The 71,191-nt window shown below is 47.8% G+C and overlaps 1 protein-coding gene across 1 annotated transcript; it reads left to right on the forward strand.

The window, feature by feature from the left end:
- The first annotated feature begins 38,681 nt into the window (after positions 1-38,681).
- Positions 38,682-48,166, forward strand: STC2 (stanniocalcin 2). The gene is made up of 4 exons (XM_066329378.1): positions 38,682-38,923; positions 41,126-41,268; positions 43,686-43,897; positions 47,429-48,166. The coding sequence occupies exons 1-4, from the start codon at positions 38,773-38,775 to the stop codon at positions 47,814-47,816; spliced, it is 894 nt and encodes a 297-aa protein (XP_066185475.1). The 5' UTR covers positions 38,682-38,772; the 3' UTR covers positions 47,817-48,166.
- Positions 48,167-71,191: the final 23,025 nt, after the last annotated feature.

A 71,191-nucleotide genomic window follows, 5' to 3' on the forward strand; every position in this document is an offset into this window, starting at 1 on the left:
AGAAGCCAAGGGCACAAACAAGTTCCAAGACAGTGAGAAGAGCTGTACCATTGCATAAACTGTGGGGAGAAAAAAAACCCATTAACTGGAGGACATTGGTCAAAAAGCAAAGCATGAAATCAGAGTGAGGTTTATTTGTTTATTTGTTTTTTAAAAAGGCCCACACATTCTAAAAAGGGTTTTGGTTGGGGGCCTCTCTTTTTAATGTCTGCCTTTTCCTCCAGCTACTTTGTGCCACTGATTATTCTGGAAGAAATTCTCACCTCCCTGAGCTACAGCACTTTGCTAAAGTTATGCAACATAGGAAGCAAAAGCTCAGTAATTGTGAATATTAAAGAATGTCCCTTGCATCAGCCAGTCCATCTGTGAAGTTTTGTTCATTATGTAGATCACACCACGGACATATGGTAGAGACATTTCTGTGGAAGCCTAAATGAAAGAAGTTAGAAATGTTTTATTTCTCAATTAAAAATATCATATGGAGAACTTCACGATTTTACAGGGGCTCCTAATATGTTTTGCCTTTATCCTTTTGTATACCCTTCTTTTATTTAATTTTTTCCCCCCCCCTCAATATGTAGACTAATTACAGTGATAAAACAACTCACATAAGATGTGACTCACACAGCCCTTAAGAGAACAATACAGCACTACCCTCAGACAGGGAAACAGCCCAGCTCTCAGCAGGCAATAACTCCAGGCCTGGGGATCATTCCCACGGATGCTTAGATATCGAGCTTAATTGAAGGTTAGGTAAGTCTAATTTTAGCCTCATTTCGTGCCCACACATCCAGGTCCAAACCCTTGTTCTGGGAAACTGCAGATTAAAATGGATTGCTTTGTGTTTTCAATTTGCATGCGGAGCATTGGGGGGAAAACCAACCCCTGGTGTTTTTCGAGCAAATTCTGGCCCTGGGTGTGGCTGCCCAATGGCTTCTGCGTGGAATTTGCCCAGAGATATCAGGCAGGATGCAACTCATTCAACTCTTAGGAGGGGAACACGAACCACAAGTGCATTGCATGGACTGAGACTGATCCCTTAAGTTTTATCTCTCATGTATTTCAGGTTCTGTGGTGCCCAGGGTGCAGCTCTGAGCTCACAGTCAGTGTCACTCAGCTCTGCACACAGCAGGGACACAAAACAAATCCTTCTCCTGCTGAGGACCAAGGACAACTTTCAGCCCCAAAGCACAAACGAAGTTGGACTGAAGGGAGGAACAAGGATGGTACCTCAGAGCCTGGAGCTGGAATGGGACAATTCAACCCCAAAGTGCAAATGGACCAAAACTTAAAAAAGTGAGAGACCTCATGACCAAACAGCCATTCTGTGACCATTCTGTGACCATTTTTTGTCCACCTTGGGTGTAGCCCTGCCCAGGCTCTTGTCCTGCCCAAGGTGTGTCCTTAAAGGCCTTTAAATAAATCTCTGCTTTATTCTCTGGCTCTGTCCACTCTCTGTTCCAGCTCAGCCTTCCCAAGGCATCAAGACACAGCAGCTTGGCCTTGTTGAAAGGAGGATCAAAACAGGCACTTAATAAGGAATAAAACCCAACTCGAAGCTCTCACAGCAGTGCCAAGAAGGTGTCCAGCCTTATCCAAGCCTTGTCCCTGTCCTGTCACAGCCATTCCAGTGCACTGGGCCATCTTCCAGCTCAGGACCAGCTGGGTCACCCAGTCCCAAGGGCTTGTGATCATTCTCGTGGTGACAGAGAGGAGAGAGCCCAGGCACCTCAGACCCTGAGAGTCTCCTTGGGTGTGGATGCAGCAGCTTTTGGCTGCTCCTCCAGCAATGCCACTGCAGCCCACTCACTTGAGTGAGATGCCAATGCACCTGCTGCTTGCTTTTCCTCCTGAGAAATCCATAGAGAAGTGTCTTGGTGCATGATTGTGGAAAGGACGAGCATAAAATTGGACTGGGGAGTAGAAGATGAAGAAAAGCAAGAGATGGGGTTTATGGGGACAGGCTGAGAAAGTTGGAGCTCATCAGCCTGGAGAAGAGAAGGTTGTGTTGAGGCCTCACAGCCCCTTCCAGTGCCTGAACGGGCTGCAAGGAGGTGGGAGAGGGAACTTCATCAGGAACCGGAGTGACAGGACAAGGGGAATGGGTTCACACAGACAGAGAGGGACAACAGGTTAAATATTAGGAAGAAACTTCCCTGTGAGGGTGATGAGGCCCTGGCACATGTTGCCTGAAAATGTCCAAGGGCAGGTTGGAAGGGTCTTGGAGCACCTGCTCTAGTGGAAGGTGTCCCTGCCCATGGCAGGAGGTGGAACTGGGTGAAATTCAAGGTCTCTTCCAACACAAACCACTCTATAGCTCTCTGCAAGTTGAATATAGTGAAAAGCCAGTCAGAATTACAGACAGTGTTCCAAAGCCTCTCCCGTGCCCTTTGCCATGCCATGACAGCTCCCTGCCATTCCCCTGGATTCCCATCCCAGCTGTTGAACCCCCCACTTGCTGTCCTTATCTCCTGTGACACGCAGAGCACATGCCAAAGGCCCCACATCACAAAAAGACTTCAACCTACGCCTGGCCTGAGCCTCCCCTGCTCAGCTGTCACAGCCACAGCTCGCTGTGAGACAAACTACGGAGTTCTTTCCAGAAATGCTGTATTTCACACAGTTTCCACAAGGCCATTCATCACCCTCTCAGGAAGAAGCAACTGTGTTGAGAGGACAAACCCAACTTTTCTGCACATGTGTTTACCCAGCTAATGAGAAATGAGGAATGTCTGGCTGTATGCAAAGTCAAATTCCTCCAGAGATCAAGTATGCTTAGATCTGGCCACGAGAGCAACTAATAATATGCAAGTGTTAGGAACTATTTACAGGCTTAACCCAACTGCAGGGCAGTCAATGGTTTAACTCTCCCAGCCTTCAAAGGGAGAGGGATCTGGCCTTGGCACGTGCTTGAGGCACAGCTCCCTGCCAGGCTGGCTCATCCCCCTGCCACCAGTTTAGGAGCTGTAGCCTGAACAGGAGAAATCCCCAAATCACAGCATTTTACCCTTTACAGCACGTCCTGATTCCCTGCCTCCCTCCCTCTGTAAATGCCCTGGTTCCAAACAGAGCTGCTGGATGCTGTGACCAGATACAGGTGTACACTTCAGGAGGAGCAGAAGGACTGAAAACAGCGAGTCCTTCCTGGACCAACATCTGGAGGTTGTGTCTCAATCCCTTTGTTAAACAGGGAGAAGTCAGGATACAGCATCCTGCGAGCTCCTGCTCTCCAGACCCTGCTGTAAGAGCAGCACCAAACACCCCTGCAGCTCTGTTCCCTGAGAAGATGCACTTAGGATGCCTCTCCACCTCACCAGCACGAGCTCTTTCTATACAAGAACGGATTTAATTTGGCAGTGGGAGCACAGGAATGGCATCCAGAGCTCCTGAGCCTTGCCAGCCATTTGTCCCATTTGTTCAACCATCTTGCACAAGCCACTTAATCCAATTTTACTATTTTTTTTTTCAAGCTGGTTACCTGAAATAGGGCCTGATCCAATCCCCAGAGAGGCAAATGGGAAGTTTCCAGTCCACTTCAATGGTACCCATGGGCTCCTAGGCCTCTATGGCTATATTTAGGCACTTAAATATAGTAGTCTGGGCTCCAGAGATTATTGAGGGCCCACAGCTGCCACTGATCTCAGAGGGAAAAAGAGGAACAAATCTCTGCTTCAAAAAGTTTCTCAGCTGCAGACTGGGAAGGGATAATCAAGGGAAATATCACCGTATTCTTGCTGTGATATGGATTCCTCCTGACACAGATGCTGTGACCCAAATCAGACCAGAGCTGCAGGAATTCTGCTGGGATGACACAGCACAGCTCTGTGCTCCTTCCCACAGACTCAAGCACTAAAGATTGCAATTCCCTGCAAAAACTCTGCTTGAATTCTCCAAGCTGTGGTCGTTGTGAAGGTTTAGGAAACTTCACACAGGCAAACTGAGCAAATGGTTGGAGAAATGGAGGAAATCCTTTTCTCCAAAAACCACCGTGGCCAGTTCTGCCCAGTTCCATTGGTGGTGTGGAAAATATCCTGCTTTTAACAAAGCTCTAGGAGCCCATTCAACTGATATTCCCCAGCAGCCAAATCCTCAGCTCCAGGATGTTAAATAGGCAGAGTTAGCAGGAAAGTGAGGGGCACGTGGCTGGGATTGCTCCACTGCCACGAGAACCAGCACAGCAGAAAAGAAAGCAGAGGTAAGGAAAGACACAGGGCTCAAACTGCTTTAATTTGTCCTAATCTTTAAAGCAGAAGTAGCATGGATCCTTTGTCCATGTTCTCACTAATCCTTTCATTTCTGACACTGGGAAATTCACAGTAAATGGTTTTAGTTATGGAAATCTAAGTTACCTCAGCTTCCATATAAACTGCTTTTGCTACATTTTGGGGACATGGCAGGGGCATAATTCACCCACTGTTTGTGTCCTGAGTGGGCCCTAAACATTAAAAAAAAAAAATCAGAAAAAGGCTTCTGTTGCTTTTTGTCTTCCTGTGAAGTTTCCACTTGGGTTCATCACAGATCTGCAGTTTACATTGTGCCACCCCAAAACTTGTCACAGACCCAGAGGTACAAAGATACTGGAGGGAGTTTACAAAACCAGGATCCAAATTACTCCTGTGCTTATCCTCCTCCACCTGCAAGGCTCAAGTTCAAAGGACGTCCCATTTTGCAACACCAACAAAGAAAACAAATCAGCTGAACTCCATCTCAAATAGGAATAAGCTGCATTTTGCAAGTAATACATGGAATACAAATATGGTGTAGTAGTAATGGTTTTGTCAGGTTTTGAAGCAGTGCAATTCTGCAGATGACTGTGTCTGTTATCTGGTGATGACACTTTTTCAAGAGGACTCTGGACACAATGAATTCTCTTTGCAACTGCATAATATAAAATATTCCAATTCTGGCATTTAAGGTAAAAGGGGAAGACAACAAAAATCTGATTAGAAATAAATAGTAACATATTCCCTCCTGAAACAACATTTGGAAGTTGATGGACATCAGGCCAAAGTGAAAGCCTTATTTTTCATTTACAAATAATAACTAATTATCTTATACATCAAGATCATTTAGCACTTCTTCTGTGCATTTCTCCCCCACCCCTAAAAACCAGGCCAGAGAGAGACATACATAAAAAAAAAATCCTGAGAAAAAAGCCCCAGCATCTCTCAAGGGCAGAGAGAAAGTCTGGACTTGTAAAAATGCTTGGGCAGCAGTCCAAGCAAAAGGCCCAGTCTTTAGAACAACTCAACCAAGGAGAGCAGGATCTCATCCCACGCCAGCCTCGAGGGGACAGTGAGGATCTGCAGGACTGTGGCCCCAAAGTGTTTAACACCAGCAGGTGTGAAGAGCAGCAGCCTCCTCCAAGGAATGTGGGAATGCTGCCCAGGAGCCCACTGCCAGCTGAATGGAGGTGGAAGGAGAAAGGTAACCCAGACACAGGTCAGTGAAAGTCAACTTATTTTTAAACCTGCTGTGCAATAACTGGGAGCTGAGGTGCAGCAGGCAGGGCTGGGTGCCACTGGGGATTGTGTCACTTGGCTGTGCTTTGCTTTGTCCCCTCACACCAGCTAAAAGACATTTTACGACTTTTAATTTCTTATTTTTTTTACTATTACCAACTTTGAAACGAATGGATCAGCTGTTTGTCATTTCCAAAGGAAGAAGCCAAAGCAGCATTTAACAGTAAAGTCAGAACTTTGCTGCACTGCTCAGGAGAAATGAGGGGTGAGTTGTGCTGGCAGGAGCCAGCTGAAATGCTGGAAAAAAAATGCTGAAATCAAGACAGGAATCATCAGTACAACCCACCAAACCCAGCTTCACTCAGAGGAGGGATAAAGGCACGTTGTTCCACCTGGCCATGAGTGATGGATGTTCTACACCCCGAGCTGCCCAGCAGAGCAAAGGGCCACACACAGCCAGCCCTGGGAGATGCTCATTTGCTGGGAACCTCTGTGCTCAAAATACCCAGCCACTCGCTTCCTTGGGAGTGTATTTTTCCCTCAGGAGAATTATCTGATTCCTGTGAATCCTCTTCATTTTCCACTCAAGTTCCCCAGATTGTGCAACTTCCCTGCTGCACCTCCTTTTATAAACCAGAGAGGACCAAAATTACCAGCAGCAGGGCAGACACTGGTTTCCTCATCTGCCCCTTTGAAGCTGTGGCTGATGCTCTTGTGAGTGATGGAATTGATGCTCCTGGCTGAGTGCTCTGTGCAGCAGATCAGGACACATCTGTCAAATGTCCCCAGGCAGATGACAGGAGTGTCAGAGCTGCAGGAACAAGAGGACACGAGGCAACTTCTGTGCTCAGCCACCACCTCGAGCCTTCCTTCCCCTCTCCCCCTCCCCTCCAGCCCCTCTGGCTACACCAAGGGCTCAGTGGCCACTCCAGAGGGCACATCCAGCTCAGTTCCAAAGGACTTGGTGCTTTTGGAGCCCAGGCAATGCTCATTTCCTCTGGCTGCTCTCCAGGATTTTCCCCACACTCCAGCCCCAGGAAAGGATGCTCAGGAATCTTCCCTGTATCTCTCAAAAGGTTTGAAGAACAAAACTTCTTTAGCAGTGAGTCTAACACCAGCTGGAGAGTCCTGGGAATGGCATTTTCCCACACTCTGAGCTCCATCCAACCCACTGGCATCACCTGTCCCAACAAAAGCAAAAGGAACAATAAAAATTAAAAAAAATTTCCAAAGAAGAGGGATTTTTTTTTTGTGTGTGAGCAGAGGGTCTCCATGAGGCAAGTGGAAAGTTACTGGGAGTTTTTGTGTCCCAGTGTTACGCCACAGAGCAGGACTGCAATGTCCCAAGAAGATTTAGATCTACACTGGTGCCACTGATGTCAGAACTGGGCTGGCATGTACAAATAAATATGAAGTATTTCGGTGCTGTGTCACAATGGCAGCAGTCTCTTTCCCATATTTATGCCTGCAAAACGTTGCCCTGCAGTATCAGAGAGGACTTCTGTGCAATCCAGGAACTGGTGACAGGACTCCTTTAATTGCACTCAGAAATAGATTTTTAGGAGGAAGACCAAGAAGTCAACGCAGCTTCCTTCTTGTTAAAAACTAAAATAAAATGTCTGATGGGCTGGGAGGGAAGAAAAATGAAAGCATTGATCAGCTCAACAGCTGGAAAAATGATTACTAGTACAAATTAAAGTTTTAAAACCCTGTTAATATTTTAAAGATTGTGCGGCTGGGGGGAAAAAAGAAATCAAATTTTTGTTTGTTTGTGACTCTTAGGAACTTGCAGCTACTGGAGAACCAGGTCTCCATAAAAAACTTATCTACTGTTTAATGCCACTAAAAGGCTGGAAAAGCAACTTTTTAGACATTTAACCTTTTACTCACTGGAAATCTAACAAACCTGTAAAAGAGATGTGACAGCTACAGTGGGGGATTTATTAATTTCAGCGCCAAGGGGGTCATGGGGAAGTTTTTGAAGAGAAATTCACTCTTGTCCTTGACCCCAGAGAGCCTTTTGTTCCTCCCACCCATCAACAGGGCCACAAGGAAAAATAAGGAGAGCTGGGAAATTGGGGTATTTCAGCTCTCAGTGCCCCCAGAAGCGTGTCAGGCAGGTGCTGAAATGTTTCTTCTCATCCTGATTGTCCAGCCTAAGGGACAGAGCAGGCTTGGTTTTCACAGATAATCACTTTTCTTACCCAGCTGAAGCCAAGGAGAGCTGCAGACGCTCCCAAGCTCAGCTCAAGGACTTGAGATCAAACATTTCAAAGGGCAGGTTCACAAAAATCAGGGGGCTGCTCCTGAAAAGGGCTTCTATTCCTCTGCAGTTCACACAGCAGCACATGAAACTTCCAGAGCGTTTGTTTTTAGACTTTTAAGTCACCTTAAGCAAAGCTAAATGTCAGTTTTAATAGATGACAAAACCTCCTCTCGATTCCAGTGCCAGCAGTCAGAAGAACTGTGAAGCAGAACTGCTCCTGCCAGCACAACTCACCCCTCATTTCTCCTGAGCAGTGCAGCAAAGTTCTGACTTCACTGTTAAATGCAGCTTTGGCTTCTTCCTTTGGAAATGACAAACAGCTGATCCATTCGTTTCGAAGCTGGTAACAGTAAAAAAAGAAATTTAAAAGCCATAAACACAGCCTAGTGATGTTGAACTCCCAATTTCTTTGTTTCTTAAAGAAATCACGGTTTCTACAGAAAAATCACACTTTCTCAAAGACCTCAACCTGCAGTTAAGAGCTAGTACCTACTTTTTCCAGCTAAAATTCCAGTCCAGTCGAAGAATCCAAGCAAAAGAGCCACCAGAAAACAACAGAGGCTTTACTCCACATCATCTATGATTTATACTGATGATGATTATGCTAAAGCAGGAAACAAAGTAGAATAATTTTTATAAATGCCAGTGTTGCAACCATTGTGCTGCTTCCTGAAAGTCACTTTTCCTCACTTTTGAAGAGGGCAAATTTACTCTGGGCTCCATATCACACAGAAAAATGAATGAAAAAAAGATGGAAGGCTGATGCCAACCTCACATGGATCATTTCCAGAGTCCAGCCTCCGCTTCACATTCTTCTCTCTTTGATCCTCACACGAATTCAAAAGTATTTGTTTACAGCAAGGTCATTCCAGCTGACTCAATAATTCAGCAAGACAAAATGTCTGAGAGAAAACAAGCGGTTAAAGAAATTATTGAGGGGGTTTGTTATCTGTTTGTGCCATGCCATAAAGCGGAAAATTAAATAAACCTTAAATATTGAAGGAAAAGACACGCATGAGAGATAAAGCCCAGGCAGCCAAAAGCACTGGGGTTCTGGATAACAATTTACAGCAGCAAATAATCTTGAACAGTTTAACTTCTGCATGGTTTCAGAGCAGGAGAAAGTCTAACTCTGCAGCAGGCAGGCTTTAACCCTAAAAAAAACCTGTTCAAAACCATGAGGCTCTTTCATCCTCCCTCACTTGTTTTGTTTGTTTTGTTTTGTTCCTTTAGTTCTTTGCTGTGTGAATGAAGAAAAGTTTGTGGGTTGCTTTTCCCACTCCCCTGCCCGTGGACTTGCAGATTCTCTCATGGGCATAGACCTTCCAGTTTAGCTGGGAAATGAGTAAAACAGGTAAAAATGACAAATGTCCTGCAGCAGCTTCCTTTCCACTGCGTTATCACCCTGCATAAACCAGAACAGACACAAGGAAATTGTGCCCCACTCCCAGTGAGGTTTTTGACTTGGAGGCAGCATTAATCCTATCAAGGGACAGTGACTTTCCAGCCTCTATTTAGGAGCAGTTCTTCTCAGCATCCTTTGCACAACAGCAAAGACAGGAGAGCAAGAACAGGAGTGATTTAGTGCACACTGTGATCTGCATTTAATCAGAATTCAAAGAATCCAGAATTTCACAGCTCTGGGGGCTAAAGGGATGAGCTCCCTTCTGTAACACCTGGTGGGACCTGACTCTGATTTCAGGGAAATGCAGTTTTGTGTTTGCTGGGTTTGTGCCAGGGTGGGACCTGTGTGCACACACTTCTCCATTGTGGCAAGGAAGAAAAAAAAATACAAACCCCTTCTGTTCCAAATCTGCTCAGATTTCCCAAAGCTAGGGAAAGGGAAAATAGAGCGCAGGTTTGAGAGCTGAGAAACAATTCAGGGATTCATCAGAAATGACACAGGTGTCACAAGAAAGGAGTTTTCTTGTTGGAATGACTGTTCAGCCAAAAACTCAGCTTTGTACAAAAATCCCTCCAGTGGCAGCTTTAACCCAGGATTATCAATCCTCTGTGCAGACTAAACTCTTTCCCCACCTCTTACCCTCCAAGACATATCCCTTCCACAATCCCCATCTTTTCTGGTTTAATATTTCCCTAAAGCCAGGTTTACCCCCACGCCCCGCTCCTGAACCCAGCCCCAAAAGTCTCCCCAGTGCAGTGGATGACTGGGAATGCTCTGAACTGAAACTTATTCCTCCCTCAGCCCCTGCTCAGCCCAGCTTTAACCTCTAGGGATCACCATGCAGGTGTCCTCCTTTTTCACATCGCTGAAAGGGTCCCTTCTGCCTTCAGAGCTTTCTAGAACTGATCAAAAAAACTCATCAACTGCATCAAGCTCCTAAAAATTAATTGCCATTTTGTGTAGCACAGTGTTTGAATACAACAGGGAACCAGCACCTACAACGAACAAAACTTTTTATATCAACTCTTAAAATCTGCTGAGGAAATTAACAGGACGTCCTGATCCAGGAGCAATGTTCCCTTAGGTCACACTGAAATCGTGTTTGACCACCTGATCTACCCTCAATTCCCCCATGCCGATAGCCTTCCCTCCATGGGATGGACAGGCTCCAACAATAGAAGTTGCCCCCAGTGAATTTTATTGAGCCCATTGCCCAGCACACTCTGCTGGGCAGGAATTCAGCTCCACAAGTGGCTTCGCGGGTCAGACTCCAGGAAAGCTCAGATGGAGAACAGCAATCGCTGGAACGTGTGAGATGTGGCAGGAGAGCAGCCTGCAAAGAGTGTGGCCACCCTGGCAGCACCTCCAGAAACTCCTGTGAGGTGGGGATTTAAACCCAGCCAGCTCTTGTGTCATCATCCATCCGTCTTCTTGGCTTTCCCTCTCCAGGAGCAAATGATGAATGTGACCTTCTTTGTTTGAGTTCTTGCAATGAAGCACTGTTTGCATAAGGCTCTTTTTTATTTATTTTTTTCCTGCGGCTTGTTGACTTTTATAAGACATTCATAAATTTGTTCTGAGTGCCAGTGAGATGCTTAATGGTGCTAAAGGGAAGGTATTAAGGATAGTCAACTCATGTCAGAACAAGCCACTTGAAAGTAGCTATAAATATTTGTCTGGATTTCATTTTGCTAACAAACAGCTTCTTTTCTTCTTCTCCTCCCATCGCCCCCCCTTAAAAGGGTTGATCTCATAAACAACAGAAGAATTTTCTCATTAATAAAAAAGCACATGTCTGGATTTGGGTTTTTTAATAGAAACTTTCCTACTGGGGACATTTGAGTCCTTGTATTCTGTCTGCATGGACTCGGCTCCCTTTTCAGGAAAACCTTGGCAGCTTGAGACCTCCAGGGTGAGCTCATGTTCTTTTGCACTCCCTCAAACTCATCCCTGCCCTTTCATTGCTCTGGCAATGACTTTAGGCTAGACTTAGGGACTGCAGAGTCCTAGAAGCAAGCCAGTAGCTACACATTCCTCCTCATTTTGCTCATGAGCCCACAGGAGGGTTTTGGATCCCTTCAGGACTGGAGCCACTCGCCACACAATTTGGGAACTCCACCCTCCAGTCCCATTGCTCCAAGGTCACAGTGAGATGCACACACAGAATATCCTGCTCTTATTGTCCTTGGGACCAAAATCCCTCTTATTGGGAACTAGGACTGGGAACTGGGGGCTACCACATGCTGCAGCCCCCTCCAGATCCCTGCCAGCCCCAGGGCAGCAGAGACAGCTTTTCACACAAGAATAGTCCAAAGCTGCTTCTTGGAATCGGCAGGGCTCGGTGCTGAGGGCTTGTCCCAGCCCTTTTCCTTCCCAGAATAGGCTCTGCTGGTGTGTTCAGCACTGGAAGACCAAAGTTGTGTTGGGATGCAACCACCACTGGAGGTCTGAGAAGCTCCAAGCAGCTCCTGCTGGTTCAGATGAGCAGATAGCTCAGCACCCAGCCAGCAGGAAAAGGGGGTGCCCAGAGGAGGCAGATGGGAAGGGGAGGAAGCTTCCCTCTTCGAAAAGCAATTAGGAGACCAACAAGAGTGGGAAAACAAGGTTTTTGGGAGGGTCCTTTTATTTGGTTAGTTTAACTCTGTGGGAAGAATGAGTTGTCAATGCCATTTTTATTTGTTTTCTTGGTGTTCTCACAGACCAGAGCTCATTACAGCAGTCCAGAAAGTACCAGCAAGGAAATCTTTGACACTGTCACCTCAGACATGTCCCATAAGAGCCAGGGTGAGTTTTACCTCGGGAAGAACTGTCAGCTTTGGTCTAAGCCAGCAAACCAACTTCAATTTGCAGCTTGAAAAATACTTCTAAAAATACTCAAATTCCCCAGAGAACTACCCCAGACAGCAAGGAAAGCATAGGAGAAAATAAACTTTCTGATACAGAGCTCTAAACTGTCTCCAGTGGGATTTTTTTCCTGGATCCTTTCGGATTTTCTGGATATGTGCACAGCACTCTCCGTTATAAGGCATCATTATGGCACAAACAAACCCTGCCTCCAGCACAGGGATGGAAAAGACCTGGCAGATGGTTCAGATCAGCAGAGATAAGAGCAAACTACCACACAGGTGAGGCACCTGCCCGGGGGAAGGCTGCAGTTCCCTGCCAACATTCAGCTCCCTGCTTCTCTTGTTCTCCTTCCTCCCTTTTTTTTTTTTTTTTCCTTTTTTTTTTTTAATTTTTTTTAACTCATGTATATCACTCGAGCAGCTTTCCCAGTGCCTGCAAATGCTAATTGCCACGGTTTGTAACATTCTGTACCCCACCAGAATTAGATGGCAGCTCAGCAGCCTTGATGATATGGTGGTGAATGATTTATCCACCTTGCACCACATTCCTGCACCGAGCTGGAGCAATAATGCTGGGGAGAGCTTGGAGCGATTAGTTTGCCTCTGGTGTGGGCTACAATCAAAGGTTAATGGCCTTGAGCACCCAAGAAGTTCAATTAATGCCTTGAAATGGCCTAGCTGGAAGGCCTTTATTAAATGGACCATTAACACAAGGAACACTATTTCATGCCTTTGTAAACAGGAGTAAAACACTCCTCACATCCAAAGCACTCTGGCCTGTGGTAAATTAGCAAGCACCTGAAGAACTCTTTGTTCAGAGATGGGCCCCAACCGCATTGTGGACACACGTTTCCACCATCACCACAAGCTGAAGCTCTCTAGAAAGCCCAAAGTCTTGGAAAAAAACCTGTGGTTTCTGACACTGTCAGGAAGCAGCAGTTTTATCCCATCTCCTCTCCCTCTTCAGCCTCTGCTCCCACCAAAATCCCCAAAATGAGCACAGGGAAGGAGAGCATCTTTCAGAGTCCTCCTGGGGAAGGAAAAGGAGCACTGGTACTCACTGCAGGAGCTTTGCTGGTGACTGTGGGGACAGACCCATCCCAGGCACCATCAAAACCTTGTCTGATTGCTCTGCTCATCCTTGTCACCGAGTGTGAGGGGGAAAACGGGGATGGCAGCAGCCAAGAGTTGCTTCAGCAGCTGGTTTATTAAAATATAGAAAGGTTTTTCTATCAACCCATCTAAGCAATCCATCAGTGCTTCCAGCTGATGCCACCAACAGCCACATCCCTCCATCCCCTTAGAGGAGGGCAGGGAGAAGCAGCCAGACGATTCAGGGACCACGAGGTAACTCTGAGAGATGGTTCTAGCAAGGGTGGAGCTGTGAACAAACCTCCAAGGCCAGCGACTTGCACAGGAATCAGTCACTCCCTCGGTGCCCTTGAAGTCACACACTGAACTGCTTTTCATTTGCCCAGTCCCAGCTTCTTCCTCTGCTGGGGACTGACGCAAGATCCTTTCTCCATCCATTTTTAGTTCACTCCTAAACCTTGACCCACAACACCTTCTTGGCCAGGACCACGCCAGCTGTGACACAAGGCAGAGAATGTCCCCTGCAGCCAGCACAGGTTTGCAGTCTGAGGCCGCCCATCCCAGCCATAAAACTCCCTGCCAAGGAGAATTGGATTTAGCTCAGATCAGATTATGTGAGAGCTGGGCTGTGGGGACTTTTCACTCTGGCCTTTCTTCAGCAAAAAGAGCTCCAGAGGCTCAGCGTGACAACAAGAGAGGGAAAAAAGGAGGGAGCCTGAAGCCATGAAGAGAGAACCGGGCTCCTGGGGAGGGGAGAACAAAGGGAGAGAAGATGCAAGGTAAATAAAAAGGCACAAGAGCTTAGTTGTGACTTCAGAGGAGAGAAAGTGAGGGGGCAAGGGGTCAAACTTTACACTAATGAACCTTGTATCAGCAAACCCTGAAAGGCTGAACCGCCCCAGGGGCTGCAGCGCTGACCTGGGCCATCTTCAGCCTTGAGACCAAGGATGAAAAGAGTGACAAAAAAGGGACAGCTCCACCTCGAGACCCCAGGCAATTTGCAACGCTACAGGTGCCACCTGAAAATGGGAGTTTGATCTGGAATCTCCCCACAGCATCGTTTAAATCTGTTAAAAAAAAAAAATGCGCATTATGCAAATATGCCCCTGATCCACCAAAGCAGGGATCTGTGAGCTCACCTTTAAACACGGGGCACTGCTAACCCAGACAGTCTGAAACCATTAAACATTTGCTTTAATGCTCTTCTGGGTCAGTCAAAGTATTGCCATGGGTGTCCTCGGGCTGCACAGTTGATTGAAGCAACACCTGGTTCTTGTGCTTGGACACAAAAGTCATGCAGCAACTCACACAGATAGAGAAATTATGAAAACTAATGCATAAAATACATTGATAATCCATGTCTTGGACCAGATATATATATACAGGATATAGAAAAAGGGTAATTATATCTCTCTTCTCAGTGGCTAATAGGAAAATAGTAAGCCTGGCTTGGGTGTTCTGGCTGGAGGAAACAGCATAATTGCCATTTAATGCCTTTACTTGTTGGCTTGGAAAGAGAGTTCGAGTTCTTGGTGTATTAACACTGAAAAAGCATCGGAGGAAAAGGTGCTTTATTCAAACACTGAATACTCAGCTTTACACTGATAAAGAGAACCAAGCTCCATAGCATTTTCCTTATTTCTCCCCATCAGCACAGGGGATCCCCAAAACCACTGGGGGATCCACTCAGAGCTTCTGCACACAAAATGGAGATTTATTTTTCCTTATATGTGGAGTCCTGAACTGCAGTCACAAACACCCTCGAGTGACTGCAGGACAAATTGAGGGTCACCAGGAGGATCAACCCCACAAACAGCACCGAGGGGACTTCTCTTTATCAAGCTTCTGTCTGGAAACTCTGCACACCTTTGTCCCCCTGGCGCAGAATAAAAATGTCAGTTTTTCAGGATTTGGGGAAGGTTTATTAGGTTTATTAGGTGCCAGCTCTGCCTTAGCCCCTAGCACACACCAAACTAACTAATGATCCCAGCAGAGGGAAGAACAAAGCTGCATTCCCATTCTCTCAGTGTGAGGGACCAGTGATGGAGAACTCCTGAAAAGCCCCTTTTGCTTCCCAGTGGTGTTTGTATTTGTTTGAGCCCAAGGCAGACAAACACGAGAGGAGCCCCCAGGAATCCATAACCACCCTGATGCTTCTGGGTAGCAAATCATCTCCACTGCCATCTGTTTTCAGTCACTTCCAAACGAGTTCTGAAGAGTCAATTGTTTTCTTCTAGGAAAAATAAACATGCGAGCTGCTATTCACCCGATTTCCAGCAATTTTCTGCTGTGGGTAAATGTAGCTTCAGATTTTAAAGCTAAGTCTCGTTCTCATCCAAAGAATTTTGCAATATAATTACCTCATTTTTACTGACTTGGATAACTGTTGGCCTTTGAAAAAAAAAAGGAGAAGAAAAGGGGGTGTAAAGTCTGCACACTAATTCCTCCTCCTGCCCCTTTGTTATAAAATCCTGGAACAATTGACAGAGATTAATCTCACTCGGTATTTCCTTGGTTCTCCATTTGTTGATTTAAAAGCATTTTATGACTGATTGTTTTCAGTTGCCTGGACAGCTGTCAGATCTGTGCTGTGGTTTGATTTGGCTTTCGGAGGGCAAAAATTATTATTTTTCTTATTTTTACAGCTCCAAAACATAGTGGCTGACGGAGGTGGCCCGTCAAAAACCATCCATGTGAAACCAAAACTACCTCCAGATTGAGAGAAGATGGCTCAGACATTCTGCAGGCAGATTACACAAGCAAGATGTGGAAGGCAATAACACAATTTCTTTTATTTTATTACCCTTTTTAAGATGCCCAGCTCGCACATAGCCTCAAACGCAGTGGCAAAATCCATCCCGAAGTGTAACATCAGTAGTTTTGTAGGAATAACTTTGGCCTTTGGAGCAGCACTGGTGGAGCTGAGGTGAAGCTGCATTTTCTACTTGTTTTGGGCTGGAATTCTGCAGTCCAAGTCATTCCCATCCCTGCTTGCCTGGGAAAGGCTGTGCTCAGTGAAAGGTGTGTGAAACAGGGTCTGAGAGTCTGAACCACGAAAAAAATAACATTAAAGAGTGAGGAGAGCTCAAGAGAGGGAGGTGTTAATATGAAACAACTCAACATCCATCACCTTCAACCTCTTGTCTCTAACAGCGACTACAACCTTTGACTTTAAACCTCACCCTCAATTTGAGCCTTTTTTCAGCTCTGCATTTTCCTTTTTACCTCCATCTCACCTCTGTGCCCACCTCTCTGCCTTTGTGGCTCTTCACTTCTCTCATGGTGCATCTACAGACCACGCTATCAGTGCTTGAACATCATCCCTGGCTCATCCTCCTGTCCCTTCTTTGGGTCCCAAACCAAAACCTCACCAGCTTCTACCTCAAACAAGGATGGACAGGGTTTGGAGCAACCTGGGATAGTGGAAGGTGCCCCAGGGAAGTGGAACTGAGTTTTTTTAGATGTCCCTTCCAGTCCAAACCATCCTGGGATCCTCTGATTCAAAATTTCCATGTGAGCTTAAGCCTGTGGGGAGAGCAGCTGCTATTGGCTCCAGGCTGTTAAAATGTAAGCACAAAAGAGTCAGTGCTCCTGCAGCCTGGAGTTCTCCTGGATAGATGATGGGATCATCTGCTGGCACATGTTTGTCCCTGTCCAGTCAGCCAAGATTAGGAGGGGACAGCTCCAAGGGAAGCAGTAGATGGTGGCACCTCAGGGACAGTCACAGCCCAGGGCCCTCTCTTAATTCCTCATTCCTTTTTGAAATCTGTGGCTCCCACCACCCAAAGTTTGCAGCACACAGAACAGCCAGAATAAATGCATAAACACAGTGAAATGAGGGGTAGGACTCATCACTTTGCAGACTCTCACTGCTTGCAAAGGAAGTTTCCTCCACTACCTGAGCCACCCTCCCCTTTCACTGCCCACATCACTTCCCAGGCTGACCTCCCTGGTATTCCTAGTTGGAATTAGGATTATTACCAGCTCTCTTAAAAATAAAAATAACCCACACAGTTCTTTCTTTAGTTACCAGATTATTATTCACCCCTTCAGCCCATTCTGAAGCATCTTACATTATCCAGATGCAATGCCCCTGCTTTTCCTCATTGAGGGCCCATGGCCCTGGTACTCTTTTCAAGCTTCACACTTCTGTTTTCATGGAGTTTTACTTTTCCTCTTCCCTTCTCCACAACACACTGCAAGCAGTGGAAGTGAGCCTCACATAATGCCCTGAGAGCCTGTGTGTAACAATAGACTCGAGCTCGGTTTTACTCAATCACTCATGCCAACATCTTTTCTCCCTTGCTTTCTAAACCAAGGCCATAAATTGTTGGGAGAACAGCAGAACAGTCAGATCTTTGCATCCATGCCTTCACCAGCTCTTCTAACACCCTGCAAACATGGGCCACCAAACCCTCCAGGCCACATTTCATCAGGCACAACACGCCCGTGAAGTTTCCCTCACCCTCGCTCACATACAGATCTTTCAACCCAGCTGAAACATCTGGGAATTCTTTCCCCAGTTCCACAAATCCCACAGTGCTCCTTTCCCTTCCATTCCTGGTCGTCTCCTCGGGGCAGCACCTTCTCCAGACACGTATCCCTCCTTCCCAGCCACCTGGGCACAGGACAGATTGGGACCATCCCTGAACAAATAAATCCCAGTGGTTTTCCCATCTCCTCTGCTTTCCACCACTCTGCTCTCATTTCTGTCATCTGATTCCTCTTTATGCACATCGCCTGTTCTCATACCCATTCACGTCACACATTTAAGAAGGTGGCAAAGAATGTCAAATGTCTTTATAATCCCACTAAGCCACATTTGCCGCTTCAACCACCAGCTCAGTTCACTGTGCTCCTTTTAGACAAACACAAACAACCCCAGAAGATGTAACAACAACAGAGACAGGCGGGCAGCAGAGCAGGACATGCTGAAACTCAGCGTGGTCCCCCATTAGGGGGAAAATTTCGAGTGTTTTAATCATGCCAGAGGCACCACAATGAATCAGTGGATCTGACGGGTCAGCCTCTCGGCTGGTGCAGCGCCAGCAGCTTCCACGGGGGTTCACCAGGCAGGAATTGGCCCCATATGTGAAAAAAAAAATAAAAAAAAAAAACCCTCCGCAATTTGTCCAGTTTTCTCCATATGTGAGATCCCACAGAGCTGTCAGCCAACGTCACATTTCAATAACAGCCGAAAAAAAAAACCAAAAAAACAACCCAAACCAGCAGAACAATCCCATTGCTCATGGGCTGGCAAGTGACCTCCTCTGGCAGCGCTGCTGCTGCTCACAGCCCTTTGTTGGGGAGCAGAACAGAGCAGCTCTCAGGCCAGGCACAACCAGTGATCCATCCTGCCCCAGCAGAGGCCAAGGTTGGTGTTGGAAAGGTGGGAATTAAGGATGGAGGCACCTGAGCTGCTTGCGCAACACCTCGCCCTGGGCCCAGGGAAAAACTCTCCTGTGTCCCATCCAAAGGTGTAATGTGTCACCCCAGAGAGGAAAAAGGCTCTCAGAGGATGTCATAGGGCAACATATGTGCAAGTCAGGTGACTGTCCTTTCTTTTTCTGGCTTTATTTTACCTTGGTTGGTGTAACTGAATGTCCTCTTCTGAAGATCAAGTCTTTGACTTCACAGATCGATTGAGTTTTGTGTCAAAAATATTCTTCTTATCTAAATTAATGTCTTTTCTCGCAGAAGTAGATGCATAAGATTATTTTTTTCACCTTCCCCTGTTTCTCAGGGTTTTAGTCCCTTTCCTTGCCTGTTCAACACCAAATTAATGTTGGTCCATTCTATTTCTTTGTAGATAAATTCACTCCACCCAAACTTTATAAATTTTTCTTCTTTTCTACCTTTATTCCATCATGTCTTGGACATGATTTATATAGTTCAACTACAACATAATTTGGCTCAGTCCTGAACAGAGATTTCATTCTCAGTTCCCACAAGGCACAGCTCAGGTGAAAAAATTAAAAAACCTGAAATAATATCTTGTACTTGAAGTCGAGTTCAGGGAAGTGGATGAGATGATGGTGATGGCCATACAATTAATCATATCCTTTCTAAACTGAGATTTGTTATATATTCTTCAATTCAAAAGTGGAGATGGTGATCAGAAGACTGTTTTATTTTTTAATGTGTTTTTGTCACAAAACAATTGATTTTGCAAATATTAAACCCAAAGAAAAAATTATCTGAACTATTTCTTTCCTTTTTTTTTTCCCATCTCTGAAAGAAGTACTTTTTCGATGCTGTGCCTGGTACAACATGCTAACAATGGGAAAACTCTCGAATAATTTAGAAACGAAGTATGGACATTTTTGGTTTAAGCTATGGGGAAAAAAAAAAAAGTTGGTTCTCTGAATTTATATATATAATTAAGAATATACATAATTAAGCATATATATCATTAAGTACATACATAATTAAGTCTATATAAAATTAAGTATATACATAATTATGTATATATAAAATTAAGTATGTATATATAATTTTATCTATTAATAACACATTTTATATTACTAATAATATATATTATTAGTAACGTATAAACTCCTGATACCGGAGACCGAAGCAGAGAGGGAAAACTGCATCCATCCCTTAGGCTGAATATTTCTTGAGGTACCAACTGGCGGTGCTGGCAGCCCCGCCGCCCTCGTTAGGTGATAAATTAATGCTCCTCTCCCGCCGTGCCCTTTGCCAAGCGGGCAGAGCTCCAGCCCGAGCCTGCCTTGTCCAACCGGCACCCACCCTCTAGTGGGATGAGGGAAAAGTGCTGCTCCAGCTGCTCCCGGCCGGGATCCAGCTGTGCTGCGGCACGGGCCAGCTGCTGGACACCGAGGGGATGCTCCTTTGGGATGGGCAGAGGGAGATTTTTTTATTATTTTTTTTCCCCTCCTTTGCTCCTCTGCACGCCTCTGCTGGATCAGGAGGTGTTGTAGCTCGGAGAGGTGAGTTCAGAATGAGCTTCAGCAGGAAATTCCTGGGATAATCTTTTGTGTCGAGCTCTGCTTCGTGCATGGGAGTCAGGGCCATTTTAACTGCGTTTTTATAGGTGAGCAAACAGTGATAACCCAGGGAATCCGTGGCTGTAAGAATCATTCTGTCCCAAAGACAGCGCGGTGGCAGGAGCAGGGCAGTGCCTGTCCCCTGTGCTGGCACTGCTGGGGCACCTCAAGGGCTGGGAGCAGTTCTGGGACCCTCAATTCAACAAGGACATGGAGGGGCTGGAGTGTGTCCAGTCTGGAGCCCCAGGAGGAGCTCAGGGAGCTGGAAAGGGGCTCAGCTGGAGAAAAGGAGCTCAGGGGGGACCCTGTGGCTCTGCACAAGTCCCTGCCAGGAGGGGACAGCCGGGGATCGGGCTGTGCTCCAGGGAACAGGGACAGGAGCAGAGGGAACGGCCTCAGGCTGGGCCAGGGGAGGCTCAGGGGGGACAGCAGCAGGAATTTCTCCATGGAAAGGGCGCTCAGGAATGGGAACTGCCCGGGGAGGTTTGGATCCCCATCCCTGGAGTGTCCCAGGAAGGGCTGGAGGTGGCTCTGGGCTGGGGACAAGGTGGGGATGGAGCACAGGCTGGACTTGATGATACCAGAGCTCTTTCCCAACCTTAAAGATTCTATGCTTCTACCTTTCTTTTTTTTTTATAAGGAAATGACCAAACATACAATCAAACAAAATTGCTTAGGGAAATAAGAAATCCAGCCCGTTTTCCTCTATAACCAACATAACTGAAAAGTGATGAGAAAGTGGAACATTTTTGTTCAACAACGAGCACTACAGTCACGGCACAACACGTGAAAGTGCAGCGGAGCTGTGAACAGGTATCAAATATTTGTACAAAATACAAGTGAACAGTCTTTAGGGAAAACACTCTTGAAAGGGTTTGCAGCAACTGAGGGCCAGACCCTGCTTCCCACAGCCCCTGAAATGTGCTTGACAAGGGACAAGCAGGACAAGGGACAAGCAGGCCCAGGGATGAGAGCAGGGCAGCATCACCAGCTAGAGAGATACAGCCCCCAGGGCCTGGGCAGGAGGTCAGCAGGTCCAGTGGCCATCGCTGTGGTCAGCCACGCTCCAGGGACCCAGAGAAATCCAAATCAAGCCCAAAGCTTTGCACAACAGCCCCACATCCCCAGGGGCTGAGCTTAAGTGCAGCTCAGGACCTGCCAGCACAGGTGGGTGCCCAGATGGAGCCACTCAGGGAAGTCAGAGCCTGCTGAGCTCTGGCAAACCTCTATTTAAACCCAGAGTAACAATCCCCAGCGGATTCAGATGAATCAAATTAGGTCCTGAAGTTATAAATGAAGATTTACAATGACAGTGCGAAATGAAAAAACCGCTAAGAAATATATTCTGCTCTCAAACATGACACGGTGAAGGGCAGAAATAAAGCAGCCAAGGCCATTAAAAGCAAGATGGGACCTGGAACAATTGAACAGGGCTGAGGAGAGCATGATCCTTTCCTCGACATGATGCAATCAGCAGCCTCCAGCAGGTCTAGAATGGAAACAGCGTGAAGTGAAGGGGGGGGAGGAACGAAAATAAAGCCATCTTTCATGGATCACATGGTCCCATCAGGAAATATGGAAACCTCTGACTTGTCTGGCTCTCTGTCTCTCCCTCCCTCCGGGTCTTGTGCAGAAAGCACAGCCTGTGTGCCCGGGAGGTGATGAAATCCCTAATGCTGTATGGCACATGGGGAATTTGGGGGATTGCAAAACAGGATGTTTCTTGGAGGAAATACAGTCTCAGCAAGCAAAAGGTTCAAGTACGGTACATCTCACAATGATGTAAGAGCTCGATTATGCATCTCCCTTAAAGCCCAGCTTAGGGTTTCAGTTCTAGTAGAACTAATGGGCAACACCTGCTGCGATGAAAACAATTTCCGTCCCTGAACCCGAGCAGAAGTGTTTATCTTTTGAGTCAGAAAATGTTCCTCTAATGTCTGAACAAGACTCCAGGGACGGGAACATATGCCCAGAACTGACGTTTCCGCGCATTAGATCGCTTATAAAAATGGGAATTAGAAAAACCTGGTATCATCAGATGTCTGGTCCAATAAAGTCATTAAATGGAAAGTACAAGAAGGTTCCTCTAACGTTTCCTCTCCCTGCCACTGTAGTCCCGGTTGCTCTTTGGAGTGCAGAAACAGAGGCTACTGAAAAAGCTCGCTGGGGTAAATTTTGAGTTCAAAATTCAGGGCTTTTCCAGACCTGTCCCTGGCAAAATTACCATTGGCTTCAGTGGAAACTTTACCCAAATATGGGCCTCAGGACTTGGGCCTCTTGGTTGTAGTTACTAATTTTATTATTAAAGGTTAAACAGAGCTGTTGACAGTACAAACTATTTTCTTACGTAAGCAGTGAAAGGGAGAGTGTCAGATATACAAGATAAAACTATACTGCCAAGTCGAGGCAATATAGGTTATGGGTGAATGTCCTTTCACAGAACATACTGCTCCAAACCCCAAGGATCACCCTTTTCCTCAAGCAAAACTCCCACTTAAATCCACTGGAGCCCGCTGTGATAAGGAGGCAGAGTCAAGAAAGGACTTGGGGTTCAGCCATGGTTGCTACAAGGGTTTTTAGGGAGTGTAGCTGTTGAAAACACAGAGATTCTACTTTTATGTAATAGTCATTAAATATTATAATGCGAATTAAATGTTTAAGCCACCCTGTTATACACACACAACCCTTAGGAACAAAGCCCTGGATGACAGGAATGTCAGAGAGGATATGTTGGGCTTTCCTCCCTTAGTTTCTGCTGCAATTTTTCTGCTCCAGCTTTATCTAAAGCTTGGACCCGAACCAGAGACTTGTTTTTAATTCTTGACCGAAAATAATAACAGCAAATTATGTGGCACTTAAAAAATAATAACCATCCAGTCAAAGGGAAAATGTTCTCCATTCAGTCAAACAACCCTGCACTGGTTCGGTGATTAAGTGACAATCCAAAATTTAACTCCCTGGAAAATCTACTGTTGTTATAACGCAATTGTACTGTCAGGGCCACAGATAGTTCTGTCTTTAATAACAATGCAACAGACACTGAGAGAAATTCCTGTGGTCGTCTGTCCTCCTCAGATACAGTTATCATCCCATAGATCATCAGCTGCACAATGGGTAAGGGTGTCACAAAGTTTTTGACACAGTTAACACATTAACACATCAGACAAATGCAGGATTTCAGCCAGTTCTCACCAAAGCCAGTGGAAAACTCCAGCGGAGCCGTGCTGGGCACAGGGATGGTGTCACAGGGATTGTCAATCACGTAGCAAACAAGACAATCCCAGCAGCTTTCTGACATCAGCGTCTGCCTCCACTTGAGGCTTTGGCAGAGCCTCAGGAAGGACTGGCTCCCTGTCTCCTGCTCCTTTGAACAGCCTGAGAATCACAGGGGTTTGTTGTTGTGGCACAGGGCGCTCAAAAGGACACTGTCGAGCTTCACAGAGCCGAAATCTGAACAACTTCTGTCTTTTCTTCCGAAGTTTCATGTATGTTTTTTTAAGCGTGGTTTTATTTTTAACCCCGCTGCTTTACCCAACTTTCTTAAATCAAGCAGAAAAAAAGCCTTTGCTCTACATCGACCCCACAACCCCAAATCCCAGGTCAGCTCTGAGTGTGCTGTTGGAGTGTGGTCCTATCAGCCAGTGTCTCTAACCACAGGATGTATTTTCTGAGCAAATGTTTAGTAAAACTCCCATAATTTTTGCTGAGCAAGAGTTCACTGGGATTGATCTGCTCAGGGAAGGAACATCACGGATGAAAACATACTGTTCCTTTACAGTCACAATACCAACACAGCAATAAACATTATCTCTCCTGGAAAAAATGGAGCTTAAAACAACAAACTCCTTGTGCAAATGGGGCACAGAAATACCAGAACTCCCAGCTTAAAATGAAAAAGCTAAAAAGTAACAAGAGAGAGGGAAATATTTGATATTAATCCTTAGGGCACTGATTCTTGCTGGGTTGAAGATCCAAATGAATGAGTGGCTGAGAGAACCTGATTCTGGAAATAAGCTCACAGAAACAAAAGCAGGAGTCTGAATCCAAGGTGATTTTCCTTTTTTTGTACAATCAGGGCCGTAAAAGCAGAAACAAACCCATACATTTTCCTGTTCATATGGAAAAATATCAACCCAAGGCTGGAGAGGCAGAACAGAACACAAAATAGGTGTCGTAGAGAGCTGAATGAAACCATTTTCTCTTTTCCTCTTTACTCCTCCCTGTAGGAGACAGAAAGATAGAGACTTCCACAGATACTGAAGAGTTTGATCTGCAACCTTGAGAGAAGCTTAGATTGATGTAATAATAAATGTACACAGACACTAAACAGAAAAATCATAAACTTAAGTTCCTATGGTCGTAAGAGTGGGCCTTAAATGAACGGGAAGCTGCATTGGGTAAAATAGTGAAGAGTTTTAGGGTGTAGAGATGTGATTTTATGGAGTGAATTAGAGGTCCAGATGTTACAGTAGAAGCAAATGTGTGTACATGAGATAGAAAACTATTGGATAAGAGTAGACACATTGCCACAAAATTAAGCAAAGGTGACAGGTTAGAAAAAAACAAAATAAACTCTGCGGCAATTTCCATTGGACCAGGATGTTATATATTGCTTTGTAGTGAACACAGAAACTGGGTTCACTGCTTTTCACCACGGCTGACTCCTCTGAAAACTCACGACCTCTGAAGCTGTTTATCTGAGTAATAAATAAATGGAGAGTGTTACCTCGCTTCATTTCAAGGCGTCGGCAACACCTCCCGGTGCCTAACCCCGCCAAAACCCGCTGCTCTGGGTGATTTCAGGGCTCAGCACACGGGCAGGAGGCGCGGGGACATCGCCGCTCTCCATCCCTGGGCGCGGCGCCGGGAGATGCGCAGGTGGAGCAGCAGGTGAGGCAGGTCCCTTCGCTCCTCCCGGGGCTCTGCTGCTCTCGGAGATGATGCTCCAGAGCCAGCCCAGCTCCCGGGGAGGCTGTGGCACGTCCTGCCTTGCTCTGGCTGGGTTTGAGGGAGAGGGGAAGGAGGAATGTGCTCCCTGCCTCCAGCGCGCTCTCTCCTCCGCAGATGGTGGCTGCTCCTGGCTGAGTTCTGCATCTGGGGCTGCTGCAGCTCTCAGCAGCACTTCAGTGGTCTCCTGTGAGCAGAGGCTGACAGGTCGGGGATGGCTCAGCCTGAAAAAAAAAAGCTTTGGGGTCACCTGAAGGGAGCCTGCAGGAAAGATGGAGGGACTCTTTACAAGGGATGGAGAGACAGGACTAGAGGGAAGGGCTCCCAACTGACTGAAAGTAGGGTTAGATTGGATATTAGGAAGGAATTCTTCCCTGGGAGGGTGGGAGCAGCTGTGGCTGCCCCTGGACCCCTAGAAATGTCCAAATCCAGGCTGGACAGGGTTTGGAGCAGCCTGGGACAGTGGGAGGTGTCCCTGCCCATGGCAGGGGTGACACTGGATGGGCTTTAAGGTCCCTTCCAACCCATTCTGTGATTTGGAGTTGCCCTGGGATTACAAACACAGCCTGTGCAAGCGCTACCCAAAGGAGGTTCCCAGTCTCCTGATTCAGAACCCTCAAAGAAAAATGGTTGAAAAACATGATAGGCAGGTAAATGGTTACCCTGGGGTGCTGATGCATCAAAATCAGCAGACTACCAGCAGCATTTATTATCAAACTTTGCCCAACATAATACACTTAACCCCGAATTTTAAGTCACTACAAAAATACTCTCTGTAAATAAAGTGGAAATGTGTTGTAAGCAACTTCTCTTCATTTCACTACAAAGAATGCAATCTATTTCTATTTTAGCTGCAACTCATTGAAGATTGCCTGGTTTACATGGGAAACTGGGGAATGAGCATTTCCTGCAGTGAGTCTGCAGAGGGAAAGAAATGACTTCTCAGAAAGGGCCAAGTTCAGGATTTCAGCCTGCACTTTAAGCAGGGGCTAAGAGTAAAGTCCTGCCTGCTGGAATTGTGAAATCTCTGTAAGCAAGTTTATAAGCAAGTATTAGCACAGCTGGCAAAGGCTTTCAGCTAGGAAAAAGTTATTCCACTGGTGAAGACGTGCAGGAGGGAGCAGATGAACTGAAGTCAGGAAAAGCACAGCAGATGGGGGCTGTGTGGACAGGAGGCCTGTTGAGAAGCCACTGCAATATTCATGAAGGACTTTAGGTCTGTAGACCAAAATGCCCTAGCAATAGCTATTAGTAAAATATTTTTTTCTTCTATTTTTTTTTCCTATTGCCTGCACAGACTGGAGTTTTGCAGACAGCTGCAATGAAAACTGCTGGAAATGCCAGACAGAGGGAGGAGATGGACCTGGCACAAAATGTGCAGTGAGGAGACTGCTTTGGGATGTCCTGATGGAGCACTTCAGCCCAGCAATGGATTTGGGAAGCAGCTTGCACTGAGCAGAATGCAAAACTCATAATAGGAAAAGATGCCTGTTCATACCAGAGCTCCACTAAAAAAACGTTTTGTGAAAAGTCAGGTCACGAACAACTGACCAAAGGAACCCCAAAATGCACATCGGTGAAGAAAAGGAAGGTAGGGAATGAACCAAGTCAGCCAGACTCCCCCAGGGAAGCAGAAAGAAGGGTCTTGTTAAAGCACCAGCTGTTAGCTCCCATCTGTGTGCAATTCCCACTCCTACCCTCTCCGTAGGATAAAGCCCTTCCAAAAAGGATTGTCAGTGAGCTGGCTGAGAGCTGGAGGAGGCCCAAGAGCAAGCTTGTGGTGGGTGTCCCACAGCTCAGAGAGGACCTTGTATTTCCCACAGGGGTTTGAGGCCAGATGCCATCTCCAGGCAGCACAAAGGTCACCAGTGACAGGGTTGCCCAAGTGTAGGGAAACCACACGGGGGAAACCAGAAGTTGCTGAAGCAGCAGAGTCCCCATCCCCAACTGTCCCCAAGGCCCAGGCAAAACCCTGGCCACTCAGCTGCCACCAGAGATAGGACAGTGACAGCCTGGAAACCACAGTGCTGCTCAGAAATAACTCTGCCCCACGGAAAACGTGCACGGCTCCAGTACATGGAACTGCAAGAACTAAAGAAACTATAATTATCAGCCTCAGCAGGAGAAATCCAGCTCTTGGTTGAGTTCGTGTCTGTAGCCTAATAAATTATACAGATATGTCAGTGAAATGATCACTGTCTGCAGGGCTCTGAGTGACCTGTCACTTCAGCTACCTGCTGTTTCACCACAGTGGACTGTAGTTAAATTAACTGAGAAAGGTGCTGGTTTGGAGGGGGTTCATCTCTCTGTTAACTGGGCTAAGTTTTCTCCTGGACATTTCCAGTGAGTGGGAATAAGAACAATTGCTGACACTGGGGGCAACTCATGGTTTCCTCACTGTCCCTCCGGGGTGACGGAGATTAATTGTTCCTCATGTGGACTTGGAGTAAAATTGTGATGAATCCTGTTCACAAAACCCACTCATGATCCTCCAGATGTTTGTGCCGTTCACACAGACTGGTGGGAATCAGCTGCTCCTGCTGGACAAGTTCATGCTGGTCCAAAGACCATATTCTGCAGAGAAATGACATAATCAGGCAGTGTCTGGTGGAAAGTCACGTCACAGGGACAGAGGTCGGCATACCTGGTGTCACAAGAGAAGAGGCTGCCTCTGAAACAGCTGACTGAGGTAAAGGCTGGCAGATGTAGCAGCAGAAAGAAGAGAAAGGTGTACTGTGGTTCTCATGAAAGGCCTTCTCCAGAACTGAAGAATTTGGGAGCCAGCCCTCATCCCAAATGAGGCTGCACTAAAACCAGAGCGAGCCCTCCACAAGCTCTGTCATCATTGCCCTGGTCAGATGGCAAGGAAAGAGAAAATCTGACCTTGGAGCACAGCCAGAGGCAGCTCTGAACTGCCTGAACTGCCCTCAGCAGCCCCAACTGCAGCAGAATGAGATGCCAAGGGACATTTGGGCACAAGGATTGTCAGCTGAAGCCTTCACTGACAAATAAATCCACATTTACACCAGAGCAGACACCCAGGATAGGACACCGAGGGAAATATGTTCATAGTTTAGATATGGTGCCATCAGACTCAAACAGCACTCAAACATCGAAGTAAAACAATGATAACTTGCTCTACTGAACGTCATTCAAAGCCATAAATGTTCAAGAGATACGTCAGAGGATGACACACAGTCAGATTTGAGAAATGAAAACATCCTCACTTGGGTTATGTTGTTTCTGTCCTTAAAACACAGACTGAACTTTTGGTAGGAGAATAATAGACTCCAAATCATTTTAATGAGACAAGAGATGAAATTTGCAGGGACTAGACATCAGTTTGAGAGAAATCATATCCTCCTGGCAGGAGATTTAATCATCTGATTATTTCAGGAGACACATTTTGGCATAGGAGCTATTTGTAGGCACCAAAAAAATTGTACAGGTTTGTTCAAAACTTCACAGAAGAGACACAGCACTATTTTGTCAGCCAATTAATAGAGACTTTTGACTGGAAAAAAGAACATTTGATCAAATTCGCCTAAAACAATCTTTTCTCATGTATCTGAATCCAAAGTGCTTCAAAACCAAGCTGATCTTAGATCACCAGCCCATATCCTGTTCTCTTCTTTCAGGTCTTTATGGCAGCTCTGGGGTGATGATCCATCAAGGTCAGCACCTATTATACAAAATACACTTATCTCCAAAATGTAAATCACTACAAAAATACTCTCTTTAAATAAAGTGGAAATGGGTTGTAAGAAACTTTTTTTTTTCACCGCAAAGAACACAACCTAATTTATCTTTTTTTTTTTTTTTTTTTTTAATTGCAGTTCACAGAAGACTGCAGAATATTACCATGATGTTTTCTCGTGGCTCACTGTCACAAAGCCACTTTGAACCTCTCTCCTCCGTGCTCTTTAGCCAGCTGAGGACATCTGTGCTGAGCTCTGCTTTCCAGGCACACGGGGAGGGATGTGTCTGGACACAGATGTGGATCCACACATCTCCGAGGGTTCCCTGTGTCAGGAGGACTCTGCAAGGGGCACCCCAAGGTTTTCACAACCTAACAAATCCCACCCAGCAATGAGGAAATCAAACAGCCTGGTTTTTAGCAAACGCAAACCCAAAAGTGTGCTTAGTGCATTGAGCCCACCGGAGATGTTCATTGAAAGAGAGGTGAACGCTGAGGGAACTCCATAACCCTCCTAGACAGATGCAAAAAAAAAAAAAAAAAACCCCAAAAAACAAACAAACAAAAAAAAGAATTTGGAAATACCCCAGTGTGTTCTAGCAGCCTATAATGGGACACTGGCTGTGGAGGAAGAATTGCTGGTATGATCTCAGGACTCAAGCCACTGTAGTCAGCCAGTCTGCCCACAACGATGGGCCAGCCAAGACAATACCAGCTCTATGCTCACTGATAACCCAGGCCCAAACACAAACTGCATCCCCCTGACTGGCCGTGCCACAGGAGCAGCCAGGAGGAGGTGGGAACCTCAGGAACATAGCAGGCTACCTGCTCTCCTAGGTTCAACAGCAGGGAGATTTCTTTTGCTGCTTGCAAAACCTCCTAATGGGGTCAGCTGAAATGATGGATGTAAACAGCTCCTCCAGCCACAGGCAGTGCCGGATATTCCTACAAGTACTGAGCTCCTGTGGGTATTACACAACTGCCTCTATTCAGGAGGCTAAAAAGGAGTTCAGTCCTGCTTGTATATGCTGGAATCATTGCATACAGTGTTCCCATAAATCATATAAATGAGTATTACTGTGCCACTGGTTCGGACAGCTGCTGTTATTATTGAAAACCCTCCTGGCAACCCAAGGCCAGTGCTGTTCGAGCTGAGGTCGGTTGGCCTTGGTGCAGTTTGTGCTGGGCTCAACTCTGTGCCCTGCAAAGTTTCCCCAAAAGATTCTGGCAGAGCTGAGGCTGCTGCGCCCGTTCTCCATCACCCAAGGGTGACACATGTTGACACGGAGCCCTGTCACCAGACATTCATCACTCTGTCCCCCTCCAGGCTGCTGTGACCCCTTGGAGCAGGGTCTGCTCCACACCCGAGCCTGTTTTTGCACTTGGGATGAAAGCCCTGGTGTGACACGGGCCACTGGGGAGAGCCACCCCGGCCTTCCTGCTGGGGACAGGACACACACAGATGGAGCTCAGCAGAAGCTCTCAGGGCACCCAGCAAAGCTGCTGGGGACACGAGACACAGAAGCACAGGCAGCTGCAGTCAAAGTGCCACCAGTTATCAGAAGAGACACTTGACCGAACACAGAGACTGGAAAAGGCAGAGAGGAGTCCCAGGAGGCAGCAGAAGGCCACGGACACCCTGTCTGTGGTCTTGTTCTGCACATTCCACCCTTGAGTCAGCTCTGTCTGAACCTCTCACCCACACACTAATTTATTCCTGCGGGTTTTCAAGAAACAGGAATTCTGAAACAAGATGTACAGAAAGTTTAGTACATGGTGTTAAAGCTAGCATCCATCATACCAGCCCTCCCTCTCCAATGAATTCGTTCTGCTTGTTATTATCATCTGTCTATATTCATAAACAATACCCTTATGATTTTTTCCATGCCTATTTATTTCCTCAGTCACTGACTTGGTTTCCCAAGGCTATCAGAAAATTACATATAAATATTTATATAAACAGATCTCTGTTTTGAAACGGTCCCCAGCTACTTCTGAATGCAATATGACATCAACCCCAAATCAAGGCTTGCTTGGCACATGGAACCCACTACTACTGAAAATGGGTGTAGCTGACATAGCCCCAGGAAAGGACCCACCAAACTCAAATCCAGAATAAATTTCAGTAAATGTGGGGCCCAGGATTGGTACAGGGATGGGCAAAACTCTTGAGGAGGTGGAAGAACAATTTCATGAGGGGCCATTCGTGCACCAGCCAGATGGGCTGTTAGAGCAGCACCACAGCTTATTAAGGGGGTGAAAGGATTGAGCTGCACTCCTGGACACATTTCCAGATTAAAATCTGATCACACCAGGACAGAGAAGCCAGCAAGCATTATCTCTAAGGGTTTTTCACACAGAAAACTGTATCCAGCAGTTCTTCCATTTTGGGTTATAAAGTAATTCGGGATGAGGAGAAAAAAAACCTTCTGAAATAATCCCTTTGCAGACATGAGAAACTGCCATGGACGGTGCCATGCTGATGAGCCCAGCTATAATCCACTCTTTGCTTTCTGCTGACTGGCTGAGCTCTGGTGGTTTATGATGTCAGAGGAACCCCTCAAAAGAATTATAGCCTTTTAGTCAGCTCTGAACCACGTATGATTATGAATACTAAACTGGTTCAAGTGCTCTTTTGGTCTCGCTCTAACATTAGACAAAGTCTCAAGCAATTACCTATCTCTTCAAGGAATGTGTTTTCCTTGGCCTGGGATCCTGCTGGAAGCAGGAGGGAACATTTGTGGATACAATTTCCCCAGAGCCAGAACACAGCAAGGTACAAACACCAAAACAGGGCTCCCGTCACCGCAGCCCCACAAAATAAAAGGCTTCCACCACAAGCAAATCTTAACTATTCATTGTAACAACACCTTAAATCAACACAGATAAGGGTGATGCAGGTGAGAGGCACATTGTGGTGGCAAAGTTACCGCAAGTTATATCATGGGGGATAAAAAAATGCATTAATTTGAGAACAGAGGCCAGCCCTGCACAAAGAGGGGATCAGGCAGGCTCCTGCATCCCAGTGCCCCCAGTAAGTTCCATGACAGCAGCAGGGCCTTCATTTGTATTTTAAAATTGCCTGTTGCAGTATTGGTGGCCGGAGCAGGACCACAGCTCTGTGACTCCGCTCCCTACACTCATCCCTGGCTCGTAACTGCTGAGATTTGGAGAATCTTTTCAGCCTCAGCTCCCAATCGACTATTTAGTTAAAAGCATGGGGGCTCTTTTAATGTGAATTTCAACTCACAGTACTCATTATTGCACAGGAAGAGCACAAACCTATAAATTGCATCATGCAGGTCACGGATGCAAATACCTCTAAGCCAACATGGTCAACAGGCTGTGCTGTGTGTCAGAGCACGTGCCCAGATATCCCACAGGAGTGAAAGGAGAGGTCCTGCCAACCCACAGGAACACTCTTGGACCTATGGGTTAATTATTGTCTGATCCAACTGAGAAGTCCCAAAGCAGCGGGAAGTAAAAAGTGAAATGTGGCAATGGAAGGCCAGCGAGAGCCCAAAGATCAGCCTGCAGAGGTTATTTTCTCTCTCACTGCTTTTTACCAGCCCTGCAGGATTGCGCTGAATTTCTTGGGTTCAGCACAAAAACAAAACCCCAGCCTTAATTTCATGGCCAGCTGTTGGCTTCTGCAGGGCCATTCCCAGGAGCAGCAGATGCTCCGTGGATCCCAGGTCAGCTCAGCTGAGAGCAGCCAGGGCAGTTCCAGAGCATTGTGTTGTTTGGACTCTGATTGTGGAATCTCTGCTCTGTGCAGCCTGTGGGCGGTGACTCGGGTGCTATAATTACCACTCTAATTACATTGGCACGTTTCCTTCTTGGCGAGCCCCACGGAATTACAGTCCCGTTACCTGACCTGGGTTTCTGATAGTCCTACCACAATGGGTTGGAGCATTTTGCTTTTGGTCTGGCCACAAGTTGTTAGGGTTAGTGTGAATTGGAAGGCCAGGATTGCCAAGGTAAGTGTGGCGTTTTTTCCAGAGGGGAAAAAAAATGTGTCAGTGTCTGCTTTGACTGCAACTATTACTTGTGGCTCCTCCACGAGGTGAGGAGGAGGAGGAGGAGGAATGGAGGAACCAGAACACTGGAAGGGTCTGGCAGTTCAGAGGAGAAGGAACTACCAAATCTCGCCCATCTTTAACTTCTGCCTCAGGTAACTGCATCATAAACGCACACAAAAATGGGCGTGTCCAATAAATATGTCAGCTGGGACACTCGATTAAATTATCTGCACTGGGCTTTGGCATTAATGCCACAGTGGTAATTCTCATCTCTCCTGTAGATACTGCTTCAGGATTTGGTGGGTTCAAACACTCAAGAGCAGCCTGTGTTGGAGGTGGAACCCAGCTGACCTCTGGATTTGATGCTGCCCATAACTGAGCCCACGTTAGCCTTGAATCGCATAAAACAAAGAGGATGCTTTATGTACCACGTGGTCTTCAGCTTGGGGACCCAGAAAAGGCTTTTTTGCTCTCTTCTTTCCTAAAATCAAACAGGGTTTCTGCAGAAGAGCTGTGAGGAGTTTCCATGGCCCTCCAAGCTGGATCCCACACTGCAGCCGTGGGCTGGAGCTGTGTCCCAGCAGGCCGTGGTCTGGATGAAACCAGAGACTCCACTGCAAATCTTCTCCAGATCCTTCTTCCCTTTATAGCACTCAGGGGGTTTCGGGTTTGGTGACTTTGCTGAGCAATTCTCTGAATCAAAGCTGCTTCTTGAAACTCTCCAGTTTGGTTGTTTTTTTCTGACGGATTTTTTTTCTCCCTGATTCGGAGCCCACCTGGGAATGGGGGTGTTCCAGGAGGTTCAGCACTTCTCTGTGTCAGGCTGCAGCTGCCTGAGGTAGCCACTTCACTCGAGGAAATTATTTGATTTTTTTTTTCTGAGAGCCTCTTGACAGTAGGTAAAGATTGTTTCAGCTTGTGGGAGTGCCAGCTAGAAGCCTCCATAACCTGAATGACACTCAATGCCATGGAAACTCCTGCTAAAACTCTGTCCTTGCAATATACTGGCCCTGACATCAGGATCTGTCATTTCAACCAGCACTGAGCAGCCCATCTGGGTAAGAATTGGCAAGCTGGAGATGGCCTGCAAGTATCTCCTAACAGGGAGACCCTTCCGTGGATTATTTTAGCTAAGAATGTAACTCTCCACGTCTTGCAGATCTCTTCCCTAAAAAAAAAAAAAAAATGTACTACTGTGAGAAAAAGGGAGAAATGGATGATTTTTGGCCAAAGCTTTTCTGTGGTGACTAAGCAGACTGCAGTCTGATATGTCTCAATCTGAACAGCCCCATTTTGATGGCCCTGTCACACATAATTACCAACAGCACTTCCAGTTTTTCTTTAGCTCGTGCAGTAGCCCCAGAAATCCCAAGTGCTGGGCATTATCAGCCTTATATGAGTTGTAATCGCGTCACATTTTTGTTTATATCCACCAGTAATAGAAAACATGCATATCTTCAGTTTGACTTTAAGAATAAAGCAAATACATACTTCTGGCAAATTGTCTGGAATTACAGTTTAACAGCATCTGGTTCAGATATTCTGTAGTAAATTGTTGGCACAGGCATTGCCACATTTCTTTATTATTATTATTATTATTATTATTATTTGAACCAAAATGTTCTCAGAAACATGTGTTTTTCGTCCAACTTCCATGTAATCCATTTTATGACGGCCACAAAGCTGACGAAGTTTGAAACTTAAACTACCTGGGCAGAAGGGATTGTTTCTGGACACTCATTACACAGCTGATTAACTGAGGAATAAGCAATTCTGGCATGTAACCCGGCGTGTCAGTTGTTTTGGCTTTTTGTCTCAAGGAGTTGTCTTTCTTGAAATACCTCCCCAGGTACAATGTGTACATTCCACCCTGTTTTGCTCACAAATTACATACCTGTCTTTTATGTCAAGTCCAATAGAGCTGCACCAGGTTTCCTTATTCCACATTAAAAGTAACCAATTACTTGAGTAAATACCTGTTTTAAAAATATCTCGGAGTGGTTTCCTGCTGCTCTAAATACTGAAATATTTGGCAGTGTTTCTGACTCCTATAAATCTTTCCAATAGTTCATATTTTATCAAAGAAGCCACATCAGCTTTAAACCTGGTGCATAACTCATTGAGAACATTTCTCAAATACAGGGTTTTTACACAAGCAATCAGGAAGAGAACGCCTGTACCATTTTTATTGTAATTAGCTCTGGCTTCTCTTGCATTTCATTTTCTGTGACTTTATTGTCAACTTCTGCTCGTTCCTCATAAAAACCAGTTACCAGAAATTCAAAATCGATGATGAGAGGGGAAAAGTGGCTTAAAATACAACCCTTTGAAGCCTCCCAACAGACCTACATTTACTGAGCCTAGCAGGTTCTCCAGTGTCGAATCCCATTTCAGTCACTGTCAGCAGCTTTATTCGCACCATCCGAGAACCAACTTGTGGGAATTAAATCAACATGTTCCCAGAGCAGGTCCCACACCAGGAGGAACCCAGTCCAAGAGGCAGCTTCCCCCGATCTCCTGACCACTTTCCCAGCAGGGCTTTGCAGCTCTGGGCTGGCCTGGTAATGATGTGTCATTTGCAAGTCAGCACCTTGCACTAAGCCCCGAGGTGGGAAAATTACCCGGGAGAAGAGGCAACACTAAATTCCCCTGCCTTGCTTATTTTCTCAAGTCTGATGAAATCCCCACTGCTCTGCTGGGGCTGCACAGCACAGCTCACTCTAGCTCTGCTGTGAAATGTGTTTAGTCACAGATAGAAAGCCCAGAATCCAGACCTTGGCACACCTTCCCCACAGCATCCTCTTCCCTTTTGAAGTCATCGGCCTTCAGAACTGGGTGTGCTCGCTCTCTGCCCATGTGCTGGAGCCTCTTGCACAGCATTCCTCAGCCTTCACCTGCCTGCAACGGCCTTGCAGGGACACAGCCCTCTTAATAGTCATGAGGGCAGCTCATCTCCCTCAAGACGCCAAACAATTAAATGCTTCCCATTTCAAGGCAGTTGCAAAACGCTCGTGCCACTGCTTGATCATACGAAGCCTTAATCGAATTATGAAACACTCTTAAAAAGAAAAGCCTGTGTGTGTTAACTAAAGGGAACTCAGAATGTATTCCTGAAAGCCAACAGGTTTTCGGAACTTCGGGAAGGGGGTATGATCCTCTCCAAGGTGTTAGTGCTCAAATATGCCCTCAAACACCTCGCAGCAGGACACTGTCCCGCAGTCAGGCTCCTGCATCCACGCAGGGCTGGAGCAAAGCTGTAGGCTCCGTGCCTTTGGGATTCAGACATCCCAAGCCTCCTGGAAACCAGCCCCTAAACCACTGGAAGCGGTAACTATTCTATAAAATCACCTGGCAGTGGCTCATGGTGCCAGGGAGCGAGTTACACCGCGCTCCGAGATTTGCTGGAGCGTAACCTGCGGATCACGGGTGCTCTCCTCACAGCCCTCACCTCTAAAGTGCTCCCTGACCCCCTCAGGAAGGGCTGGATGGATCCTCTGATCCCAGGAGCACCCTGAGGAGTGATGGGGAGAGAGAGGGAGAGAAAAGCAAGGAAAAATCCCGCAGCTCTGAGTGCCACCCGCTGCCCAGCTCCGCGTGCTGAGCAGGAGGAGACGGGGAACGCTCAGAGTGCTGACAGCCGCCAGATTTCTTCCCCAAAGTGACACGAGGAAGGGCTATTTTAGGCACGGTTTTGGTGAGGGAAAGATGTTAAAATAACCTTGATTGGAGAGATTAATACAATACGGGCTGAAAAGGAGGAGCAGCCTACTACCAGCCAGGGCTGAGGGGTTCGAAGGACACGCTCTGAGAAATCAGGAGACCTGAGCAGAGAAATCAGGCAGAGGGAGGAACATGGGTTCTGCAGGATGGAGACTGCACAGAATTCAAAAGCCAAAAGGGTAAAACACGTCCAAAAAATTGCAACTTTAAAAAGAGGAAGAATGATTGATGAGGAATGGCTGCAGGAAGACAGCAGACTGAAAGCAGCAGGGCAACAGCATTATGAGAAAGCATCGTTTGCAAGGCACCAGGAAAAAAATATATTTTATATAAACATAATACAAACTTGTTGGTTAGGAGCAGTGCATTGGCTGTTACCTCCTGCAAGAGAGAAAAACTGCCATCCCTTAAATTCTCCTGCCTGAGTTCAACTCATTCAGCCCCTGGTCTTTGAACACTCGAGCTAAGTTAGACCTAGCAAAAGCAATTAAATAGCAAAACTCTTCAGCAGTATAAATAGTAAGAGAACAAGGACAAAAGAAGGGCCAGGCACTCCGGGTGAGGTACAAATGAAGAAGAAAAACCTATTCCTTTAATAGCCCTGCTGTCAGAAAGGGCAGAGCCCATCCCAGGGGCACGGGGGCTTTGCAGATATCCGCACTGGCACAGCCAGCTCCTTAGAGGAAAGCTGCAAGTTGCAGTTCCGAAGGCAGCAGCAGCATGTTGATAAAAGGGAATTTCCACACGAGCTTGGCACCATCGTTAAGAATTTCAACCTTAAAGAAAAAAAAAAAAAAAAAAAAAAAAATTAAACTTCTCAGGGCTCAGCCCCAGCACACAAAGCCCGTGGGCCTGAGACAAGGCCGGGGAAAGGCCGGGGCTGCCGGGGGGCTGCGAGGGGGTGTCAGGACGTGCCTGCTGCTGCGTAGCCGTGGAGCCATGGTCCTGCGGCGCGGTGTCACGTCCCGCCGAGGAGACCCTTGCTCGGGGAGGTGTGAGTGGATTTCCTCAAGTGCATTTTGACAGCTGTGAGGAAGCGGGCGGCAGCAGCAGCTGGAGACATTCCTGGCTGCGCCCCCCCACCCCCGCTTCCCCGGCAGGACCCCCGCCCCCGGCACGGCTCGGCACGGCTCGGCTCGGCACTGCCGGGGGCTTGGGGGGCTGCAGGGGACGGGGCAGGGGGGGGACAGGACCGCATGGGGCCGGCGGGGTCTGATGAAACATCTGATGTGCATTACGGCAGGGCAAGGGGAGACACGCTCGCCCCTCCCCAGCCAGCGCGGCACTTCTCATCACCTGCTACGGATTTTCCTTACGTGGTCCTGTGTGTGGTGTCTGCTGTGTCCCCCCCAGCCCGCTCCAGCTACCGGACAAAAGGCAGCAGCCGGAGCTGCCTGGGGAGGGCTGTTGTAAGGGTGATGCTCTCCCCACGGCGCTGGCGGTCTAAGGGGGGTTCTGCCCCCCAAGGAAAGCAGCGCCCGTCTCTGGCCGCCCATCCTCCGCGCCCAGGGTACCACTTTCCCCCACTCAAGTGATGTATTCGGCCCAAACCCCCTGGCAGCAAGCGGGGGTACAGAATCCCAGGGTGGGGGGTGGAAAAAAGAAATCGGAGGGAATGGAGGGTTTCCAAGAAAGTCATTGCAATAGCTGCTTCGGAAAGGGATTTTTTATTTTTTTTTCTTTGAAATCAAGTCTTGCCATGAGGCGGCAGTGCCGCAGGACGGCCGGCGCTGGCAGCCTGCTCCGGGCACGGGCACCCCGCTGCTCCTCCCGCATGGCCAGCGGCGGCTGGAGCGCCGAGAAGTTGCCGGCGGACGGGGGGTGTACGGAGGGAGACCGCCGCCTCCCTGCAAAAAAAAACGTGTCAAAATCCCGCTTTTTCACCTTTTTTTTTTTTAAATACACATTTTTTTAAAAAAAAATTTTTTTTTTTTTTTGGCTATCCCTCCCTCCTCCCCGGCCGCCCCCCGCAGCCCCATCCCCCGGCTGGGCGCGGGTGGGGCGGGGGGCGGGCGGCTGCAACCTGCCGGCGGGGCAGGGCCGGCCCCCGGCGGGCGGGCGGAGCGGGGCTGCGGCTGCCATTGGCCGCGGCGCGGAGCGACACCTGCTCGGCTCCCTCATGCGAGTGACACCGGGGCTCGGCGGGGATATTTGAGGCTCCCTCCGGCGCCGCCGTCGCCACTCCGCGCTCGCCGCCGCGCCGGGCACATGCGGTTCGCGGGGCCGCGGCGAGCAGCGCGCTGGGCCCGGGTGCGGCACCCCGCGGGGGAGGACGCGGCGGCGGCGGCGGGGGGAAGGCGCGACCATGTGCGCGGAGCTCGGCGGAAAGCTGCTGGCCCTGGCCGTGCTGCTGGCCAGCGCCCGGGCGGCCGCGGGCACTGAGGCCACGCACCCGCCGGAGGGACCGCAGGACAGGACCCCGCAGCAGAAGGGGCGCCTGTCGCTGCAGAACACAGGTATGGCATGGGGGGCACCGGGCTGGCCTCTGCGTGTCCCCCTCCCCTCGCTGCTGCTGCTGCTGCTGCTGCTGCTGGCTGCTGCAGCCGCGTCCAGTTATGACAGGCGTTTTATTTCGGTGTCCGACTGTCAGGCGTAAATCATCGCAGGAAATCGGAGCTCGCTCCTAATTACCTTCAGAGGCCGGCTCTGCCAAGCACGTGTTGCCCGTGCACAGCCGCGGCCGGAGCCCCGCCGAGATGCTGCGAGCCCGGCGAGGAGAAAGTTTCTCGGCGCAGCGGGTGGAGGGGCCGGGGGCGGCCGGGGGATGGCCGGGGCTCTGCCTCCTCCGGAGGGAGCCGGGCAATGATGCAACGGGCAGGGGGTTTCTCTCCTCCTCTCCCGCCCCCCGCGCTCCCTCCCCCGGGCATTATCTGCCTAGGAGGAGAGAGAGAGAGAGAGCTGGGGCGTGCACTTGGCTGGATCGCTTCCCAGCCGTGCAAAGAGAAGAGCGCGGGATCCAGACGCTTCCCTTCCCTCCCCCTCCTTCATCCCTCCCCTCCTTTTCTCCCTTTTCTCCCCCTCCCTTTTTTCTTTTCTTTTTTTTTTTTTTTTTCTCCCCCTTTTTTTTTTTTTTTTTTTTTTTAACACTCTCCGTGCTGCGAGACGTGTTTAAACACACACGAGCAGGAATGCACGAATGCCCATTAGGGACTGCCACATGTGAATCACGGCACTGTGCAGTTCTCAGCACGCTGGAGCCAGGACATGTGATCCGGCGAAGGGTTTGCATCCGGATGCCAACACAAGCACCACAAGCCGCGCTCCCGGGCCCCGAGAGCGCCCGGCTCCGCGCTCCGCAGCGCTCCACAAAGGGCTCCAGTGCCCCTTCCCCCCCAGCCCCTCTGCCGCCGGCTTTGCGCAGCTTTTCCCTCCCTACCTCACACAATCCCCCTGGATCCCACCCCCCCAGATGCTCTTCAAGGCAGGTAGAAGCGGGGGGGAAATAAAATAAAATGAAATAAAGTGCGGCGGCGGCGATTTGGGGTTGAGCTGGTGGCGGTGGGAAGGGAGGGGGGAGGTCGTGAGAACTCCGCTCCGCATTTCCATCCGCGGCTCCTCTCTCTCTCTCTCTCTCTCTCTCTCTGCCTTGCAGCGGGTGGAAATTAGACCGAAAGTTGCTGTAAAGACTTGCAAATGGACCGCATGGCTGAGGGGGAGGCTGGGGATGGCTGAAACACGCTGCGGTTCCAGGGGGATTAGGCTGGCTCCCAAGGGCGAACTTTAATTAAAGGTACCACAGGGCACAGAGTACAGGAATTCTTAGCATCCTCAGTTCTGGTCTAAAAGCTGCCCCTGTTTAACTTTATCCCCAGGCTTTTTCAGCAACCACCTTCCCTCTGGCAGTACTACTACATCCATTTTTTTTTAAAGGACCAGAAACTGTCGTGTTAAGAATTAGATTTTTTTGGGGGGGTTGGTTTGGTTTTTTGTGTTTTGGGTTTTTTATTTTTTGTTTGAAAGTGAGTATTAGACAGCATTTTTTGTAGTATTACATAACATCTGAAAGGGCAGAATAAACACGTATGTAACTGCTAGCTCCAGTACATCTATTTTATGTTCTCCATATACAAATAGAAATCTTTCCTATTGATTTCTGCACAGCTGAGCACACAGTTGCATTTTTATACGACTCTTGATGCAAAGGACTTTACATATCAGTGGGAGTTTTGTTATTAACTTGACAGACATCCTGACAGGCAAAACCCAGTGGTCTATAAAAAAAACGTTGTGCTAAATGGCCAGAAACTTGCTCAAAGTACCAAAACTGAAAAATTTTTGCTGGATGGGTCCTGATCTTCTCGTTTTGGCACTTAAATTTTCTGGGGGGGGATGCTTTGCACCAGCCAGAGAACAAAAAATCATGCCTGTCCTTTGCTCCTGAGGAATTCAAGAGCATGAGACAGTTCTCAAGTGAAATGGCTTGACGTAAGCATAGTGGATTTGGCATTTCATTCTTGGATATCACTTTCATAACGTAATACACCCAAGTTTTGGCCTAATTCCTGCGAGAAACGGGCACGCTGCGGGTACGATTAACCATTGTCACGCATTTTTCTCTCAAACTGATGTCGGGAGCAAAACAACTCTTGTCTCCCCTTCCCACCACCAGTTCCTGTTGAAGACTTCTTCAAATTAACTCTGACCAATGCTCGTTCTAGCTGAAATCCAGCACTGCCTGGTCAATGCTGGCGATGTGGGATGTGGAGTGTTTGAATGCTTTGAGAACAATTCTTGCGAGATCCGAGGCTTACACGAGATCTGCATGACATTCCTGCACAACGCTGGAAAATTCGATGCCCAGGTAACACGGGGAGATGTCCCTACCTGTCTGCTTGCTTCTAACACACACTTGGCATGTACTGCAGCTTCCTAACACATGTGCACCAAAAAAAATTCTCAGAGCCGCTTTGCTTTTGACGTGATTCATTAATTCGAGAGGAGTTTTTTTTTCTGTTGAAAGCTCCAGAATCAGGACCTCAGGACAGTCATAAGGCAGCAACCTGTGCTAGGAGACAGGCTGGCTGTAGCTGCAGCTCCCTGGATCCCTTCCACCCACTGTACCCAGGGTAACTCCAGCAGAACCCTTCGTGGAGCCAAACACGGTTTCAAGAAACGCTGGGTGGCTTAAGCCTCTACACCGTGTTTGTTCAAATCTCTGAGAGGCAGCTTGGACTCCCAATTCATTTAGAATTATCTCAGTGTTTCCCAAGGGGCAGTTACTAAAGCTGACCCTCATGATTTGCCCACCACCAGCCCAGGCAACCTCCTAAATCTGCTGTACTCAAACAAAGCCCTGGGTTTGAGCACAAGACGTTAAAATACGTTACTTCCGTGGTATGTGGTATTAAGCTTGTCCCCTTCATTTTCTCCCCAGACCATTTATGCATCGTTGAGACATCCTGTTATTATGTCTTGTAAACCTCCTCTCCCATTTCAGTGTGGAGGGAAGGGAACATTCCGACGGGCCAGCGGCGTTTGGCCTGGCCAGGCAGTTTACAGAGCAGCTTGACTCAAAGCTGCATGGCACTGCTAAAAGCGTGGCACAGAGTAGAGCTGTCCCCAAGGTCCTGTCCCATGAGGGGTGCTGGCACCACCCAGCAGAGAACACTTTTTTTTCAAGTGCTGGAGCTTTAGGTTCAAATGCTCCAGGATGTACAAAGGGCCTGGCTTCAACGTTAAAATGGGAATTGCTGCTTTTGTGGGTGTCTGAAAACCTTCAGCTTGATTTCCAAGTGGCTTCCAGAAAACACACGTTTCTTTTTGCACAATATTTCTGTCAGTGAACAGAGTTAACCAAAGGAAAGTTGGGAAGGCAGGGAATGGTGCCTGTGGAGGCTGAGAGTAGCCATTGGTGCCAGATCCCCAGATATTGCTCATCAAACACAGCCTGTTTCACATCCAGGCTGTCTCCAGTGCAGAGCAGAAGATTTAAACCCCTGGAGCTTTATTTAACATGAAGGTGACATTAGCCTCTGCTATGACATGGCTTTTCACAGCTCCTCTCTGTATCATCCCCAGTTATTTCAAGCTGCATTAAATGACAAGACTAACACTGGCCAATTTCTGTTCTCTGCTCTGAAACCTGAGAATTGATGTCACTTTGGGTTTATATAAGAATTCTCCTTTCCATCCCTATTTGCCTACTGTGCTGTGTGTGTTCCTGAAGGGAAGGGTAAGGGAGTGCTTTTGGTGTGGGAAACAGGGATGAAGCAGCACTTTGATGAGCAAGAAACATTTCTGGCTTGAAACAATTTGGGGACAACATCTGCTTGCAGGTCTGGGGAATCTTATTTAGTGTCAGTGGGGCTGGGCCAGTGCACTCTTGGGATGAAGGGGAGCAAGGATTTGGTCTTCATGGAGCCCTTGCATAAAAGAGTCTGAGGCTGATGAAGAGGTGGAGGCGGTGCTGGAGGCTTCCAGGGGCTCAGCAAAGCACAGAGAGTCTGAGCAGAGCTGTGGCTGCAGGGTCCAATAAAAGATGAAAGGTTTGATGCCCACCAAGCAACTGAGTGAAGGAATCACAGTGGTTAAAGAGATGCTGCTAAAGTAACTTTCTTCCACCTCACTTTTTAGCTTCTTGGTGTGATTTTCTTGATTGCACTTGGGATTTCTTGTAGCAGACATGAATACGCTGTAGGATGATGATGGTTAGTGCTGATTTGAGTCCCTCTCTGAGGAAGAAAATACTGATAGCTGGGGAATAGGGCACGTTCACATAGATCATGCATACACATCTCTGAGTTTATAAACTAATTTTAAAATAAAATAAAAAAAACCCCTGCAGCTACTGAATGGGTATCTGCCTGTGGTCCTGAGGAGCTCAGTCATGGCAGGATGCCCTCTCCTTTGTGTGAACCTGTTGTTCTGCCACCCTGGGAGCAAATTAATCCAGTAAGTCCAGCACTGAATCACTTCAAGGTGCTTACTTTTGCTCTTTCCCTCGTTGGGCATTGAGCTGTTGGGGCAGAGGAAACCTCAAGAGCAGCAGTGAGGAAGCTCTGAGTGTTTCAGATCCACTGGGATAGCAAAGCTGGGGAACTTGGCATGGTCTTTAAAGGCAGAGAAACAGACAAGAAGGGGGAAAGCCATTAAGGGATATCCTTAGCACTGTAATAACCCTTGACATTGTCCTGCAGAGAAGCAGCTGGCTGGGCATAAATCAGCTGCTGTGCTTAATGGACAAAAAATACAGACCTACTCCATTTCTTTCCTTCTCAGGGAAAATCCTTCATTAAAGACGCTCTGAAGTGTAAGGCTCATGCCTTGAGGCATAAATTCAGCTGCATCAGCCGTAAGTGCCCTGCCATTAAAGAGATGGTGTTCCAGTTACAGCGGGAGTGCTACCTGAAGCATGACCTCTGCTCTGCTGCCAAGGAGAACGTCCAGGTCATTGTGGAGATGATTCACTTCAAAGACCTGCTGCAGCATGAGTAAGTGCCTCCGTGCTGGTGCAGTCAGAGCGTGGGAGCTCCTTCCAGGAGTGCCACTGGGCTGTGCATCTGCCCAAGAGCTGTTTCACCTCCTTCTGGCCTTAAGCACCTCTTGTTTTCCCATGTACAGCACCAAGGTGAAGCTCTCTTTCGCAGGGCCCCCTTGGAGTTTGTGTGCCAGGGCTGAGATGTGGCTGTGGATGGAGTGAAATGAGTTGGATCTGCCAGTCCCTTTTGGTGCTCTGGCAAATTCACCATCAGTCTGTGCCATTTCCAGAGGCATCTCACAATATTTATTTTTGGTTTTGTTTTCTGAGCTCAAAAGGCATCATTTTGACCCCAGTGTCCTGTTAGAGGTGACAACTAGAGAAGGGGGAAGACGGTTTATGCAAAGTTGTCAGTAAGATGACAATTTCATCTTTAAATACATACTTTGAAATGTCTTGTAGTTAATTGTCCCTGAAAGAGCTGCGGTCCCCCAGGTAATCTCCCATTCATCTTATTCTTTATTAATCCCAGATGCTTTTTAATAAAACATGGGGTTGTACAAAATGAAGGCACAAGTCAGGTTTTTGAGGACTTCATTCCTCTGACTGGGAGCACAGCTGTCCTCCAAGGAATGGCAGGCACAAATCCTGCTTGGAATTGATCAAAGCTGCTACATGACAGCAACAAACCAAGCACAAGCTGTTTGTACTGACTCTTTGTGCACAAATGCAAAAATCAGAGCCTGTTTTTCTTGCAGGTGAACCTCTCACTCTTGAAACAAGAAGGCTGAGCCACAGCCTGGCATCAGGCTTAACCTTAGAGCATCTTCCTACCACGCCTCTGTGCCTTGATATTGGCACAGAAACTCCAAATCCCAGCAGTCAAATGGCAGAATTTTTTTTAACAGAATCACTTCTTTGGGAATTTCAGCCTTGCATTTTATTTTCCTCCCTACCCAAAGGAGCTGCGCTCTGATTCCCTTCATGCTGAAAGCCACCCCCCACACACTAATATTTCAGCTGCAGTTGCAGAGAGATGCTTCAAGGCCAAATTACTCACATAAATCCTGTGCTGTGGTTTGTTCCAGCTGGACATGGTGGCCTGAAAGCAAGGCCCCTTTCCCTGGACATTCCTGAGGCTGGGATCAAAGGCATGGCTGGGGGCAGAGCCGCTGTGCCCAAGGCCATGGGCAGAGGGAGAAGGGCAGCAGGGCTCCATCCTGCCCAGGAGCACCTCTCTGGGCACTGCCTGGGCTGTGTCAGCAGCTATAAATTGGATACTTGGCACCAATTAACCCCCCCCCCCTCCACCATCATTTGGGGATGAAAAGAAGTGTGCGAGCCAAAAGCCTATCCGAGGAGGGAGTGAGTTATCCTTATTTTATGAACAGGCTCAAGGAGGAATGCTCAGAGGCAGCTGCTTATTTCTGGGGAGAGCTGAACTGGGGGTGGGGGGTTGTTGGTTGGAGAAGAGAGGGTCATTCAGCTGAACACCTATAATTTGCATGATCTCATTTAGCGCTTCCTACGCTCCAGCATCTCCCGGAGTGGGAGCTCGGCTCTCCCAGGCGGGACTCCCCAAATAGAACCAGCCAGCCTCCTCCCCTCCCCTAAATTTAGAGGCCATCTCTGAAGCTCTTGTGAACTAAGGAACTTGTTCGAGATCAATAGGCAAGTGTGGCAGAGCTGGAAATAAAATCACGTCTGCTGACTTGCAGCCTTGTGCTCAGTTCAGGTACTGTGTCTGGTCAGGCCGGCTGAAATGCAGAAAGTAAAACAGGCAAGGAGAAATGGGCCAGTATTAATCCGCAGGGCTCTGGCAGCCTCTGAATACCTGAAATATTTGGCAGCCGAGCCACTTTTTAGTCATACCAGCGACCTTTTTTTTTTTTTTTTTTCTCTTACAAAGATTTCTGCAAAGGTTATGCCCAATTTCAAGAACTCATTTCTTGGGAGGGAGGGAGGTTAATATCCTTCTTGCTGGATCACTTTGTATGCAACGTGCTCAGCTCTCTCTTATCTCCTACTTTACATTTAAAACAAAAACCTAAGAGCAGGGAAGCAAGTGGCAGCTCTCAGGCTTGTTCTCTGTTCTGTTCTGACTGTTCTCTCTCGATGAGTGTTGGGAACGTGGTGGAGCCTCCTCCTGAGTCAGCTGTGGGGGTCAGGCTGATTTGCTATGGTGGAAGTGGTGACAGGCCTTGGCAGATTGGTCCCTGCTGCATTCCAAGTCACTTTTTTTTTTTTTTTTGTTTTTTTTTTTTTTTTTTTTTTTTTTTTGTTTTTTTTGGAGCAGCATGAACAATCTCCAACCATGGGAAATATTTTGAGATAGGTGAATAGGTGGCTCTCTGAAGTTAGCGACTCAAAATGAGTTTAAGCGGTTGGTGAAGTTAGACACTGGTCATAATCCGTTGGTTTTTTCCCATATCCTCTGTCTTAAGTTAATGAGAAGAGATTTAGACTTGTCCACAGCCACCAGAGCTGGTGGATGGGGTGCCCAGGAGGCTGCACCCACCCCACACAGCCACGACTTCTGACCCCGGGCAGCTTTCCACTTGTGCTGTGGATGGTTCCTGCCGTGGAAGATTTTTAAGCACGTCCTTCTGGGCCTGCAAGCAGCTGAGCAGTTGTGTCAATAGGCAACATCAATATTGACCCACAAAACTTGTGACCACAACTATTTTAAAATTGCTGCACTCGGTGACCTGTGGCTGAGAAGCCCAAGTGCCTGTGCTTGAGCTGCTGGTGCCTTGGGGACGCTCAGGGGTGGGTGGGAAGCACAGAGGGGATTGGGCCAGGGCAGGTTTCGGAGCCTCCTTTGGCTGGGAAAAGATGGATACTGAAAGCTCTGCGAGGAAATGAAGAAATAAAACTTGGTGTGGGAAGAAAAAGTGCCACCAAAGTGGATTCCATTTGTCTGAGCTCTGTTCAGGCAGAGCCTGGGTCCAGATAGGATCTTGCCTGTGATGGTGATCAACACCCAGTGCTCCAGAGATGATGAGGAAGGCCAGAGAATCTCTAGCTGAGTATTTGTTGCTTTCACAGTGTGAGAAAATGTCTCCCCCTTGCAGACCAGAGGCTGGTGAATGCACCATTCAGCCAGAGGCAGAGCCTGTTTGGTGAAGCTGGTGGCTCTGGACGAGGAGCAAGTGTCCTTTGCTTTGTGTCTCGAGTAATAAAGGTGGGAGGGTATGGAAAGAGATGGAGGCAGAAAGTGTGAGACAGTTCTTCCACTCACCAGGCAAGACCTCTTCTGTTCCTCTGGTGAACATTCCAGTTCTCCCAGAGTATCTCCAGTGGGGAGAGCAAGCAGGATCAATCCCGAGAGGCTTTGACAGGATGCCACCACCGCTGTGCATTTCCTGCAGCGAAATGTCTGCTTTGAATATGGGATTTTCCATAATGAACGTGGGCAGAATTGCTGCTGAGTCAGGGGGTGCCAGGGGCTCACACCACCGGCTTTGCTGTGCCCGGGGAGGGTGAGGCAGATCCTTCACCCATTTCCCTGGGACGACTTTTGACTTTTCCCTTTTACCTCCAGGCCTTACGTGGACCTAGTGAACATCTTGCTCACCTGCGGCGAGGAGGTGAAGAAGGCAATAACCAGGAGCGTCCAGGCCCAGTGTGAACAGAACTGGGGAAGCCTCTGCTCCATCCTGAGCTTCTGCACCTCGGCCGTGCACGGAGACGCTGTCCAGGGAGCCGAGAAGAAGGTGGGGGAAGGCAGCAGGGCCGGCGCTGGCCGCGGGGACATGGTGGCCCACGCCGACCCCGAGCACAGGGAGAGCTCCAGGGCGGCCAAAGGGGAGAGAGGTCCCAAGGGCCACTCCAACGCCCGGGCCAAAGCTGGGGGCCACGGTCCCAAAGGGGCCCAGGGGATCCTGGACAGGGCAGAGGAACTGTCCGACTTCTCCGACATCCGGAGGTGAAAAGAGGCACCGGCTCCCCCCTTCCCCCCGCCAGCCTCCTCCCTCGAGTTCCATCCTCCCCGTCTATGGACATTCCAAAGCATTTCCCATTCAGAGGTCAAGCACAGGGCATTGCAAGATTATCTATGGACCTCGGGCATCAGTGTGTGTGTATATAGTAGCAAAGGGAGAGCAGTGGCAATGGGTTATCGATCCAGCAAACTCGGCACTCGGGTGGCAAAACGTCTCCAGCTAAATTCTTTCCCCCCCATCCCTTTTTTTTTTCTTTTTTTTTTTCTTTTTTTTTTTTTTTTAATTGTATTTTTTATTTTTGTTTTATGGAACGGACATCATCTGAAATTTAGGCTCTTGTTTGGGGGGCTGGTTGGGCTGGGGTTTGGTTTTGGGGTTGTTGGGGTTTTCTTTGTTTTGTTTTTGGGTTTTTTGGGGGGGGTTTGTTGGTTGTTTTTTTTTTTTTTTCCTTTGGTCTCCTTGGCAGGGGAGAAGGTTCCAAGCGGGCTCTGCCAGGCTGCATGTGGCTGCTTGTGGCTTAGCACCTCCAAAGGTTTAGGGCACAGCCTTACAGCAGATGGCTGAATTCCAAGGGGATTTGGTTTCTGCCTGTGGCTGGGCACGCCAGAGCTCAGGGCTCTCTGTGTGAAGCTCTAATGAAGGAGCTGCCCCGTCTCTGGCACAGGAACCGTGTGGTCTGGAGCTCCACCACTTTCCTCTGAAGTAACTTCTGAGCCATTGTTCCCACCTGGGTGACGCTGCCTGGTTTTAAGTGCCCCCTGTTAGTTTTTTAACAGCTTGCCTAACTTGACACTTGCTGATCGCAGAACCATACCCAGTCACTTCAAAAGGCAAGTAATCAGCTTCCAGACAAGGCAATGTGACTGTTAAGACTTGCACAGGGTGGAGGATCCCCCAAAAGTATTCTCACGGACCTCTGAAAACCCTGTGCACATTCTCTGCTTCCATCTGCCCCCTCAGTGATACAGGTCTTCCACCCTTACAGCCCAAGCCTCAAGGGGCAGGTGTGGGCTCTGACAGCAAAGGACCCTATAAATCCCCTAATATTTCGTTCCTATTAGGGCTGCACTGAAGGCCCTTCAGAAGCCTGCCTCTCCTTAGCAAGTGTGGTGTGGTTTGCTGGGATGTGGAGCCCCACTCTAACCTGCCTATAGCTTGGTTTATCCAAATGCCAAAGACAAGGAGAGGGGATTGACTTGGGGTTTTTTTTAATTCTTGTGCAGGTAACGACGACCAATCTCCACAGAATGAGTTAGTAAAGGTGAAGAGTGTCAAGAGCTTATTGTCTTTTAAGCAGTTTCAAGTGTGAATGAGGTGTTTGGCCATATCTCTCCTACCCCCTATGCAATTGTTATTCTCAGGTTGCAGCTCTGCAATCCTATATTCCCAGATATTGTACTGGAAGTGGAGGCTGCAGCACCCACAGGGACAGGAGGGTGAGCTCTCAGCTTCCTCTAGAGAAAAAAAAAAAAAAAAAAAGGGAGTTTTTCTTAGAAAGTGGGAATCACAGCGGGGATTTGGAGCCTTCTCATTTAGAAAGTTTGGGAGGAAAGCTGTGGGGGCAGGAAGGCAAGTTCAGCAGAGACAGAACGTACCCAGTGAACTAAGGTACGTCTTGCTGCATGGTGGGAAGGAGCTGCATAAACAGGAGAGGAGGGTGTTGGAATTTGGCTACAATTTCCAACTCGGATTTCAGTTCCTGCTAAGTGAGCACGGCTCCTAATAGCTACATTCAGGGTTTAATGCAGGGATCCACCCGCAGAACTTGGAGGCACTGCTTTAAATAGCAACCACGTAGGAGGCAAGAGGGGACAGTTGAGTTGAAAAGGTGTCTCTGTGATCTCCCAGGTCTTTGCTTGAAGACGTGGCCTTGATCCCACCCGATTTTTTAGCAGAGTTTCTGTGATGGAATTTTCGTTTGGTTTCAGTGGGAAGAGCTGGGATCAGGCCAGGTGCTGTAGCAGCAAGGACCACGGGTGATGATGGTGCAGTGAGTGTGGCACGTGCCCCGTGGGGCTGGTGACAGCTCAGCCACCCCTGGGGCACCCGGGCTGCCCCACAGAGCAGCTTGGTTTGGGCATGACTCTCTTGGCCACCTCCTCTGCTCCAAAAACCTGCTGGTGGTACCCTAAGAAGGTTTCTGGCATGTGCCTCCGTGGGTTCCCTGCAAGTGTCCTCTCCCTCTTGGTGGCACAGAACCACCACGAAGAACAAGCTCAAACCAAAAAGACAATCCAAGCATTTTAGCACAAAAAAAAAATAATAATAATAATAAAAAATACAATAAAAAAAAAGCAAACACAAACTAGAAACAACAGCTTGCTACCAATGTTCTTGCATTGAACTAAAATAAGATCCCTCTGTCATTAGAGGTCTTGATTCGTCAATGGGAACCAAACAGATCTACATCTTTGAATGTCTCAGTCAACATATCACCTCAGCATGCATACAGTTTTATTTGTATTCATTGGTTCTGTGGGGAAAATTGTGTGTTCCCCTTGTTTAGTCAATGAAAATTGGGGGGGGACAACAAGCTGTGGGTGGGAGGGATTTTTGTATAAGGCATCATTTTTATTTTTCCTCTGCGTGTGAAGATTTTATGTGTTCATCTACTGATTCCACATATGCTATTATTGTAAATATTTAACATTTCTATTTATTATAGTGTCCCCATTTAAAAAAAAAGAACACTGCTGGCTATGATAATTTAAACGTATGTCATGACCTGTGTTGTATATATTCATGCCACTAGTATGGTGTTTTTTTTTTTTTAATGTTTAAAGCTGCGTAAGTATAGTTTTATACAGTTCCATAATGTTATTGACAGCATAAATCATTTATTTATTGTTAAACTTTTCTTTCATATCTAACAGATAGGGTGCGTTTTACCTGAGATTATTTTATTGTGACATCTACATAGCCTTAATTCTTTATAAAAAAAAAAAAGGAGAAAAAAAAAAAAGGTCCATTTAGATACTGTATGATGCTTTAATTAATATTCCTTATGAACTTGCTGTTCATGAAGGAGGTTTAGCTTAAAAGCCAAGGTATGAATGTTTCCTTTATGCTTTGCATCTGGAATGAGCCTTGTTCTGGAATGAAAATACTGCGAGAGAAGCAAAACGCCTACAGGAGAAAAGATAGCAGTAAACCCTGGAAAATGCTGTCCTAACTTACAGTGCTGAACTAAAAGGAGAAAAGAAAAATAAAATAAAATAAATAAAGACAAACTGTCCTTAATTCCAAATCTCTGGGAGAAAGAAAAAAAAACATACTAGTTTTATCTCGTGTAGAGTTTGCAGCCAAATGAAGCTTGTAAATAAAGAAAATGCATATGGCTTTAGACAAAGCTCTGTACCTTTCACACACTATTATTTTCCTTAAACACTAATAAATGTTTTGAATAAGTCTGTGGCTGGGGTTTTGTTTAGCTGGAATTTCGGCTGCTGTGAGATAAGGGGGCAGGGAAAGCCCCCTGAAGCTGAGCCAGCAGCTGCAGCCAGGGGGGCAGAGGTGACTTGGCTGCTTGTCCCCACAGGCAGGCACTGGCAGAGGGACATGGGGACACAGCCAACCCTTTAGAGCAGGGCACAATGTCCCCTCGTGTGTCATTCCCCAGGAGGGGGAGACCTCGCTGGTCTGGGAGCGTGGTTTGAGGCAGGAAAGGAGATGCAGAATCAACCTGAGGGTGTAAAAAACCAGGGAGCAGAAGCTCCTGCGCTTGTCCAGCTCAGACCAAGCCCCTTCAGGAGTTTTTTTCCCTTGGATTGGGATCACTGCAGCTTGTCAGAGCCACCTCATGGCTTGAAAATCAGCACGTTCAGGTTGGGGAAGGAGCAGGGCTGTGGCTGCTGGGGGTTTCTCCTCTGTGCCCTGATGATCCCGGGTTCCCAAATCCCCTCTGGAGCTGACACCCGCTCAGCCAGGCTGCCTTTAGGCACAGCCCAGCATCCAGCAGTGCATCCCAGCGGAGCCAGGGAGGGCAGCTGTGGCTGACCACAGCACCTGCCTGTGGCCAAGGTGTTGGCGGCCCCCAAAGCCCCAAGTGCTGGATTCCAGCCAGTCCCATGAACAAATACAACAGCAAACCCTTTCTGCAGGCTGCAAGAGCTGATAAGATTTGTCCTGCGTGTGTGAGAGGCTCGGTTCATGTCACACAGCAGGTTACCCCTTCAAGGTTTTCCCCTAAAACCAGAGGACATCCATTTTCACTGCCCACTGGCAGCTATTAATAACCTATCAGTGAGTAGCAGCCAGTACAGGGATGTCACAGGAGCTGTAATTCTGTCTTAAATCAGATATCGAATTCTTAGATGCTTACTGGAATCTCAGCAAAGGAGAAAAGCAAAACCCTAAGGTTTACAGAAAGCAAGCTGCAGGAACAGTCCTTTGTGTTGTCTCCAAAGTCATTTTCATACAGTGTCGGGGTGTAGGCAGCAAAGGGATGGGGAAATTATGAGAAAGCACCTCGGAACATAAAGCACGGATTTTTTTTAAAAAAATTTTTTTAAAGGCTGCTTGCATGAAAAAGCACATTTTTAACACTCCTTCTGTGGGGATTAAAAATAACTAATCCAGTCGAAGCCTTTGGCTGAGATGGGCTTCACAAGCCTCAGTGTGATTTGCAGCAATGTAGGACCTGTAGCGTTCCTTTGCCTGTAGGTGCAGCAGCTCTTTATAATCCTGTCATGGACTGTCAAACACCAACGGGAGAGTGCATCCTGCCAGCAGGGCTGTCACAGACTTTGGTGGGATGTGAGCTCAGAGCAGCCTGCTACAGCCAAGGGATAACTTGTGCTGGACCCTTCACTGCCATTCACCACCCCAGTGCATTTATTTTATTTTATTTTTTTGCAGGAGCTGCTCCTCACCATGGCTGTGATGCAGCTGAGGTAGCTGCATTCTGCCTCTACCATCCTCCCCACGGTTTCAATTTAAAGAAAAAAAAAAAAAAAAAAGTTCTTTTTCATCTCCTGACGTGCAAAATGGTGAGCCTGCACCCTTCTCCCCAAAGTGGCAAACGTTAGTGATGGAGAAACGACCCCCAGCTCCCCTTAGGGCATCACAAAATAGCACAGTCAGTCACAGAGTGCTGACATTAAAAAGTGCAGAAGCACAGGGAGAAAAAGAAACACTAAAACAGACTGCAGAGCAAGGATTCTGCATTGCACAACCCACTAAAATATGTTTAATACCAGCTACGAGTCTGCTTCGAGGCTGGAGTGATCTTAGTTCAATTTGCTCCGAGTCACTTTACAAGTGAGGTGAGGAAAACCAAATCCAGAAAATTCAAGCTGCAAATGCACATCCAGGTCTCAGCCAGCTGAACTAACCCCACCAGGAGTCACACTTGCCATCCGTTTGGACTCCTCTCTCTCTCTATGGGCTCCCTGTCTTGCCTCCCAAAAGAACAAAATTAATTCCAAATATTGGCTTGCTCAGGCATACCAAAACATTTACAAATGTATATGGCAATTTACATATGTCAGCCCACACGGTGAGCTGAGTCAGAGCTGCTGCCAGCGCTGCTGCTGCTGCCTGCTCTTCCCAGGTTCCCAGGTGCTGCCCTTCCCTCTCCTCCTTCGCCTGGAGATGCCAGGAGAGCCCAGGCAGCTCCAGAGCAGCTCCGTGCTGCGTCACGCCTGAGGAATTCATCCCAGCCTTCTTCCCAGGTGAGGGAATAGTTAAAAGCTTGCTGGGAAGCCTCTCAAGCAGAGCATTTAAAAAAAAAAAAAAAAAAAAAAGCTATTTCCTGACATCTCACCAGAAACACAAATCCCACTCAGTTTTCACTGCTTAGTTATGTTCGTGTTTCCATGCTCCCCTCGGAGACTCTCGCAGGAAAGGCTTCTCTCACACCTGCTCCAGGCACAAATTTGGCTGCCTGTTCCCCCAGGGATGAGTTCAGCACATCTCCAGCCTTGAGCAAAGCCTGAGCCCTCCTGGGCAGCTGCCCTGTGACCAGCCAGATGTGAATTATGGACAGGGGATGCCAGGGGCTGCAGCTGGAGCCCCCCAGGAGCAGGAGTTCCACTGATGCCTTTCCCAAATCTTTCCTGCAGCAGCAGCACCAACAGGTCCTGGCACGGGGTTGGGGTTAAGCATAACCTTATAATTAATGAAATCCTCACCATTTTTGTTCCTGGATGTTTTTCTGTAGGGAAAGAACCTCCCAGCCAGTGGAGCACGGCATTTTGAAATGAAAACCTGGTGCCTTTCTTGACTGGGAATGCGAAATGGGGACTCAAGGGTTAGGGACATGTCAAATTATGGGAAGCTGCAGGGGCTGAGAATTCCTGTCTCTGAGAATACTGCCTGTGACAGCCTTAACCTTTTCTGCAAATACCACCTTTCCCTGTAAAAACGTGGCTTGGAGTTTATTTAGAAATTCTTTTCAAGTAAGGAGCTTTTCTTTGGAGAGTCTGCTGTGAGGTTCTCCGTGTAGATGGAGGGTTTTTTTAAGGAATTCTGCTGGAAGGAAGTGCCCCAGGGCAGAGCCACCTCGGTGGCTCTAGTGACACCACAGGCACCAGCCCTGGCGTGGTTCTGCAAAAAGAACCTCAGCAGGGTTGAAACCAGGGCTGGCTTGGCTGACACAGGGCAGGAGCAAAGTGGCACAGGCAACACCATTGGAAACAGCAGCTCATGGAAAAGCTAAATCCAGGCTGCATTTTAACCCAGCACAGGATCAGCTCTCTGCTATCTGAGCCATGATGGCACGAAATCCCTGCTAGAAACCTCAATCTCTCAACATTTCTGCAGTTTGTAGCTGCTTTTCTATATCCCACAGTCACACCGGGCTACATTTGTCACCCATGAATAATCCCACTTACATTGCAGAGTCTCTTCCTACCCTGGAGAAAAATGCAGTGGGAGGTGTGGGGAAGCTCAGTGAAAGCTGACAGCCAGGAGAGACTGGGAAAGGCCTACAGAGCTCCTTATTTAGATGTCCTATTTTAAGATAAAATGAAGAGGAACTATGCACATTCAGCATTTTGCTAAAACTGACATGAAACCAAGTCACTACAAAATCAGTTTGCAGAGGGATGCAGTGCACACGCTTGAAGCCTTCTGTGAAATATTATTATTATTATTTATGATTGCAGTAGCTCCTGGCTGTCAGCAAGCCCCAACCTTGGGGCTGCTGATCCGTGTATCACAGGAGAGAAACCCCGGCCAAAAAAAAGATTCCATTGGTAGAAGGAAACATTGCCCTTTGCCTCCCCATGCAGAAAATGAAATAATGCCTGCCTGGGCACTCAGCATTAACTCCCTGCACAAGATGCTTTGCAGCAGCAACGACAGGAATTACGTGGTTTTCTCCCACCTACACTTGCTGCCCCAAAAGCTGCCACTAACTGATGATGAGTCTGCAGAAGCTCATTAAAAGCAGTGTTTGAGCCTGTACAGAAAGAGGGATTTAAAGCAGCCAGGATGGTTTGGAGGGGGCAGAGGATGCCCAGGAAATGCTCTGCAGCAAGAAAGGGCTCCTGAGGGTCTCAGCAGCCCAGGGCAGCAGCAGCTGACTCTGCAGATTCCTGCAAAAGGAGATGTGTGGGACATGGGCTGGGGAGAGCTGGCCACAGCCACCCACCCAGGGCTGGGGAATGACTCTGGGATAATTAATTAAAGGCCCAATCTTGGGTTCATCAAAAGCTCTGTTAGAACAACCCTACTGATGATAATAGCAGGACTTTAGGAGCAGGCTTTTGCCTAATCACTGGAGCTTTCCCGACTCCATAGGCTTATCAGGGACAGTCTTGTCAAAACCAGAATAGAGATGAGGCTGAAAATAATCTGTCCTCAAACTTCCCACGTTCAGAAATGCCTGATCTGAGGCACGAGGTTTTCATGCAGCGCTCCCGAAGCACAGACCATTTGCAAACCATGGAAAAGCAGGAAATCCATAGTGCCTTTCCACAGAATCCAGAATTGTATGTACAACGCTCTAAGTATGACAAAGATAAAGCTTGAACGCTGCTTTTAAAAATCTGCAGTAAAGCTCACTAAGGTTTATGACATTACATACCCTATTGTTTGAATTCTGGCCATCCCACACTTTCCTTCTGCTGGTCACACAGCAAAGCTTTAGCACAGCCTGGAAAAAAAGGTCAGGTCCTCTCTTTAAAGGAGAAAAGACAGCTGTACCTCCCCAAGGAAAATGGGAGCAGGATGATACCATTTTCAGAGGGGAAATATAGTAATTATTCTGGGCAATAGCATAGAAATCAAAAGCCTGAAAGGGTGGAGTGAGAAAGGAGCAGAGACAGTCGTGAGACCATGTCATGATGCCAGTTCAGCACACAAACTTATTTAGGAGCTTGCTTGGGACAGGCTGTTCTTAGGGCATTGCCAGACTGACCAGAGACAAGAACAGATTTCAGCCCAATTGACCAACGAGTTGGTGAAACCCTCTCTCGTGCCACTGCCAGCCAACCTTGTAAACACCGAGGGACAGATAAACATCCAAATGTCGCAATTTATTGGATTCACATTCCTCTGACGACTCACCTATGTTTTCTTCTGTCGGGACAAAGGGTTGTGGGCAGCTCACAGGAGGATCATGTTCTCCACCAGCACGAGGCACAGCAGCACAGAGAGGGCAGGGGATGATGAAATGGGGAAGCCCAGGCTTCATAGGAAAAACAAAGTCCCCAGCACAACACCCATCCTTATCTACGAGTGAAGAACACCACCTTTCTCCTCCCTTAGCAATTCTCTGCAGGACAAGGAGAAAATGAGCAAAAGCCTCATTGAGAAAATCACTTTAAACTTTTCAAGGGTCACAAAAGCAGGTGCTGCCACCGAAGGCTGGCTTTGGAGCCACATCAGCAGGGAAAGGAGGGCTTTTCCAGGGCTTTTCCAGGGCTTTTCCAGCGCACAGCGTGTGCTGGGGCAGCAGCAGCCCCACGGTGACGGCACATGAAAGGCACAGGTCAGCTCAGTCCAGGAGATGCCCCAGCCCTGTACGAGGTCCTGGCTGCCACTGCAGTGCCACAGGTGTGTAGTAAGGCTTGCACAACCCCTGCTCTAATACTCTCAAGGACACACACACACACACCCCCCCAAGCTCGAGGTTTACTCCTCTGGCAGAAAAACAGTTGGGGCAGAGCCAGGGAGCCTCCTGTGGCACTGATGGCACAAGGTGCCTCCAGTCTGTCACTGGGATAAAGCAAAAAACTATTCTGATCGCCATCTTATGACCCACGGAACAACAGCACAAAGTTGGCTCTGGTTTCTCTTTATCAGAGGGGTGAAATTGCCACCAAAAGGCGGGCCAGGAAGGACAAGCCTGCTGTCTACAGGCTTTAGAAACAGATGCTAAAGCCCAGCCAGGGTGGGAATAAAATCTGTAGGAGTATTTTGGCAATATCTCTTTATCCCTAGTGAGGAACTGCAGAATGAGGCAGGAGCAGGGTGGGATTGGATCAGCCCCACAGGAACAGCCCCAGCTGCCTCTGCCTCGTGCCCTTCAATAGTTTCCCAAAGACAGGGCAACGAGGCAGCAGGAAGAGGCCCTGCAGCACTGATGTGTTATTTTATTTCTGGCTTTGAACTCCAGGACCCGACAGGATTCCTGGCTGTGGTGTCACTCACACCAGGTGGATTTTCCCGGGGTCTCTGCTCTGCTTTCCATCTGACAGCAGCACAGCTGAACCGGAGGGATGCAGAACTAATCGTGGGGAGGAGAAGGGAGCCAGAAAGGGATTCCAGCAACATGAAAACCAGAGGGAAATGCCGGAGCCGTGCTATCTGCGATCACTATCTGTGACCCTTCATTTTCCAAGAAGTAGCAATGATAAGGCAGCTCTGCCCAGGTGAAAGATATCAGCAGGGCTAATTGTAGCTGAGCAGGCTGATTCTCATGGCAGTGCTGTTATCTCTCTGGATTCCAGCTCCCAGCAGCTGCTGTCACTGCTCACAATATCCAGCAGCACAGACAGAGAGAGGAAGAGAAGGGGACAGAAAGGAGAGAGGAAAGAATGAGGAAAAAAGGAAGAGAAGAGGCAAGGAACAAGCGGAAAGGAAAGTATAAGAACAGGCCAGACAGAAAGGGGAGGAAGGGAGAAGATATGGAAAGACAAGAAGGCAAAAGCTGCTGCACAATCCCTCTCACAGGGGTTTCAAGTGAGTGGAGCTGACGGCAGAAATTGCTGGCTGTGGGTGTATCTCAAGAGGCAAACTCAGCTCGACCCTTCCCTGAGGACACCCATCCTCTGCACGGAGGGACTGGGGCTGTGTGGAAGAAATTACTCCGGGGACATTCCCTCTCCCCTGACTTCTAATGAGCTGCTGCTAATGAGGCTCAGCCCGGCACAGAGGGGAGGCTGCTCTGCTCCCCAAAAACTGCCCCAAGAGCCAAGAGCAGGGAAAGCCAGGACACAAAACTTTATATCCACAGCCACCACATCTTGCTAGTCCAATCCTCAGGCTGCCTTTGTCCTGCCCAATTCCCAGATTTTGGGCAGCCCCAGGTTGGTGCAGGAAGGAGCAGTGCCCGGTGCCCGGCACTGACCAGGAGGGAACGTGCTGTGCCCTGTCAGCAGCTGGACCTGTCAGACCTGCTGTAGGTGACCCTGATGATTATTACCCTCCTCACATCCCGGTAAATACACGGTACGAGAGTCCCTGGGCCCGGGAGGTGACGCTGGAAACAGCCACAGACAAAGGATGAAAAAGGAGCGGTGAGAAGTGACTTGCCCAAAAACACGTAGCACGAGAGCAGCGCCCAGCAGAGGCTAGAAGGGGGTTTGTTGCCAAAATACAACAAATCCTGGTGTCAGGAGCCAGCTGATAGGTGTTTTGTTTCCCAAGACAGGCTCCAGGTATGGCCCAGGACCTCCTGCACGCTGGTGGATTGCTGCAGGTCAAGCAAAATCTGCAAAATTAACCCAAAGCAGCGCTGGGTGTCCCAGGGCTCCTCACTACAGCTCTGGGAAAACATCTCCAGCAGGATTTGGAAGTAGAATCCTTTAGGCTTAGATGGAAAAAGTCCCAACCCTTCACAACAACTCTTAGAGCTGTGTGCTTCAGGAATAAACGTCAGGAGAGTAGAAAATAAGAAATCCTCTCCAGTCAAGATCAATGCCAACAAAAGCCAGCCTGAAAACAGAGAAAAATTGCACGAATTAAACACGATGGCAATGGTTTGAAGGAAAGTCAAACTGCTGAAATGATGGAAGCTGCACACCATGACCTGAACATGGCAAAAAAAAACCTCAATGAATTTTGAGGAAAATAGCTTTTACTGCAAATATAGAAAAAAATGGTCAGAATTGTTCATTTCGATTTATTCAATCAGTTTAAGTGGGGTACTTGATCATTCAGGTGTTAATTAATGAATTGAAAAGCAGGAAATATTATTTTTAATTTCTAGCCACAAAAAAGTCTAAAATATATTCTATTACTAAAACTGAGAAGACCTTGACCAGCATAAATACTTCATTTCACTCCCTACTTAAAAAATCCCTCAACAAATCAGCTTTATACACAGAACAGGCCTTTATACTCTTTTTTTTTTCATCTGTAGTTGACACAACAGACAGTTGAAATTAGGTAATAATTCCTTCTCATGACTTCTTTGCTGAATTCCCTTTTCCATCCTGATAAACTTCATAAATCACGGCAGAAAAGTGAGTCTTGAAAAAAAAAATTAAAAAAAAAAAAAACACTCAAGTTTTCAGTCTGGAGAATTGCAAGTGCAGCTTGTCCTGTCCCCAAGGTGGGGAATTGGGGGGCAGTAAAATCCTAAATTTACTGCCGTGAGATTGCCCAGAGCACATCAGCCAGGAAATCTGACTGCCGAGTGTGAACCTGCGAGGAAATAACCGCATCCCACATCAGCCTGGGATTCAAAAATCTTCATTTAAAGCGTGATAATAACATCAGTGAATCCCTTGGCTCTGGAACAGCCCCGTGCTCAAACCTCCTGTCCTGGGAGGGAAGGAAAGAGGGAACGATGGAAAGAGAGGAAGGGAGAGAAGGAAGGGAGAGAAGGAAGGAAAGAAGGAAGGAAAGAAGGAAGGAAAGAGGGAAGGAAAGAGGGAAGGAAAGAGGGAAAGAAGGAATGAGGGAAGGATGTCTCAGACCCAGGGGAAGGCTTTGGCAGGGCAGCCCGTGTCCCCGGCAGCGATGCCCACCCGCACCGCTCTCCCAGAGCCACAATTCCCGATTCTGCAGCACCATCTTCAGCAAGAGGGAGGGAAGCACCTTCGGCAGGCAGCAGCAGGGAGGGCTGGACCCGACGGACCTGTGCTCAGCCCAAACCCAACCCCAAACCAACCCCAAACCAAACCCAAACCAACCACAGACAGCACCTTTGGATCGGGGCTGGGCAGTTACAGCAGCTGCCATCCCAGAAAAACCCCGGCACAAACCGCACTCGGGAATAGTTTGTGGGATTCGCTATTTAATTGTTAAATCTCCTCTGCCCTCCCAGCCCCTTTTCTGCCTACAGAAGCTGCTTTGTACCCAGCTAAAATCAATTTCTCTTCCAAATTCTCTGCTTGAGTTCTCTCCCAGCGCAGCCGCATCCACGACAGAAAGGAAACACAAAACAAATGTGATTTACCCAGATCCTAAACAGTCAAATATAACCCCACAACCTCTAACACATTTTCCCCAGCCCCAGAATGCCCACACTCTCTCCCATATGGATTTAGAGCATCAGGAAGGACAAAAAACCCCTTCACACTCTCCTACCTCTCCGTGGCTTCAGCCACAAGGATGGGGAGAGGGCACAGAGCAGCTGGAGGTGTTTGCTGCGGGTTTTCAATTTGTTTGATGGCATTCTTAATTAAATCTCTTCATTACTGCAGAGGAGCTCAGCTTTCTCCTGTCAGCATCCAGATTTCTCGTGTAACTCAGAGGGTAACAGCAGAGGAGGTGCAAGGACTTAAAATAGGAATAATATTAATTTAGAACCTCCCCAAAAATGGACAACGGGCTCTGAAACAGTGGAAACTTGATATTAACTATAAGTAAACCCTGAGATATTACTTCAAGAGCTATTTTAGCTAAAGAAAATAAAAATTAAGAAGGCGATTTTCAGAAAAATTACACTCAGATCACTTGTGTCATTCTTTCTGAAGTTATTTGCAATTTATTTTTAGGAGAAAAAAAATCCAGATGGACCAAAATTACCTGTCACTAAGACATGAGGTTTTTTTTAAAAAAAATTCTCCATTAAATAAAAGCAGAACAATGGGCTGCTGGGAGGAAGAGCACACTCAGGGAGAATCTGGCCCTTTGTGTCAGGCAGAGTGAGTGGGCATAAAAAAACTAATTTCTACTCAAGAACAACCAGAGCAGGGTGAGAACAGCCACCAGGTCAAACCTTGACTCTCAGAACCGAAGCTTTGACTCCTTTTGGCAGCTTTGCCCACACATCCCCAGCTCAGTTTTGTGCAGCAGTGGCAAAGGAGTAGAAATTCTCTGAATTCCCAGAGTTGTGCAGGCCACAGGTTCTGGTTGGGATGACCAAAAATTACGGGGCATTCTGTCAAAATATCGGAGTGGGAGTTTGTTCCTGTGTGAAAAATAAATCCTCTCCGTAAATTGCCTGAACTCAGGGCTGCAGCTGGGAGAGCAGCTCGCACAGAGCCCGGCCCTGCCTCCTGCAGTTCCTTTCTGCTTGCACTTGAAGGCAACCTTGCTCTGCTCATGGGAAGAGAAAGGGGCTGGGGCAGCGCTGCAGCCGCAGGGATCCCGAAATCCCAGGGTGGCTCAGGCTGGAAGGGACCACAGAGGGTCACTGTGTCACTGGTGTCACCTCCCTGCTCCAGCACAGGGCACAGCAGAGTGTCACTGGTGTCACTGGTGTCACTGGTGTCACCCCCCTGCTCCAGCACAGGGCACAGCAGAGTGTCACTGGTGTCACTGGTGTCCCTGGTGTCATTGGTGTCACCTCCCTGCTCCAGCACAGGGCACAGCAGAGTGTCACTGGTGTCACTGGTGTCACTGTGTCACTGGTGTCACCTCCCTGCTCCAGCACAGGGCACAGCAGAGTGTCACTGGTGTCACTGGTGTCACTGGTGTCACTGGTGTCACCTCCCTGCTCCAGCACAGGGCACAGCAGAGTGTCACTGTGTCACTGGTGTCACTGGTGTCACTGTGTCACTGGTGTCCCTGGTGTCACCTCCCTGCTCCAGCAGAGTGTCCAGACTGCTCTGGAATATCCCCACGAAGGGGATTCCATCTCTGGGATCTGCTCAGGGCTGGGCACTGCCCAGGAAAAAGGTTTTTCCCCAAATCCAGGTTTTTCCCTGGGATCAGTCCCTGCCCGTTCCTCTTGTCCCACTGCTGAGCCCCACAGAGCTGAGCTGCTCCCTCACGGGTGTAACAGGGCTCAGACACGGGGAAAAACAGCTCTAATCATTTTATAAAATCTGATTAATGGATCTTGGAACACCGCTGATTTTCCTCTGAAGGTGACTGAACTCTGCTCACAGCGTGGCAAGGAGCAGGGCAGAGGATCAGCAGCTGCAGGGGAACAAACACAGGGGAAAAAATAACCTCTGCCTTGGCTCCTCTCCTCACCTAAAGCCTCCACAGTGACCACAACAGCAGCGACAGCTCAGTTCTGAGCGGGGCCACAACCAGCTGGAGAGTGGGATATTTCCTAATCAGCTGTCCCCGAGGAATTTTATCCTTGGATCCTCCTGGAGCTGGTTATCTGGGCCATTAGGGAACTTGTGAGGGACAGGTGAGATACAGCAGGCAGGCAGAGGGCAGAGGCACTGGCTGTCCTCAAAAGCAGGGGATGAGAGCGAGCAGCCAGTGACAGACCTGTCTGTGATGCCAGGGAAAGGCACCAGGAGAAAGAAATACCTAAAAAAAAAAAACCCCAAATGAAGAGCAGGGCCTGTGAAATGATCAGTAGTGAGGAGTGCGTGGTGGTAACGGGGTTTGTGCAGAGGAAAAGAATAAAAGGAGATGAAATGCAGAAGAATTTAAGGGTGTCCAAGGTTTTAAATTTGTCTTTTGCATTAATTTCAGGGAACAGACACATTGATAAATTACACACATCCTCTACTTGACACTGCTTTGGAAGGCACAGCCAACAACAGCACTGTGCATGAAGCTGCCTTTATTAAACCACTCCTCAAAGCAGAGCAGCATTTAACGTTTTCTTCTTTTCCTCCTGCTCAAAATGACCATCTGGCACCAGATTTTCTGGAAGGAAGCCTTTTCTCTGGTTTCTGTTTGGGGCCAAACCTGTGCCAGCTTCCAGCAGTTCATGAGATTTAGGGATGCAGAATATAGCTCTCCTCTGAAACGTGCGTGGGCTTGGAGTCAAATTCAGACAGTGAAAAGATCTGGTGTGAAGCAAGCTGTGGGTTGCAGCACAATTTTCTCTCTGTGCATGCAGTGTGCCAAACTGGAGGGGTTTGCATCCCTTTCCCTGCAGTCTCAGGCCAAGATGTTGAATTCTGGATATTATCCCCAGTTATTTTACCCACCCTAAGCACATCAAACCTGCCTGAAGTCTCATTGAAAACTCCAGGGACTGGAGTTCCATTTGGAGCGGTAAGATGCAAGATCCTCCTCAGATTTAGCAGGCACAATTACAGTCAATTGGATTTCCTTTAAAAATGGAATAAAAATCTCTCTGCAAGAAGCCAAGAGGTCTCAGGGGCAAAACTTCCCATTTCAGGAGTGTGTGGGAGTCTAAAAAGACCATCCTAAAGGAAAAACAATTTTCTGTGTGTTCACTTCAGAAAAGACATCTGAAACTTTTAAGAACTAAGCTGCAGTGCCTGAGGTCAGCCATCAGTGCACACAGAGGGCCTTGGAGACACAGGCAGCGGGCAAAAAAGCCTCCTCTAATGATCTGTACTGCCTCTGTAACCATCCAGCCCCAGTTCCACCCAGTCTAGGGAAAAAAAAAAAAAAAAAAAAAAAAAAAAAAAAAAAAAAAAAAAAAAAAGGAAATGAAACTCAATTCCCTGCTTGGAAACTTCAGGGCAGATTTCTGATCTTTTTTCCAAATGTCCCACATGACAGAGCTCTGAAACCTGGCCGTGTCCATCTGGGATGGGCAGGGAGCTGCAGAGCCAGGGCCTGGGAGAGCATCAGCAGGAGGGGGAATGGGCTCTGCAGGCTCAGGGTCACCAGAGGATCAGGCACAGGGCAGCCACATGCGTCCCTAGGGAATGCCAGCAGCCTCCCATCATTCCTCAGAAAAGTCTCCAGGAAACTCTCACTGAATGAAACTTCTTTTTTTATTCTTAGAAGTTTTGTCTTTCTGTGTCTAAACTTTAGGTGGATGGTCTCGGAGTGTGTTCTCAATGGATTAAAAATAACTTGGCTTTTATTGCTTGGAGATAGAATGTGGTTAAATGATATTTCCAAGGAAAGAGGTTTGTGGCTGAGCAGAAGAAAACGAGGAGGGAGCCTCTCTGGCTTTTTTGAGCACAGTGAAATGCAAAAATAAACATCAAAACCTGGGGGGAAAAAATGAATTACTTGCTAAAATTCCACTCAGCTGTAAGAATTCCCAATTTTCTTGTCATTTATTACATCTACATCACCCAGCTGCACAGCCAAGGGATGCTCTTGGTCAGGAAACCTCGAGGCACAGCTTTCACTGCTCCCAAAGGAGCCCCAGCCCAGCAGTGGCTGCTGAGCAGAAGAAGCCTTTGGGTGTTTGGGGGAGCACAACATTGGAGGGAACTCCTGTGCATGACACCCACAGCTGCTTTTAACACACACAAAAATCAAATGGGGGAGGTAAGAAACTCCATCAAGGCATTTATATCAAACAGGTCGGGGAAACTGAGCCAAGAAAGGAGCCAAGGGCTTGCCTTGCTTGGAGAAACTGGCCTGGCTGTATTTCACCTGACTGGAACAGAGGAAGCCTCAGTTCCCTGCCTGTGGGCACAGACAGCAGGGAGAATTACCTGCTAGAATCAGACAGGAGCAGGACAGGAGGAGTTTGCTCCCCAGACAGCTGTCAGCTCCTGGGACACGCCAGCTGTGCCTTGGCTGCCCCCACACCACAATCTCCTGCCCGTGTCAAATGGCCCCTTGCCCCAAATCTGCAGGGCTCAGAAAACAGAGGATCCAGACAGGGCTTTATCTCAGTGACGACTTTGGCTGAAATCACTTGGGGGGAAAAAAACACGTCCAGCTATTGCCAAGAAAGATCTCCCACAGCGATTGGCACGGCCAGCCCTCGGTGACGTGGTTTCCCAAGTGGCACAAGGGATGACAGATTCATATTAATTCCAGTCAGCAAATGGATTATAAATACTCCCCCAGCCAGTTGCCACCTGATAGGACTGTCCTTGAGTCCTCCAATTGTGGAAGGGACTTGTCAACTCTAAATTTACTCACCAGCACGTATTGTATAAAACATAATACTGTGTGATCCTCGGCAGACACTTGTGCTGTGGCCCAGCACGGATTAGACCAGAAACTGCTGGTTCCATCAGCCAGACAGACATCTCACTGCTGCTTATCTCGAGCCTTGGACGGCAGGAAGGAGAAAGGGATGGGTTTGACAGGATGAGTTTGTGTTCCGGTCCTGGAGCTGTCACAGCGCTCACATCGAGTCTGAGTTAATCAAGTGACCCAAAGCCGGGCCCATCTCACACCTTTCTGATGAGGTAACAGCTTCTGCTCCTCAGGATGGCCTTTCCCAGCAGAAAAATGTCCCACCAGGACTGATAAAAGTGAGGCCACTCGAGGATGGGGTGTCCCAAACCAGACAGGGCTGATCCCCAGCAGGCTGGGACAGCATTCCCTGTAAAGAGCAGGAAGGCAGGATGCTGCAAGTTTGTACAGGTGGGCTGTTCACTTGAAGAACTCTAATCAGATGGATTTAAATTTACAAAATGGAAAGTGAACAAAAAGCCAGCAAGTGGCTCCACTTTTTTTCCAGCTTTAGAACGGTCTGAGTGCCTGCAGGTGGAGCAGATGTGTGTGTTGGTGGCACCTCTCTGCAGCAGATTTTCTCATCACAAAAAAATGGGCTGCCTGAATGGGAGGACAATTTGTAAACTATCAATTCAGGGCATTTACCCAAGGCAAGGTTTTTTTGGGGTTTTTTTCCCTGTTTCTTGTTCATGCACACAAGCTTTCCAAACTGGCCAGCTGGAGAAGCCTCTCATCCCTGGCTCTCCACCTAAAGGAGACTTGACTGATATTTCCATTGTTTTCACTTGCTGAGCACTTTTTAGCAGCTGAGCCAGAAGGTACCTGCCTCTTTTTGGAACCTGTACCTACCTGCTTTATTTGGAAAACCTCAGGGGAGAGCCAGGCTGGAAAACAATGCATCAGAAAAATCGCCAGGGTTTTTGCTTTGAGTGACTTTAACACAACTGTGCATTCACCTTTGCACCAGGAATTTTTGTTATCTGCATGAAAATCACCAAAACATAACCAATTACCCCCCATCAAACAGCAATTTCTCCAGGCTTTCTCCATGCCTGGAATGCTGTAGCATCTTTTAACCTCCAAAATTCTTTTCGGTCACGCTGCAACAATCTTACACGGAGTTTCCCAAATCCCTGGATGCTTTTAACCTCACACTCTGCACCTTAAATCCAGGGCTAAAACTCCGGGGTTATTTCCTCTCCACACGTGGGACAGGCAAAGGCAGAACCTCTCATATCTTCAGAGCACTTGGACGCCCCTGAAATGAAAGAGGAACTGAAAAACTCTGAGTTTGCTGAAAGGAACGAAGCTGAGAGTTCACCAACCAAGGATAAAACTAAATATTGAATTGTCACTTGGCCGCACTGTGCATCCTGTGCACTTTGGGAGACGCAGGCTCCAGGGGGGAAAGGCAGAGCTGGAATAAACCCCAAAGCCTGACAGGAATGTACACAACAGAAACATCCTGAGTGCCGAGGGCCTGCCTCTGCAGCTCTCACAGTGTCCCTTTCCCCTCACTTCTGCTCACGTGTGATACATTTAAAAAGGAGATCAGAGTGATTCCAGTCATGCAAGGGACTTTTTCAAAACTGGAGGATTTACTCCAGGGCCAGTGGAGCTTAGGATAAAAATGTGCACAGAGACAACAGCAGTTACTGCCCTCAAAACACAGAGCAGAAATCCCCACTGCAGGACATTTTATCCTACTGGAACTTTAATCCAGCTAATGCTAACAAGTCATTCCGAATAAATGTGGTGGGGATGAGGACAGGAATGGGAGCAGGAATCTCTTTCCATTAGATCTCCACCATGGAGCTACCCCAGCCCACTGCCTCCTCCTCCAACCAAAATCCTCTGCACCAACCCAGCCAAGGATCAGCCCAGCAGAGCTTTCACATTCCTGATGGAATTCAAGTTCCCAGGGCAGGAGATACATCGGGATTTTCCCCTCTCTTTTGCCACAATTTCCAGCACCTTAAGTGCAGAGCGTTGCTTGAATGTGAACTACTGGATCAGGTTCATATTTTGTAAATATTATTGTTCTTCCATGAACTTTGGCATCCATGAGAGCGAAGGCTGGAGAGGCTGGAATATGACACAAGGCTTTGGAGCTTGGCGTTGTTATTTGTCTGTTTTTTTAAAAAGTGGACAAGGAAAAAGATAGTTTAGAATTGTGGTTAAACACTGGGGTTTTTTTTGCTCTCGAGACATTGAGGATTTTGGCTTTGCTTTGTTTATTCTTCCTTGGGACTAAGTAAAGTCATATTTTTAAACACAGGACATCGCCCCCTTTCCTTTTATATGCTGAAATCCTGAGAGTTGCTCTAGACAGGGCTCAGGCTGCTCTGACTGCTTGGAGCCAAATGCATCTTTCAGAGGGTTTTCTTGTGGCCTAAGAATGTATTTATTTTTTTTCAATCATTCCACTTGGATGTACCTTTTGTTCACTTTCCAGAGGCGGTCCAGTTTCATGACTTTCTTTCTTTTAAATCGCAATATGTCAATAAAGTTTCTAATTTTTCACCTCAGTTCTGTTATGGACGTTCAAGCACATGAGAGATCCTTGTAATTGAGATATTTAAAATGAAAAAGGATCTTATTGAATCAGCGTATCAATATTTCCTTATTTCTCTTTGAGGAGTTTATTATCTTTTTTTCTTTTTTTAAAAAAGTGGATGCCTGATCTAACTCTAACACGAAAAACTAAGGTGATCACATCATCACTAAAGCATGTTTTGATAATGAAGATCTGAAAGGATGGATGTACCCGCTCATTCCAGGGTGGAAGCCATGGAGCAGCTAATCCTGAGCTACACACACAGAAATTTTGGTGGAAACGATTTCTGTTGGACACAGCAAAAGGAAAAAAAAAATTAAAAAAAAAAACTGAGAAAATAACTCAGGGCAGAGATTTCCACCTCCCTGAGCTGGCTGTGCCTAAAATCCAAAGGCGGGGGATGAAGATGCTGGAGGATTCAGTCGCTCTGGGAGGACAGTGTCGAGTATCCCCGGGTGGAGGTCGGGAATTCCTCGGGCACCGAGGGGCTGTGCTGGGGACAGGCATCCGGGAGGGAGCAGAGCTGAGCCTGACAGCTCCGAGAGGGCCAGATGTTTTCATCATTACGGAAAAAAAAAAAATCTGCTGGTGCCTCTTTGCCCAGAGAAACATTGGAGGAGGAAATGTCCTCTTGAGCTCTGATCAAGGCTGAACATTAAAACTGAGCTGGGCCGGGGTCAGGAAAACAACAGAAATGAGAGGAAGGGATCTTTTCTGCCTCCGGCTCTAACCTTAGATGTGAAGGTGCCCCAAAAAGCTGCAATGCCTCTCCCAGGGATTTGTTCTGAAATCAGGGAACTGGAGAGACAGGGCCTGGAGCTGGGTTTTTCTCCAGCAGCATCACCCCTGTGCCCTCTCCTCCCTCAGTTTGCAGCAGGTGCTGCGGCAGGAATGTTCACTCCTGCGGGCACACCGAGCCTGCAGCCCTGGGGATGCTCAGCCGGGAGTTCCAAGGACACTGAGCACGGCAATAAGGCAGCCAGGGGCTGGAAATCCTAAAAATCAGCTCTGGATGAACCCCGCTGTCCCCAAAGCCCAGATCCACCCAAACCCATTCTCCCTGGCAGCTCCTGGGGATTGAGCCTTTCCCTCAGATTCCTCCTTTCCCAAAAGCAGCGCGGACCCCGCCGGCTCCTCTCACTAATTTTAGCTCTGAGGCACGGCAGACACGCTGTAATTAAAAACCAAAAGTAACTCCAAAGGACCGCCCGGGAGAGGAGCGGACAGAAGTGTGAGAAAGTGGCAACGGCCAACCCCAAATCCTTTCGATTCTTTTACAAACAGACCCTGCCCGCCAAATTAAAGGGCGATTTTGTGCGTTTCACTTGGAAATTTTTTTTGAATTATTAATCTTTTTAATTATTATTCTTTAATCGATAGATGGAAAAGGCGGGGATTGATCGGAGCTGGGATCGCACAGAGCTGGGAAGGAGGAGAGCACCGAGGCACACGGGCGCTTCTCCCTCCTTTCCTCCAGGTTTTTTGTTGGATTTCCTGGGCTCTAAGGAAAAAAAAAAAAAAAATAAAGGCTGCCGTTTTAAAAGGTGCTTCCTCCCCTACCGCTGAAAATCGGGCTGGTAATTAAGGAAAAATTTAGGGAATACAAGATTTAGGTCTGGTTTTATTTATGCGACATTCCTTTGAAGACAATAGTAATAGTAGTATTAGTATTATTATTAGTAATAGCAATAGTATTAGTAATAATAGTAATAATAGCAATAGCAATAGTAATAATAATAGTAATAGTCATAGTAATAGTAATAGTAATAGTAATAGTAATAACAACAACTCGCAAAGATATCCAAAACTTGAGAATTTTACTGAGAATAGGGAATAAAAACCAAGATAAAAATTTAAAAGAACTTTCGCAAGATTTATGTGTCTTCCTATGCTTTTCTTCTTGCCGTGCACTTGAAATATCTGTGTTTTATGTACGGTAACTCGTATATTCATCACGCTGATAAAAAAACCTTTTCTCGTGCGTGTATTAACCGGTTTCTCTTTCTGATGTATTTTAATCTTGCAGGGATATTTTTTTCCCAAACATTTGCTTTCTGTAAATGAAGCCGCGGGATCACCGGCAATTTTTGCTTTCCGGAGAGGATGAGAAAATGGAACAATTCGGAGAAACGGATCCATTCCCCGTCAGACCTTTACAAAACCCAACAACGGATAATTTCCTCGCTTCCCCCAAAAAAATCCCGGCTCGGAGTCCTGATCCTGCTCCGGCAGGTTGAGCTTTTCCCGGTGTCCCCGTTTGAGGGATTGAGGAGTGGGAAAGGAGGAACCGGCTCCGCCAAAACGCATCTGAGAGCGAAAATAAGCGAAATAACCTCGGGTCCGAGAGCGGCGGTGATTCCTTTCTTCCTCCCTTTTTTTAAAAAAAAAAAAAAAAAAAATTATAGTTATTGGTTTGTTGAATTCGGAGGCGGTGTTGATTTTTGAGGAGGGGTTGTCGCGGTTTGGGGTTTTTTTTTTAAATTATTTATTATTACCTGAAAGAGGCGCGGCTCTCCCAGCAGGAGCGTCACCCCGGGGAGCGGAGGAACATTTCCCGGCACAGCCCAGCGACAAGTGCGGCAAAAAATGAACCGGGAATTCGCCTTTGTGCAGCGAGGGGACAGGCGAGAAAGGCAGAGCGGCCACCCCGAGCAGGGCCTCCGGAGCGGCGGGGACGGGGACAGGAAAAGGGACAAAGAGGGGACAGGGAAGGGGACAGGGAAAGGGACAAAGAGGGGACAGGGAAAGGGACAGGAAGGGGACAGGGAAAGGGACAAAGAGGGGACAGGGAAAGGGACAGGAAGGGGACAGGGAAAGGGACAAAGAGGGGACAGGGAAAGGGACAGGGAAGAGGTCAGGGAAAGGGACGGGGAAGGGGACAGGGAAAGGGACAGGGAAGGGGACAAATAGGGGACAGGGAAGGGGACAGGGAAAGGGACAAAGAGGGGACAGGGAAGGGGACAGGGAAGGGGACAGGGAAAGGGACAGAGAAGGGGACACGGAAGAGGACAAGGAAGAGGGCAGGGACACAGACCCCGCGGCTTGTCCCAGGCCAGCCGATTTCGTGCCTCTCCGGTGGTGGGTCACAGCCTGAGAGCAAAGGGGACACCCTCTGTAACTCAAGTCACCCGGCTTCATCTTCCCATCCGTCTCGGCGGAGCTGCTGCCTCAGGAAGGGAATTTTCCAGAGGGATGGATCCCGATGGAAACGCGCAGTCCCCGGGTGAAAGCGGCACCCTCGGGCAGGGCGATGGCCGGTCCCTGGCCTCCGCGGGTGTGTGGCCGAGGACAGAACACTTTTAAGACAAATAAAGCCCAACCACCGTCTGGTGTTAAAGGTGACCCCCCCGTCCCGGGGCTCCCGAGGAGCGCCAAGCGCGCACGGTGACATCGCAAGACGGATCGGATTTTCCACGGCCGCCAGGAA

This window comes from Sylvia atricapilla, chromosome 14, assembly GCF_009819655.1.
Source record: "Sylvia atricapilla isolate bSylAtr1 chromosome 14, bSylAtr1.pri, whole genome shotgun sequence".
NCBI classification, from domain to species: domain Eukaryota; kingdom Metazoa; phylum Chordata; class Aves; order Passeriformes; family Sylviidae; genus Sylvia; species Sylvia atricapilla.

What these genes read in the sequence shown, in the direction of transcription:
- STC2 (XM_066329378.1), top strand. Translation starts at nt 38,773, where the DNA reads ATGTGCGCGGAGCTCGGCGGAAAGCTGCTGGCCCTGGCCGTGCTGCTG. An exon ending in CTGGAAAATTCGATGCCCAG is followed by an intron (nt 41,269 to 43,685) that starts GTAACACGGGGA and finishes TTTCCTTCTCAG; the next exon opens with GGAAAATCCTTCATTAAAGA. An exon ending in AAAGACCTGCTGCAGCATGA is followed by an intron (nt 43,898 to 47,428) that starts GTAAGTGCCTCC and finishes TTTTACCTCCAG; the next exon opens with GCCTTACGTGGACCTAGTGA.